The 62,196-nt window shown below is 46.3% G+C and overlaps 1 protein-coding gene across 1 annotated transcript; it reads left to right on the forward strand.

Annotated features, from left to right (window-relative positions):
* The first annotated feature begins 34,994 nt into the window (after window positions 1-34,994).
* On the forward strand, window positions 34,995-55,996 carry GARS1 (glycyl-tRNA synthetase 1). The gene is made up of 17 exons (XM_072328757.1): window positions 34,995-35,270; window positions 38,310-38,411; window positions 39,787-39,889; window positions 40,830-40,971; window positions 41,645-41,733; window positions 42,833-42,909; window positions 44,213-44,358; window positions 45,246-45,395; window positions 46,932-47,094; window positions 47,597-47,761; window positions 49,184-49,291; window positions 49,533-49,678; window positions 50,602-50,687; window positions 52,356-52,465; window positions 53,621-53,714; window positions 54,436-54,626; window positions 55,656-55,996. Exons 1-17 carry the CDS (start codon window positions 35,091-35,093, stop codon window positions 55,779-55,781), a joined length of 2,178 nt encoding a protein of 725 aa, XP_072184858.1. The 5' UTR covers window positions 34,995-35,090; the 3' UTR covers window positions 55,782-55,996.
* The last annotated feature ends 6,200 nt before the right edge of the window (window positions 55,997-62,196 follow it).

Below are 62,196 nucleotides of genomic sequence, written 5' to 3' on the forward strand. Positions count from 1 at the left end.
CAGGAGGGAAGGCAGCCCAGCATGCAGGGCTCTCCCAGCTTCTGGCTCCCAGACTTGCAGTCCTGGCATTCCTGGGCATGGCACTGCTGGGTGCAGACAACACATCATAGAACCATAAAAGTTGTAAAAGACCACTGAGATCACCAAATCCAACCCCAACCAACCCCCACCATGTCCAATGACCACGTCCTCAGTGCCACATCTCCATGGTTCTGGAACATCTTCAGTGTTGATGACTCCACCACCTCCGTGGGCAGCCCGTGCCGCTGCATCACCACTCCTTCTGAGAAGAAATTGCTTCGAATATTCAACCTGAACCTCCCCTGGCACAACTCAAAGCCATCACCTGTCACCCTATCATTGTTACCTGGGAGCAGAGACCAACCCTCACCTCACCACAGCCTTCTCTCAGGGGGTTGGAGAGAGCAATATGGTGTTCTCTGAGATGCTGTCATTACGTGGTGCCAATAAATGGTGCTGGGAGCTAGATCTCATTCGTGGTGTGGCTCTTGCCTGTGTCCCTGTGGGACAATTGTACATATCCACTGGGCTGGGTGTAAGAACAAGAGTTGTGTCGTAAGCATATATAGTACTCATAGAGGTGTGTCCTAAATGACCTGCTGGGATGCTTTTAAACAGATAAAATTAGGTGAAATTAATCCTGCCAGGATCGTGCTGAAGTCTTTGCCAGTGGAGGTGCATTCTGAGGTTCCTATTTATGAGGGCTGCTCCAAAAGTAATGCCTTCTATTTTATTATGCTGGCCTATGACATCAGAGGAGGATGCTGGTGAGATGTCAGTAGAGGCTGAACCTTCCCACCAATATCCCATTAAATTCTGTTGCTACAAGACAGATGACAGCAGAGGGTCAGTCTGACAAGATGGAGTCTCACATGGATGTTCATATGAAAGAAAGATTTGGAATCGAATTCTTCCATGCAGAAGAAAATGGCACCCACCAACATTTACTTACACTTGATGGAATCTATGGAGACCAAACAGCAGATGTGAGCACAGCGAGGTGGTGAATGCTGCATTGGTGCAGTGGCAACAGTGACGTGAATGACAAGGCATGTTCAGGATGGCCATGCACAGCTGTCACAGTGCTAAATGAAGAGCATATCAATCAGCTCATCCATGTGAATTGGCTAATGGCAGTGACTATGTGGAAAAATAGTGCTTTATAGCTGAGAATTTGCTCTACCCAACTGTGTTATTGTGCCCTTATTTTCTGCTATCATTTCCATGGAAATAAGTTGGAGGCACTACTTTTGGAGTAACCCATATATATGCCTCCAGCCCAGCGTGCAGGCCCGGCTCTCCAAGAGATCCATGATCAACAACCACCTTGCCATCTATTTGGTGTGTTCTTTTACTGCATCCTCCCAATCCAGAGGTGAATGCTTTGCCCACCAGATACACCTCTGTCCTGCAGATGGGTCATTTCAAAGCACTTCCAGCTCCAGCTGCTTTGCCAGGGCCTGGTCCTGCTCTGTGGGGAGCAGCATTACCCGGACATCCAGCAAGAAATTGCAGGTGGTTTTCTCCAGGACCACCCAGGAAATAAATGGTGATACAAGTACAGGGTTCGGGTTCCTTTCTCCCTCTCCCAGCCCCAGGCTTCAACCATGAAACCAAACACAGCTGCAAACCACGCAGTCTCATGTCAAAATAATCTAAAGAAATTAAGTGATGTTAAAATCGTAATCCTTCAGCCTTTCCTCAGGCCAGACTCCAGTTAAAATGAAATGCGCACAGACTACTACAGTAGTTCTCTTTCTTTTACCCACAGAACTACAGAAACAAGCAATTATCCTAAATCTACGGCATTCTCAGGAAGAGGGCAGTATATAATATGTTCCTTATGAATTTCTGGGCTGGCTCCGTGATTTTCCTTTTGGAAATTCTGAGACACCAAACGAAAGGGGAATTTTTTCACCATATCTGTGAGAAGACGGCGTGAGTTTCAGTATTCAGAGTAGAAGTCTAAGAATGAAAGCATCCATGATTGGGTTGGTACAGCTTTATCTTTGAGTGTCTGTCCTGATTCTTTCTATGAGTATGCCCATAAAAGCCTTACTGACTTTAAATAAAAATGCACAAAAATATTGTGTCCCGAAGGTGAAAACACAACCTCTTGAGTGGCTGAACTTTGTTTATTGCAACAGCTTTGAGACCTGAGAGCAATAAATGTACAAAATAACTGTGCTCATAGGATATGACAGGACATGGTTTGCCCAGAGAGGCTGTGGGTGCGCCATCCCTGGAGGTGTTCAGGGCCAGGTTGGATGGGCCCTGGGCAGCCTGGTCTAGTACTGGATATGGAGGTTGGTGGCCCTGCCTGCAGCAGGGGGTTGGATCTTGGTGATCCTTTGAGGTCCCTTCCAACCCAGGCCATTCTATGATTCTATGACATCCATCAACTACATCATGATTTGCCGTTGGGAAAAGTAACGGCCTTAAGGAGCAGCTCTGCTGACAACCAGGGTGCTTTGGCTTCCTCTGCTCTGTGCTGTGAGCAAAGGATCAGACCCAGCTGCAGAGTGTGGCGGAGCTTTGGGATTTGTGGTGATGTTTTAAAATACGTGCTTTATTGTACTGCAGCAGAACAGCCTATGAAAGGCACCGGGTGGAAAGAAACGTTTTAACAATGGAGAAAAAAAGACTGGAGTTGGAGTCAAGAAAAGGACTGGCTGCATTGGGGCTGCTGAGGGAAAAGGACTGTTCAGTCTTATTCTTCTCTCTCATAACTGCCATAAAGGGAGAGTTGCTCAGGTGAAGTGAATGAGGTTACAGTGCTACTAAATCATTATAAGAAAGTATCAGGCTTGATATTTCATTCCTCCCAGCCTCAAAAACCACTGCGTCCCATGGGCTAGATTGTGCCTATGTAAGCCTTTCCTTCCAGGCTTTTTGTAGTGATTTATGCTCCCTTACAGTGCGTTATTTAGCCATAAGTTATCCCTTTGTGCAATAGGAGCTCCAGGCAGGGCGCATCCCCTGGTCAACGAGACAAATCATAGTATCATCGAATCATTTGAGTTGTGAGGGATACTGAAAGGCCATCTGGTCCAAACCCCCTGAAATGAACAGGGAACCCACAGCTCCATCAGGTGCCCAGAGCCCCATCCAGCCTGACCTTGAGTGTCTCTGGGGACAGGGCACCCATCACCTCTCCGGGCAGCCTGTGCTGGTGCTTCATTACCCTTGTAGTAAACATCTTCTTACTGATGCACCATCCTTCAGCACCTGATGGAGCTGTAGGTGTCCCTGTTCATTGTAGGGAATTTGGAACAGATAGCCTTTAATGATGCAGGTGACTCTATGATTCTATCATCCTCATTGTTACGCTTGCTCACCAACCAGTCTCTGAACCAAATCTTGATCCTTCAGCATCCAAAAGCTGAGAGCAGCATAGCTGAGAGTCATGCAGTGATTTGGGTTGGAAGATGTCCCTGGAGGTCACCTTGTCCAATCCTCTGCTCAGGGCAGGGCTATAGCAGGGGACAGCTCTGAAGTCACGCTGCATTGCTCAGGGCTGTGAAACTGCTCAACCATCGAGGAAGGTGACTCTGATTCCCACACTTCATTATTCTTTTCTTTAAATCATCCGAGGATTAAAAATATATCTTATCTTTTTAATTAAGGATCAGTTTAGCCTCAGATTGCAGCATAATTTAATTTATTCAAAACGTTCCTAGAGTTAATTGACACCAACTCACATACAATGGTGCTTTTTGTCTTGGTGCACTTCCCAGTCTGCAGCACACTGCGGTTTCTGCGCTGCATGGTACATGAAAGAGATCAGCCATGCCCTGAGGTGGCTCCTTGCACCCTGAAGTCACACTGACTTCAAAGGAATTGGATGGGTTGGTGCAAGCTGAGGCGCTTCACAAAATGACACCTATTCAAGACAGTGGGAAGTGAAGAAGATACACAGACATGGCTAATCCTGGGTCCTTCTTACAGCAAAGGAACTAGAGCTGAGAGACTGACACCGAGGGATCGAAAGTCTGGAGAAGAGTGTAAGAGGGCAAAAAACAGCATTGCCTTGAGTGCCAGCCCCCTTCTCACAAACTGACAGAAGTGCTGTTTCTGCATCTAGTAACCCTTCAGGAAATTCTCCCCATAAGCATCATTTCCAAGTGTTAATTTTTTACATTCACTGCACGAATGTAGTCACGGTTGGACTAGATGATGTTGTAGGTCCTTTCCAGCCTTGTGATTCTGTGTGATTCTATGATAAAAAAGCATCATCATGTGTCAGAAGCAGTGCAAGCTGAAAATGCAAAGCTGGTGAGGGCTGCATGTACAGATGTGTGAGCCTGAGCCCTGTGCTGAGGTCAGCTGTCAACAGCTACCTTATCATACAGGCTGCAGAGTTAAATCCATCAGCACTGGGGGCAAGCAGGTCACTCCCTTTCATATCTCTGTAAAAAAAAATAATAAAAGCCCAGTGTTTTCAGCCACCATGGCATTTTGTACAACACTACACAGAAATCAATGCAAGAACAGCTCAGGGGGCAGCCCAAGCACTCAGGTATGTATGGCATGATCCCCCAGATCGGTGCTGGCAGCACTGAAATCTGGTGTTGAAGAGGTGCAAAGGTGAGTTGTGGAGTCAGCTCTCACTTTTCAGCAGGTGCTGGATGATGGCTATTGAGCCTAAATGAACCAAATTTGTAGAACTGTGGAATCATTAAGATCATCAAGTCCAACCACTGACCCATCACCACCATTAAGCCATGTCACCCAAAATCCTGTGCAGTGCTCAAAGAGAAGACAAAAACGGGTGATGATAATATGGCTGGACTCATTCCCATTCTCTTCTATTCTCTTTGGTATCTTCAAGATGTCAGCTTTCAGCTCCAGATTTGGGCATCATGCATGGGACACAGCTGCACACAAGCACATACAAGTTTTACTGTTCTGATGCCTTTGCGTGTCTCTCCTGACCTCCCAACACCAGCTCCAGGATGCTGGATATCTCCTACAGTTCCTGCATCACACGGACAGTGATAGTGCAGACCCCTGGTGGATAGGGGTACTGGTGGTTGGCAAGCTAGATGTGAGTCAGCAAGAGTGGTGAGGCACTGGCACAGACTGCCCAGAAAGGTGATGAATGTTCCATAACTGGAGACACTCAAGGTCAGGCTGGATGGGGTTCTGAGCACCTGATGGAGATGTGGGTGTCCCTGTTCATTGCAGATGGCCTTTCAGGCTTCCTTCCAACTCAAACAATTCTATGATCCCGTGATTCTATAAGTACTTGTGAATAAGTGGCCCACTTTAATTCATTAGTATCATTAAGTATTTAATTAAGAAAGTGAAGAATTAATCACACATGTTCATCCTATAGTAGTCACGATAATGTTGTTGCTAATGAAAAATAATTAACAGTGGGCTGTAGTTTGAGAGATAGTGGAAGTGGTGGCATCACTGTGATTACAGACATGCTTATGAAGAAATCTTAGGAGTAGGAGAAAGCATCCATGGTGTTTATCTTCATGGGCTGTAGATTCTTCTGTTCCAGTGCCTGGGGCAGGCTCCCTTTGCCTACTCTTGCTATGCCTACGCACACCGTAAAGGGTATATAAACTTGAAACAAAAATGGGAAACCACTGTTGTGCAGCTTCTCTTGGGCACTGCAAGAACTTAAAAAAAAGAGACTGGTTCCTTCCCCCCAGAAGAATGGAGAATCCTCTGCCAGAGACTTCTAATTTGTTGTTTATCACCTGCCATTAATCATTACTCCATATGTCTGTTACTGCTGGCAGCTCCTGTCTGAGTTGAGGTCGACGAGAACTGCAGTATCACGAATAAAAGTAAAGCAGTGGTGACTGCCCAGTGGAGACGATGATGGCAGCGTTATCACAACCCATTTCCACGCCAGACTCCTTGTGAGGTGTGGGATGAAATGAGAGCTTTCTACACACTCAGGAACAATCCAGAAAGTGTTTGGAAAATTCAAGGGGAAAAACTGGTCTGATTTTTGGCTTTTGCGAGGAAGGAAACTCACAGGAAATATTTTCCTGGCTGTGGGAGTAGCTGATGCTATGGGTAACACGTTCTCCGTACATACGTTCCTGTCTCACTTTGCATTCTCAGGAATGCAAGTTTAGCAGGAAAAGGCAGCTGGGAATCTGCAACAAAAAATCCTTCCGACTCTTCAAAGAGCATCTCTGATCATTTTTGACGTGCACATTAAGCTTTGAGAAGCTGCTGCTGACATGAAGGCCTGAACAGAGGGACAGTATGGGACTGGGGAAGAAGTACCAAGGCACCAGGAGGGTAGAAATCCAAGGTGCCAAGGGGAGTCTTTCCTGGTAGTTCCTGTTGTTTCACCTGAGTAGTTCTCTGTGACAGAAATCCCTGCCATCCATCCCTCCGTTCGTCTAACCTTCCCTCCCTCTCACTATCCATCCATCCATCCATCCATCCATCCATCCATCCATCCATCCATCCATCCATCCATCCATCCATCCATCCTTCCATTCGTCCCTCCATCCATCCATCATCCCTAGCACCACGCAAAGCCACACCAGGGAATGTCAAGATTCACAGTGACTCGTGCTCTTTAGCACACTGTCTTCGATTCCTCTGAAGTTCCCTTGCTCTTCCATTATTCAGTGGCCAAGTCCAGTGCTGGGTGCAGGGACTGGTAGAGGCTGGAGAGAAGACACAGCTAAATGTTAACATAAAGTGCTGGCAAGAATACTTCCTTGCCCTCACTCTGGTGCTCTGTGATAGAGTGACAGCAATACTGGACGAAGGGAAGGCAACTGCTTGACCTTGCATGTTTGCCCTTGAGATGAATGTGGGTATGGCAACTGCATCCCATCACAGCTCCCACTCTGGGACTAAGCAAGCAGGGGGAAGCCGTTCTGATGGGGGCAGAATGTTCAGGGATCAAAGGCTTTGATTCCACTTGTGTCAGGAGATTTGCCCTAAGAGCAGACTTGCTTTGACATTGTTAAACATAGCTCAGGAAAGGATAAAAAAAAAAATGATGGAATATCCTCAGTCCTGGTGATGCTGAGCACATACACATAAATACATGCTTTTAAAATTAATAGAAAAGGAGGATCCATTACGACATCAAGGCTCTTGGGAAAAAAAAAAAAGCGTGCCATCTTTTCTTTTGCATGAACATTCCCATTTGTGCACTAGTGCTAAAATAGCTGCTGGAGGATGAGGGCTTTCAAAACTTAATTGATTAGAGGAAAATCCCACCTCCTTAATAGTTATTCGGACTCATTTCATATTTTACAGCTATTACGTGGTTATAAAGTAGCTGATAGAAATGCCCCTGGATTGCAGATGGGAAAACTATTTCTCATGAAAAGATCAAAGTCCCGGTTTCCATATTTGAGCACCTCCACCAATAAATCACACGCCAGGATACTGAATTTCAGCGTCAGCTTTCTGCTTTCAGACCAATCAGACTCTACAGCTATTCAGAAGCAGAAAGTTTAATATTAGCAAGAACAGAAAATCCTTAAATACCTGGTACATGTAAAAATATTGTCGATTAATATGCTGTTCAGCTCTATTATTTAGCAAGCCCTTGTCCATAATGGGATCTGCTGCAGACGGTCACTTTTCAAAGCATTTCATTGGGAAGTAGTAGCTTTTTCCTCTGATAAGTTACACTCTCATGGTGATGATCCATCATTGCTTATAGGGATAGTGTGGTCAATAATGCCTTATTTACTGCTGCTCCGACCAACAAGAAGCTTTCCAAATGGGCAAAAATCCATGTACCTCTAGAGAAAGTGAGAGACCTTCATGGCTGGGGAGAACTCAGCTGGTACTGTGTCCATCTGGGTAGAACACTTGGGCCATGAAGGCATATGGAGAGCTCAAATACAGAAGCTAACATCTCCATCAGTTTCCAGAGGATCTGCTCAGCCTTTATGTTTGCCTGCCAGCTGTAAAGCGTTCTCTTTCCTTCTCCATCACATTCTCCTGCTCATAATTATTTCATCAAATCAACTTATTCTCTCCCTTTTCTCCTTCAGGTTTCAAGCTGCCCAACTCCATTCTGCAATAAATATGTATAAAACCACAGCTGCTTCTGCATCCCTCTTGCCTGGATGCCTGTTTTTATTGCCTGCTTTCTATTAGACATATATACGTATATATAAAATACATATATATTTTATGTGCCTTTCTTTTCCTCCCATTTCTATTTCCTTTCTACTGCATTGTTCTTGCTCCCTCTCTCCCTTTTCCTCTGGCCTCACTACAGCCATTTGTCACCCTCTGGACATTATTTTTCTTTTATCGAGATGTTTTGTCCAGGAATGTTTTCCACCAACGCAAACCCATTAACGTCCAGAGTTCAGCTGACAGCCTGGGCTCCAGGACCATTGCCTTGTGACATGGAGCGCATTCAAGATGCTGGAATTGGTTGGTAAAATAACCCAGTCACATGCATAAGAGAGAAAAGAAATGTCATGAAAAGGATAATAAATTTTAAAGCTGTGCTTGGGTCTCTCTGTCTCCGTTGTTTTTTTCCTTCTTCTTACACGGTAATCTGTTAAATGGTTGTGAGAATCTGTCTGTTCCATAACCGGAGGTCTTTCTGATCCAGACAGATTTCTCCAACCCTTTGCAGTTCATGAGAATTGACCAGGCTTTGTACATGCTACCAACACAGAAGAAGGCCTTTGAAATCATGGAATTGCAGAATCAAATAAGCATTGAGGTTGGAAAAGACCACTAAAATCATCTAGTCCAACCATCAGTCTTGGTTTAAGTGTTCAACTGGTACCTGAGTTATCTGCATTTAAATTAGCAGGCTTACGTTTGAGTATTCTTTAGTCTTCACTGTTAATTGGATCTTGCTAATGATGAGAGCATCATTAAACTGACGTAATCCCTGTCATCCTGTTAGGGAATGATTTACAGAATTGGGAAGGGCAGCCAGCAGTGAGGCTGTGTGGCTCCAGATGCTGCTGATGGCTCTGGAGATGCTCAGCTCTCAGCCATGGTTTGGTGCCAGCTCAGCCTGTGGCTGTGTCACAAAAATAATTGCAGTGGTTAAAGCAGAGCTGGAAGAGGACACACAGAGAATGAAAGAATAACAGCATCATTAAGGTTGGAAAAGATCTCTAAGATCATCCAATCCAGTCATCCACCTATCACCAATATTGGCCACTGACCATGTCACTCAGTGCCACATCTCCATGGTTCCTGAGCACCTCCAGGGCTGGTGACTCCACCACTACCCCAAGCAGCCTGTGCCACTCCATTACCACTCTTTCTGAGAATAGATTTTTCCTAATATCCACCCCAAACCTCCCCTGATGCAACTTCAAGTCATTCCCTCTCATCCTATTGCTAATTACCCTCCTTTCTGTGCAGATGATGACAGGTCAGCATCAGCAAACTGATGGACAAACCCACCTCGGGGTGTAGGATGCATCATGGGGTTTTCAGAAGTGTCTGAACTGTATAAAGGACCCACTGTGGTGGAACAGGACATGGGAAGAATTCATTAACTCACTGATGGAGGAGAAACCTGAGTCACGGGTTTCACTTATTTTTGGGTGAGTCCAAAAAAAACAGGGGCAGGAATATACACAAAGGGGTGACCAAAACCCATCAGAAATGGGAAGAACATGCTCCAGATTCATTACAAAACAGAGCGTGTTTCAGTCTGAAGAAGGATATCTCATGACCTAGTAAAACCTATAGAACAGAATGGGCTAGATATGTAATTATTAATTTCCACAGAAATTTATGTGGCTGATTTGGGTTCCATGGACCATTTAGACCCAAACCATCACATTACAGATATTTCTTCTTCCATAAGGTGAGGCACATCCCACTCCTTAGAATCAAAGAATCACCAAGGTTGGAAAAGACCTCCAAGGTCATCCAGTCCAACCATTCAGTCCAGTCCTTCTGCCACAGAAGACTGAATGAAAAGCAGTGATGATATTCCTGAGCCTATATTCCTAATATATTTATATTCCTAATATAAATATATTAGGCAGTCAAATACCCCAAAAACTGGAGATAAACCATGACCACCTTGGAGAACTCGTAACCAATATCATGTGGTAAAGCTCAGAGATTTTAGGGGTCACAACCTTAGTACAGCCCAAAGGAGAAGCCATGCAAGCCTGCAGGTATGTATTACCCTCTCAGACCTCCTGGGAACCTGGAGATATCCCACTGAACAGGGACAATGGGGGAAGCTGGGGACAGGAAAGCAGAAGCTGGAGGAAGGGGTACTTGGGACACCTCCAAGTACTGCCAATTTGGGATGGTTGGATAAGGTCTTTAGTTGTGCAGGCTCTGGAGTCTGAGTGTAATTCCCCATATCCCAACACAGATGTTGAAAATAGGGCGGATGAATCATGCTCTAAAAGTGCCTGTTTCTGCTGACTACAAAGGGAGCCTAGGGTGACCAGCTCAGCTGGAAATGTCTGCATTGTGGATATATGAAGTCAGGTGAGAGAAATCCCACATCTCCCACTGCTTTGTCTCAGTTTCTTACCTGGAAGAGTCACTTTTCAAGATAAAAGGCTGTCCCAGGCTCCAAGGCTTCTTAATTATGTACTGAGCAGCCCCAATAAATGACAGTAGTTGAATAGGTAGAAATTCCTGCAGACTTCTTTGCAAAGTTGGAGTCAGTTTTGAGGTAAGACTTCTGATTCAGTGCAGTGCACAAGAATTCATCAGAATTAAAGGTTTTTAGTGCAGCCAATGGGAAAACAAGTGTTGCAATCAGCCCTCTCTCCCTCCTCATCTTGTTTACTCCGAGATTAAATTCAGTTATATCCCACCAACAGCATGCTCGTCCCACAGGTTCTTGTGCTGACTCCACAGATTTCCTTCATGAGAATTACTGCGGGAGTAATGTGAAGAATTTGGGTTCTTATCTCTTCTCCACCCCAAATAATCAAGACTGGGGCCTTCCTAGAAGCAAGTAACTCATCTGAGCATTTTCCATCAAACTGAACCCTGGGCAAATTGTTGATAAAAATGATATGCTTAAACGCTATCGAGCTGAACCCCAGGCAAAGTGTTGATGGAAATAATATGTTTAAATGCCATCATTAGGTTTCGTTGTTATCAACTTAAGCTGAGCAGCGCTGCTCACACTGAAACTTGCAAACTGAAGGAGACATCAGCAAAAGGCTTAGAGTAAATTTATAGTAAAATCAGTTAAATTTTTGGTGATAGTGTTGGGTTTTTTTTTTGTTTTTTTGTTTTTTTTTTTGTTTTTTTGTTTTTTTTTTTGTTTTTTTTTTAATTTTCTGAAGATTGAAAAATGAAGGAGGAGAAACTGCAAAAATAAACAGCAGCCAAGGCTAGTTTGGCCATGCAGGCTTGACGGTAGCACTGGCTGTGATGCATACACTTGTGCAGTAGGACATGGACTGGAGCCATTACAGAGCATCTGTCAGATGATAACTTGCAGTCATTTGCAGTCTCTGCTGGAGGCAAAACCAAAGGCCTGAGCCAATGCTTCACATTACCCGGGCCTTTTCTCTGGGTCTTAATTCCATTTTCTTTACATCCCATAGAATAAGTCTCTTCTGCTGCTCTACAGTTGCACAGCAGTGACATCCAGGGGCCATTTTATTTGCTGTTGAGATCAGCCTACTGATATCGAAGAGCATATGTACCTGAGCCAAAACCCCACTGAATTCACTTGGAAAGATCCCCATCAATGTCAACAAGCTTTCTATCCATCTGTTTTACTCCATGTTTTTTAACAGTTAGCAAAAAAAAGAGCTTTCGTGCCCAATTACCTTGGTTGCTACCTTTTTGGCTGAGTAATTTAAGAAAGGTCCCCCTCTGCCAGCCTTCTGTTCAACACACAAAGTGACTTTGTGTGTTGTGCTTCACCCAGTACCACCACACCTCCCAAGAGCAATGACCTACAGCACGAGCAGCAGGTCCGTCCACATCCGTGGGTGGTACCAGTAGCACAACCTTAAGCTTTTCATAGAATTACAGAATTTTTTGAGTTGGAAGGGACCCTGGAAGGCCATCTGGTCCAACTCCCCTGCAATGAACAGGGACACCTACAGCTTGAGCAGGTGCTCAGAGCCCCATCCAGCCTGACCTTGAGTGTCTGAAGCGATGGGGTAATCACCACCTCCCTGGGCAATCTGTTCCAGTTATCATAGCAAATTTCCTCCTTATAGCCAGTTTAAATCTCCCCTCTTTTAGTGTGAAACCATTTCACCTTGTCCTGTCACAACAGATCTGTCTGAAGAGCCTATCTCCTTTCTTACAGTCCCCCACCCCCCTGCCCTTTAGATACTGAAAGGCTGCAATCAGGTCTTCCCACAGCCTTGTGCCAAAAACCAGTTCCATTTACTCTTCAAACACGTGGTCAGCAAAACTACTGAGCCAAATGCAATCAGATGTAGCATTTACCACTATAACGAGAAGCTGGTACCAAAAACCTGATAAACTTGGGCCATGGACGTAAGGTGGTCATCTGGGCTTGAGGGGGGGAAACCTGACCTCAGTACCTGCATTTCTCAGGCTGCATCTCCATGACACCCTTTCTTGATCTAGTCTCCATCACTGATACCTGGGCAAACGTTGGTAACCCGGAGTAAAGTTACTTCATCTCTTCTTGGATATGCTTTCTTACTCTAAAGCAGTTTTCCAGCGCTGGCAAGATTTCTTCAAATCTTTCCTGTTTTCCTAAGATCTTTTTTTGGAAATGTGAACAACAGAACAAGGCATAACTTTTCAGAAATGGTCTCGCTAATGTTGTTTACAGGGATCCCATCACTTCAGCACTCCCTCCTCACATTTGCCAGCAGCGCGGCCAAAGGATTACTCCAACCTTCTTGGCAAGGGTACTGCTGGGACTTCATATGGATGATTGCTTACCAGCAGTGTTCAATCTGCTCTGAGTCACTGCTTTCCAAGACGTGTGCCCCTATCTCCTAGGTGTGAGTGTGACCCACACCCCTTCTTCCAAAGCATCTGACTTTCACCATGGCTGCACTGAATTCAGTTCTTCAGACGTCCCCTCCTTGGCCAAAAGCACCTGCCTGCCCCACCAGCCTGTGTCCACTGCGATGTAGCATCAATCTTGTTTTCATACCATCTGCACATTTTAGCAGCTCTCCATTCTCTTGCCGTTCGCGTTGCTTTGATGTTTCTGGATCGTTCTCCAGCTATTTGCTCTTCACATTTTTCTTCCTCCCACTTTCTCTCAGCTTACATTTCACCACCCATGCTAGTACTTTCTCTAACACCAGACGGGTCTTCTGTTTTCCAAAGGTGACTTACTGAGCATGAATTACTGAACCTGAAGGCAGAGGTTTGGCTCTGAGGGCAGGTGAAACGAAGGAGGATGACACTGAAAACATGCCCCGTACAGACCAGAAATGCACTGTATGGCCCAGTGCAGCAGTCATCCTGAGCTGAAAATGGGAATATGAAAATATAACTCAACATGGAAGAAGTGCATAAAGCCAATGGAGGAGGCTCTGCAAAAATCCCTCCTTCTCAGCAAAAAAATTTTCCCATGGTCCAGCGACTGTTTTTATAACCTTTTCCTTGGTGCACAAGAACACCAATAAATAGGTAGCAAAGGAAATATTTTGCTACAGGCTTAACTACAGCATCGCAAGCACTTCCTCCATTTGCTTTTTTCCTGTTTTCCCCCTTCCCCAGTTTGCAGACCTGTTGCTGGTTTTCGCCCAGCTGGACTCAAAGACAGGATGGAGAGCTGGGGGGAAATTAAAGGACACCAGGAGCTTTTGCATTTCTATCTTTAATTCCTGGTTGGGATGTACTGGGCTGTGAAAAGGAGAAATGAGGAAAAGGGGATAAGAAATCATCTGTATTAATAGTAGGCATGGTGTACACAACTTAACACAGGCAAAGAGAAGCTGCTCACAGCCTTGTTAAATGCACCAGTAGAGATTAAGGCTTAAGGTTTTCTTCATGAGAAAGTTGTTTGTATTCCTGAGTTTCAGCCATGCACAGATTCTTCTTATTGGTACTGGAGAAACTCCTCACCTTGTAATGGATGTAAAATCACAGTGCCTGCACCAATGGTGCTTATTCCCCATATTGCAGTTGGAGAACTTAAGGCACATCAGGCAGCTCACCTGGCATCCCATGGACAGTCAAAAGCATTTGGGGACATGTGGTCACAAGCTGGTGCTGGAGCTGCTGCACCATCTTCCTTTATCCCTGTTGCCCCCATGGCAGGGAACCTGGCTGTCACCAGGGTGAGACGCCATCAAGCATCTCATGGTTGGAGGCCAAACCAAGCAGTGGTCCTCGGTTTAATACCAGTTTTTCTTTGAGCCTCCTATGCTAAGGATAAGAAGCTTTTCAAAGCAGGCAGAGTGATTATTCATGACTACTCATTTGCAGCAGTGCTTATTCTGCATGGCAGTGCTGATGAGCTCACCTGCAAGATTTATGGGAGGGAACTGAGGGCTGAGAATTCTGCCTGAGTGATGGTGGGGGCCAACCTGGTCCATGGGCACCTTCCTAGACCCCCATCCTGCTGCCAAGCCCTGCTCCTGCCATAGACTGAGCTCAACCTGGCTTGTTTTATTTCTTGCCAGCTACAAAGGGTCTGGGAGGCTCTGTGCTTCCTAAAGCATCTCAGCCTGGATACTGAGGGGTGGGCACACTTGTTGAATGATGATGAGTGATGATAGATTGCCCAGAGAAATTGTTGATGCCCCATTCCTGGAGGTGCTCGAGGTCAGGCTGGATGGGGCCCTGGGCAGCCTGGTGGGTGGCAACCAGCTCACAGCAGGGGGTTGGAACTCAATGATTTCTCAGGTCCCTTCCAACTCAAAGCATTCTATGATTCCATCATTTTATGATGACCTAAAGGTATGAAGGTAATATGTGGCAGCACCCAGAGGGGGAACAGAAGCCCATAAGGTCCTCCATAAGGCAGCACATCCTGTCCCCTGCCACAGGCTGTAAGGACTGGAATTTCCTGACTTCCAAGCCCTGGGCTGCGCTGACTTCACACCCACTGAAAGTCTCCTTCTTTGCTTCTTTCCACACCCTACCCCCTCCTGATTTTGTTTGTCTGTGGTTTTGCACAGGGGAAAAAACGAAGCAATCGGAGGTTTTCTGGGAGACCAGGCTCTGTGCCGCCCATCTGAGCGCAGACAATAATATTTAGCTGCTTTGGTCAGGTTTTGGGTTTTTTTTTGTGTTGCAGTATATTTAGATAGCGAGCTGCAAATTCCAGCACGGCAGCAGCAGCAGCAGCAGCTGTGAGCAATGTGGTGCAGAGCTCAGAATACAGGCAGGGTTCATCAGCACAACTCAGCTCCGGTTGGGCTGGCTGCTGTGTGATGTAACTCCTCCTTTAATTGGTTTTCCAGAAAAATCATTTGGAGAATCGCTCCGTGAATGGCTTGGAGGTGGCTGGGGGGGGGGGAGGAGGGCAGCTGTCAGCTCAGGATGGTGTTGGAGCTCAAGGGTTGCACTCCCTGCCCAAGATGAGCCCCTGGGGCTGGATCTGTGCTGAGCTGTTGGATCTGCTGGCACAGGGACCAGGGTTATTTGTATGCTTGCACAGCGTCCAGTGCAGAGCAGTATGCACCTGTGGATGTGACAGTAAAACAAGTGATAAATAATAAGGCAAGAAGGAGCCAGTGCAATTTAATCTGTGTGAGTGGGGAAGGATGCTCGAGCTGACAGAATGCAGCTTTCCTTTGCTCGGTGGGTCAGGGTTCAGGCTGAAGCCTTGCAGCATGCAGAGGACGCAGAACAACATTGCCAGCTCCCTTTTGCTCTGTTTGGCCTTTTCAATTCATTTGTGGGATATGGAGGCAACTTGATTGAGAGGGAAGCACAAGGTGTGCCAGCTATGGGGGGAGATGGACCAAGTGGAAAGTGGTCTGCCCTCCCTTCCTCCCTCTCCCTCCTTCCTTCCTTCCCTCCCTCCCTCCCTCCCTCCCAAGACACAAAAAGATCCCACTGTCTGGCTCTGAAGTTCCAAGCCCTGTTACATCCTCTCCTCCTTTTCGATGGCAAAGAGAATGGGTCTCTCCCTCCTCTAGAGCTGTGAGGGACCTCTAAGCCCATCCTACCTATCTCTAGCCTCAAGCAGAACTTGACCAACACCAACACCAACATGTTGCTATAGAAGAAACACACAGTGCTTGCTCCAGGACCTCCAGAGCTTTCTGGCAGTGTGTCCTGGTGGCTGCTCGCCCTTCTCCTGTAGGAAGATACAGGATGTAGTAGTCCAGGTTTCTGATGTGTAGTCCAGGTTTCTCTTTGTGTGATGCAGTCCCTTACTTGTTGTGCTCTTGTGGGCATGGAGAAAAGACCTTCTGAATCATTGGATCATGAAGGCTGGAGAAAGCCTCTAATATCATCAGGTCCAATCCCAACCCTTCCCCACCATGCCCATTAACCATGTCTCTCAGTGCCACATCTCCATATTCCTTGAAAGCCTTCCAGAACAATGACTCTACCACTTCCCTGGAGCCTGTTCCAATGCATCACCATCACTCTTCCTGAGAAGATGAGATATGGTGAGAGTACCTGGTGACTTTCCTGGGCTTTGGGGCATGGCAAATGACAGAACTGCAAGGGTTGGAAGGGATCTCCGGAGATGATCTATGCCAACCTCCTGCTAAAGCTGGTTCCCTGCAGCAGGTTGCTCTGTTAGAGCTTAGTGCTGGAGCTGAGCACAAGGGCAGCGCCAGCTCCATCGTTACTGTGCTGCAGGTCAACTGATCCATAACTCACACAAAGCATTTCTTACAGCAGAGAAGTACAAGCCGAAGAATTTGGTTGGCCAGAATAGAATCGTCTTTTTGTCCTTTTGGAGAAATAACAGCATAGCAATTCTTTCACTTTGCCTTCTCCTGTGCTGTACCGGTAGCTGCACTGAAGCTGATTGATTAGTTTAATAACAAGCAGTTGATATGCAGCCATAAAATTATGCACTTTTACTCATCAGCCTGATTGAATTCCTCTGCTGACTGTACTGGAACAGCATGGCAGAGCTATAATAATGAGGGAAGGAGCCAAGGGAAAAGGCAGCGCGCTGCTGTTATTGTTGTTGTTGTAGAGCTGGGGAAGAAAGTGACTCCAGGGAGGAGCTTTTCCAAAATAAATAGCAAAATACAGAGGGAAAATGTTAAGATGTAATTAGCCCTGGTATAAATGACACTGAGTGCCTACTGGGATTAGGGCTGCTCTGACACCCACCTGGTCTATGTTGGGGCTGCAGGAGGTTGGAGCCCAGTGATGCTGGCCCCACTGAACCCCCAGGTCTGTAAATAGGGTGAGAGGAGCTGGGCCCTTTGCAAGGCAACCCAGTCTGATGGGAAGAAATGGGAATTCATGGCCAATTCTGGTCACAAATGGAAGGATGACATGATGGAGCTGGGCAAGACATGCATGGGAAACGTTTGCCCCTGCCAAGCCCATGCAAATGGCGTACATGGAGAGAAGACAGCATGAACTGAAGGATCAGCAGGGGCAGGTTTAGGCCGATGGAAAGCCATGCAGCCCCATCCATGCGTGGAGACTGTCATTTAAAACATCCCAATCAAATACTTCCCAGTGCTGCTCAGCACTCCAGCGTGGCTCGCTCTGTTGATGGGCTCACTGTCCTGCACGCATTTATTTATATGACTAATTGGTCTGTGAATAGGTCATCTGCTTCTTGTGCCTCTGCTGGTCTCGTTGCTGCAAAACCTTTTAATTGAACCACTCACAGGCTGCATCCCCAACATGAGCGCTGTGCACAGGGAGGCTGGCTGCCTTGGGGACATACCCAGCTCCCATCAGAAGACCCAATCTACAGTACTCAGGTTCTTCCCTTTGGAAGAGATGTCCCTAAAGGACAGAGTGGGGAAAAGGGAGGGAACAAGTGCTGTTTGGCAATTATTATCTCCCAGAAGAATGTTAGGCAGATGCTTACACAGCTTTTTTTGTTTCGCCTTTCTCCTTGATTGCACCACATCCACGTTGTTCCTGGAAGCAACGATACTCCTTATTTACTCCAGTGGGCTTTGGGTCAGGCCAAGCATTTCTTGTATGACTCTGCTGGAGGTTACGCACAGCTGATACACCCAGTGGTGCTGCTTCCCCAGCTAGTTATTATGGGTGCACTTGTCTGTGGTCCTTGGACGGGCATTCACTTTGGGTCCCCCTATGCCTACAGAGCACATCCAGGGTATCCATCAGTATTCCATATAATAACACCACACTATAAGAAAACCAGGAACTACAACCCCAGCAGCCCCGATACTGAGAACGTATGGCATGATGTTATGATATGGAATTCTGATAAAAACAATGACACTACATGCAGTACAAGGATGAATCAGACATTGGGAAGAGCATCCTCATACAAGCCACATCAGCAGGAGTCAGATCCTGGGTTGCATAGGTTGCAGTTGCAAGTCTTGGGTGCTGTTTTCAGTCTTTACTGCTGTGTGCCTCCCTAGCAGCCTGCAGCCCTCATTAGACTTAGTGGAGGAAAACATGGAACGTGGAGCTGAATTCAGAGTGCTGCTGGTGCTAAGGCAATGCCTTGCTCCGCTGTTAAGCACAGCCTGTAGCAGAAGTGATGTGCACTCTTTTGCTTCATCTAAAGCCAAAGTAGACCCCTGCAAACTGCCAACAACTTTCCTTCCTGCAAGTGACAATGGTGGTAAAAGCTGTCAGGGCTTCTTTATGCAGCTGGGAGGAAGGAGTCCAGGTGGGTATCTTTCTCCAGGCTTGCAATGCAGCAGGTCTCAGCACTGGGTTACAGATGGAGCAGCACATCTGGCTTCCTTTTGGGGATGTCTCACATTGTCTCCATGGGTTCTCCTTCCATCTCTTCCTAGGGAAGGGAAGGGAAGGGAAGGGAAGGGAAGGGAAGGGAAGGGAAGGGAAGGGAAGGGAAGGGAAGGGAAGGGAAGGGAAGGGAAGGGAAGGGAAGGGAAGGGAAGGGAAGGGAAGGGAAGGGAAGGGAAGGGAAGGGAAGGGAAGGGAAGGGAAGGGGGGGAGGAAATAGGGAAGGAAAGAGAACAGGATTTAGGAAAAAGATTTACTTGTACTTTTTAGAAGACTTTTTGTGGGAGGAAAGTGCAGTGAAGCAAAGCACAGGTTTCAGATGTGCTGCCTGTGTTTTCTCTCTGCAGAGGCAGCTCTCTGGCTGCGCGCTGCAGGACAGTCACCGCCTGTGTTTTCTTCCAGCTCTATGACCTCCTGCTCTCTCCAAATGTCACTGCAGTGCCGAGCACAGCTCCCCCAGCAGCCCCTTCCGGGCAGGGACACGCTGAGCACCCACAGCCTGGAAAGCCTCCAGCTTCCCCAGCTGCACTGGATCAGAGCTGGGTCTTTCCTGGGCTTTGTTTTGCCGCTGCCCTTTAGCTATCACTGCTAAACCCATGATAAGACAAATATTTGCCCAGCACCAAGAGCTGTCGTTAGGTAAATTGCCCTGCACGTCTCACACAGCATGGGCAGAGGTGCGTGGGCTGGAGCCAGGAAAATCCCCAACTCTTCTGACCAATTGCAGTTTATGAAAGATACCAATTACCCCCCCAAGGGAGCTCATCTTCTGATTTAGAGCTCGACTTGGCACGCGGGCAGCCTTGCTTTGTAAGTATAAGGATTTATCTACCTAAACTGCAATCCTGGAGCAGCTGATGGAAGCCAGGACCTGCTTGTCCCCTCCTCCAGCAAAATGGACCAGATGGGTCACCTCAAGGTGCCCCCACAGGGGTGGGACCCAAGGGGACCCAAGGTGGCACCCATGGTTTGGTGTGGGGGAAGACACGCTGCTGCCCTTCAGGAGCATCCAAATCATTTGTCACCATCTCTGTTAAAGGATGGTTCTTTTTTTTTTTTTTCATTCAAATTTGCCCAAATCTCAGCTTTCCCACCCACTGCTATCATATATTTCTCCCCTAGATCATGCAGCCCCTCATCACCTTTCCTCAGAGGCAATTCTATGCTGTAATCAAGTCCACTCCCAATATAAGCTGGTGTTTCTCAGCTCTCCCCCCTGTGCATCAGCTCAGGCTTCCAGTTATCCCTGTGACTCCCCATCCCCAACCATTCAGCCTCACTTTACCTTATATTTCTCCATTCACACCTCATGTAGAAGTGGCCCTACTTCTCTCACAGACTGAACCCTCCACCTCCAAGACAAGAACTCTTCTTTGACATGAGTTCATGGGCTGCTCTTTGTCCATGCTGATCACTGTATTTTTTCACACCATCACAGCTCTCCTCAGGACCAGATGGGACACTGTCCTTCCTTGGAACACCCCCAGCTGGTCAACACCTGTCTGAAGGCAACCACTAATTTTTCATCCAGCATTGAATTCATCCATACCCACCACAATGATATCCCAAATGGAGCGATTTCATTTTCAATGCATGATATTTCGTGCTCGTAAATTACCAGCTGTGTATTCGGGAGCACTAATGCTATTCTGCATTACACACAGTACAGGTTTCTCAGATTGAAAGCTCTGTCAAAGTGTTTTAATTTCTGCATATTAAAAACCGGAGCTCTTTTCCACTTGGATTCAATGGCTCATAGTGGATCCCCACCACTACCCACTCTTGGGTAATGTTAGCTCAGAGATGCGGAGGCATGAAAGATTCTCTGGCTCTGAGCTATCAATAAATCTTAAATGGAATGTGGGTATTTCCTTTTATTAATAGGTGTCCTTTGCTCCCTTTTCTTCTTCCTTTCTTCCTCAACACACAGCCCGACGCTGTAGCTCCCTACTTGTGCAGATGCCTCATTTGTCACTCCCAGCTCCCCGCAGCACTATGTAAGCTACTGAAAAAGCTCTCCTTCTTCTTTGTCACATCAATTCAATCTGCTCCTGTCACACAAAATCTGGTTTCGTTTTGCATTCGCTTTGCTTTACTCCTGCCCATTTTGTTACCGGTTTGTTACCTTTCTGCTTGAATTTTACTATCTGCAGCCAAAGAGAAACTCAAAAAACCTTCCTACCCAGGAGCTTTTGTGATCTGCCCACCTTTGTCTTCTTCCACAAAACCTGAACACGTCGCAGAGGAGACGGATCAACCCCCTTTTTTTTTTCTCTCCGTCTCTCAGAATAATTTCCCATCCGCATCCCCTGCCAGTTTATTGCCTCCTCAAACTCACGGGGTCTCCGAAGCCTTTGCTGACCTGCGTAGCTCCATGTGATGCTCCATCTGTTGTTGACTTCTATGTGTTTACTTGCTAAGGAGAAATCTGAACCAAAAAAAAAAGTGACTTTGAGGTCTGGCCAACATCACTGTCATTCCTCAAAAACAAGGTCTGCTGTGGATAGAGCTCTGACACTGATCTGCTCCAGCCTGCTCTGATTCAGCCCTGGGGATGCTGGTCTTAGGTATGGGGAGCGTGGGTTGCTATGGTAGAAGCTGCTCTTCATGACAGTTCACAACCCCCTGGTCTCAGCTTGGACCAGTCCCAGTGAACCTGTTTTCATGGGGATCAGACCTCAGTATTTTACCTTAACCAATATTCTGCATTCCGATGTAGGCTGGACTGAAGGTGCGTCCTGGTTTGTACATACATAATTCCCTCTCTCTCTCCATATAGGTATACAAGATCTGGACCTTGAGGTCAAGTGTATTTATACATACGTGTATATGTGCGTGGCTGGTGAGGTGTATTAAAAACAGTTCATTTTAGAAATAGCATCATTTTTCCTGGCAGAGGAGAACAGCTTTTCTTATTTTCTGTGCCACTCATATTTTTGGTCTTAGCGAGGCAAAATGCCAGGGAATGACAGTGTGTTTACCTAAGAGCAGCTAAAAGAGCTGTGTAGCAATCAAGGTACCGGGTGGGTTGGGCTGAAAATAGATCAGCATGGAAGGATTTTGGTCAGAAATGTTCAGCAAGGGACTAGATGGTTGTGAGTACTGGTGACAAACTACAGAGACTCTCATTTTGGAGAAGTATATCTCCACCTTGCCCAAACTAATTGCTGCAGTGCTTATAGACAGCATCTGTGGTCTGTCTTGCTGACTCATTGCACCATTTCCCCATCTGCGAGGAGTGAATTGTGCTCTTCCACTCTTTGAGGTTGAGCTTTCTAGGTGAGGAGACACGTGGAGCATCATGCTGAGCAAGATTCGTGCTCCTTCCTCCAGCCCTGAAGCTTCCTCTGGAATGAGAATCACTGTTGGGAGCAAGATATCTGGGGAATGGGAAACACCTCTTTCTGCAAAAATCTGTTTTGAAATGTGTTTATGGGCCCCCTGAGGCAGCACTGTGTCCTTTACCTCAGTCCTCCTGGAGTAATTGTTTTTCTTTATACCCTTGTTGCTCTCATTAAGAAGTTCCCCAACTCTTCTCAAGACCAGGTTGCATGAGTGGCAACTGTGTCCATGGCACTGGGGTTGGAGTTGGGTGGGCTTTAAGGTCCCTTCCAACCCAAGCCATTCAGTGATTCAATAATTCAATTATTCTGAGATTCTAAGGTGAAGTTTCATCTCTGCCTTCCTTGATGAGCAGACAGACTCTGCCCTGTGCCAAGCCTCACCGACCCACGTGATTACCAAACTATTTGCCTGTGGCTTCACATATCCCACTTTACACACAACCTTGCTCCAGCTTTCTTATCTGGGCATGTCTATACCACTATTGTGGCCCAGGGTCTGGCATGTCCCTGACAGTCACGACACATTACAGGAGAAGAAAGTGTTTAGCAGGTCCAGGAAAGCTTTCAGCCTGCAAAAAGAAAACACGAACACGGTGCTGTCTTTCTGTGCTGTGGGTATGAGACAGGTCTGGTCCCAGGCCCTGGGCTCAGGTCCAGGCAATACGAACAACATCACCATGTCATTGCAGTGCTGATCTCTGCGTCATAAAATCCAGGTCCTCTGATGGTCAGGGTAATCTAGCACTGTACAAGTCGAATGCAATGACAATGGCCATGCATTTCATCGTAAAGATCTTGCAAACACTATAAGAGGATTAGCATCTCATCAGCTGACTTCTGCCCAGCAGAGTGATATCAACAGCTACAAGTTCATGACAAGCTCTAAGTGAGCCCTGAGGGACTGGTTCCTCAGCCATGGGCAGCCACAGGCTGCAGTTCTATGCAAAACAAATAGCAAATATATGAATGTAACTTTCCATCATCAATCTGATGGTCCTTCCTGGGTGGGAAGAGTGATGGGATTTTCCTGCCCAGAATCAACAATAGACAAGGGTGTGTTCTCTGTCTCGAATCCTTTAGTTGGAAGGGAATGTGAAAGGAAACGTCAAGTTTGGCATAGTGACTGCGCTTAGGTTTTTAGCTTATAACTGAATATTACAGATCTATGTGTTGTGATGATTGGACTAGATGATCTCTGTGGGTTTTTCCAATCTTAATGACTCTGTGGTAACTTCCTTTCTCCTTCTGTGCTTGGCTATCAGAAATAGAGGAGGAGATGTCACCAGGCATTCGGGTTGCAGAAACTGAGAAGACATGGTGTAACTCCTGCAGCAACTTGGTTAGTTGCATGGATCAGCTGATGCACCTCTGCTTATTAAATCAGTATTTTGACCTTTAGTCTAAGCCCATAGGTGCGACCACAGAACACTTCTAAATGGAGGTTATTTGTCACATATACATTCTCAGTTTCAGCTTTGAAATGGATAAAAGTCGTGACACTGGAGATATAGTAGTGGTGTTTCAGTGATCTGCCAAGATTACAGTCTCTGTGTGCTCATAGCACCCAAATTTTAGCTCCAGATGGACTGCTTGGACAGGCTGCTCAACAATTTGGGCAATGGTATTGCATGCAGCACATTGACTATGATAAACACACAGCTGCCATCCAACCCACTGGCTGCAGAGATGCTGTAAGGATGCTTCATTTTAACTTGCAATGGGGACACAAAAGTACTCGCTTGTGGCCCAAGGGGCTTGATCCTGCTTGCCAACGAGGTCTGCAGGTGCCCAATAATCTCTGCATAAGGACATATGTCTGCCCATCATCCAGTTCCATACCTGTTTGGATTTCAATGTGCATGTAAAAAAAAAATACCATGACTGGATAACAGTCTCCCAGAGACCACTTTATTTCATATCAACTCAGACTAATGCCACGTTCAGAACTTCTCTGCAAACCTGGGAGAGTTATTTGCGGGGCTACTGAAATTACAAGAAAAGCTCCAACCGAGGACTCCATGGCAGAGCTTGTGTAGTTACCATAGGAATCATGTTATTTCAGCTTTACACATTGAGAGGTACCCTTACCCAAGGCAGGGAAATGGAACTGGATGGCCTTTATGGTTTCTTCTGACCCAAGCCATTCTATGTCAATGGACAGGAGAATCCAACCAGGGGCTGTTAGTTGTACATCTAGAGAAGGTCAGGACACTTAGGAGAATCAATTGTTCTTCTTATCATCAGTCCTGTGGCCTCCCTAGAAGTGAGGAGATCAGCTAGCGACCCCAGTGGCTCATTCCCTATATAATCTCAGACTGGTAACACTTTTTAAGGGGGGTTTCAATGGGTGTCTACAACCCTACTCAGCTCAACACACTTCACAACAGGGACCTCGCTGTCTCCAGCCAAGGAAGGTGCTGATGCACCACGAATGTGCCATTTCTCTGGCATCTGTGTTATCCGGGTCTCTGCCAGCATCTCTGCAGGTTGGATGCACATAGCAGCCATGCTCCAGTGTGGATATAACAACCACGATGTTGGGAGGCCTTGGCAGTGATTGTAAGTGTGGTGATTTCAGCTGTTTGGACAAGGCATGTATGCACATGTGTAGGTGTTGGAGGGCTCATGAGTTGCTTCATTAACAGACCCTGTCCCTGATATATCAGGCTTCATGCCGTGTGTTTTGCTTCCACACAGAGAAGTTTATCCATCTGGAAAAGAGCAGGGTTGGCTACAAAGCCAAGCAGCAGGAGGAAGCAAGCAGTAATCTTCAACCCAAATCATCGCTGCTGTCAGATGAATCCATAAACTGTGCTCCTAACTGACCAACAGGAGCTTGCAAGGCTAAGTTTATGTCTCTGGCTTCAGGTTACAGCCTGGCACCTTAAAATAAATCAGCACCGAGTTTGTGTTCACTTAAAAAACAAAACAAAACTGGGCGGTAGGTTAAGGATGGAGAAGAAAATGAATCATGGAAGACTTAAATGAGCAGAGAAGGAGGCAGCCCCTGTGCTGCTGTCAACCCAAGCACGACTCTGGCACAAGGATAGGAGCCCTTGGGCAAAGGGGCAGCTGAGAAGAGGATGGGAGCCATGAGCAAAGCACCGTGCTCCTGCTCTGGGTACAAACTGTGCTCTTGTTACCACTGTTTCTTGTTACCATTGTTCCTCTTCTTTCTTGCTTTCCCTCTGCCAAAGGAGCAGTGGTCCTGAAAACTAAGAATTATTGTGAGAATTATTTAGGAAATAATCTCTTTTTTTATTCAAAATGGGAAATTAAAAGAAAAAAAAAAAAAAGATAATCAGATATTTTCTCTGCTCGGGAACAGTGAGGGCAGAAAGAGGGGAGAAATGCTTGCAAGAAAGAAATGCTTTCTCCTCGCTTTGTTGAGTGCTGGAACAGAAGCAAATGGATGAATCAGAAGTAAGGAAAAGCGAGCTGTGAGCAGTGAGTCCGCAGGCTGACTGCTGCTCATCTGCTCCCCCAGAGCAGGCAGTCTCACAACACAGCTTCAGGTAGCATCTGACCATGTCTCCCAGCTCATCTGCATGTGGGTTTGGGGTGTGCTGGAGCTCAGCTAAACCTGCCAGCCATTTGGAGCTGGCTTCCCTGTGCACACGCCGAGGAGAGGTCGGCTGGTTGGACCGAGCGTTGCAAAGCCGCTTTCTAGGAAAGAAGCTTTGCACAACAGAAGGGAAAATAGGTCATTGTCAAGGTTTAGGGCATTTGCAGAAGAAAGTAAACAAGTGGGTGAGATGGGAGGACAGCTCGGTTGTGATCCTTGGTAAACCTTTCCATGTGCACAAGGGAGGAATTTTTTGCCCCGTGACACCCACAGGTGCCCTCTGGGGCACAGCTTGCACATACGCGTGGTGCACTTAGAGCAGATGTACCCCCTGGCATCGCTGCTGATGGGAGGAGGAGGTTATGGGATGGTGCTGAGCAGTTTGCTGGGGTGAGCAGAAGGCTCCAGGTCCACAGGTTTCACTGTGTGGAGGTTTCGGTGTCACAGTCTCTGGTTGTGCCCCAAGGGATCCGCTAGAGCCTCCAACCAGGGCACCCCAGCAGCCTCTTCCCACTGGCTCCTCCTCACCACAGTCCTACAAAAATCCCCAAACCAAGACAACAAATAACAAGCACCAACCCACTGCAGAAACACCACAACTCCCTAAAAACACCCTCAGCCTTCCACCAGCAAAACCCCTGGGGGAGCTCAGTTGCCTCCCTGCGTGCTTCCCAACCCCATTACCACCCTACCGACCCCAGCATGGGGTTGGGACCTCAGGGGGGAGAGGGGTAGGTGGGGTGAACAAGGTCGTGGGTTCATGCATTGCCAAGGAACGCTCTGTGCTCACGGTCTGCAGGGCAGCGGGGGCTCCTCTCCCACCCCACACATCTGCCAGCCGCCTGGCCCCGCCGCCAGCCGCCCCAGTACATCTTGTTTGTGTTTTTCCGCCAGCACACTCCCAGCGGGTTATGTCAGAGGTGAGGAATGCAGGGCCACCCTGTGTCATGAGATCAGACTTACATTTTTAGGCTGAAGGCTTTTTACCGTATTTTCTGGGAAGCAGCGCACCCGCGGGGCCCCGGAGGGGTGGGAGAGTTTCCCTTCGCCTCCATCCCTTCTTCTCAACCCTTGGACGGGAGGAGCGGATGGGGCCCGTCTGCTGGAACAAGCTCTCCCTCTGTTCCTTGCAAGGAAAGGCAGGGAATTAAGGGGAATGAAAAGGCAGCAGTGAAAGGCTGCCGGGCATTGCGCCAAGCGCTCTGCAAAAGCTGGCGGGGAGAAGAGGCAGTGAGCTGCGAGCTGGAGGGACCTGCACTGCAAATTGCTCCATGGGGGGAACTCATCCGAGCTCCAGTGGCCTCAAAACAGCATCCTTCTGGGGGCTGAAAGCACGAGGAAGAGGCATGAACTCACCCAGGGGCACCAGGGTGCTCCTTGCATGGAGGGTCTGACCCAAAGCACTGCACACATCCATGATTCCCCATTGCTGGTAGTGCAGCCTCGCACCCAACCTTTCTAACTTCTTGCCCGTGCTGTGCAGAAGTCCTTCTGCTAAAGGAGTCCTGGTGCAAAACCCTGGTCACTGCTGCTTATGGCCTGCACTGCTTCCAAGAGGAGGGGAGACGGTTGGATCTCAATGCCATCACACAGAGGACCCACAGAGGTGGGCAGAAGGGCTGTGGCAGCGCTGAGCCCAGCTTGGTGCTGGGGAATGCTCTCTTCTTAGCTCCGATGGGGATTTTGTTTGTTGCAGGGCAGTTTGATAGACGACCTTTAAGGGTCCCTTCCAATTCAAACAATTCTATCATTTTGTTTCCCTTTTTTTTCTTCCCATTTTCCTGACATAGTTGCAGTTGTAGGCATTCCGGGATGGAAAAGACAGAAAGCAAAGAGAAACACTTCCACTGATCACATCCAAAATGAACACCACTGTTATTTCTGTTGTTCTTTGTTGTTGCTCTGTTTTGACTTATGGAGGGTTTTGACATGGTGGTGTTTTGTTCTGTGTCAGAAGGAAAACAAACCCTGAAATACCGAATTCTTTCACACAATGGCCTTTCCTTTCTCTACACACGTCCCTGTGAGATGGGCCTCTTGCAGCTCTCCTCTCTTCCCAGAACAAGAGAACAAATACCAGGAAATCTGGAGAGATGAACTGCGCGGAGCTGGCTGCGGAGCAGCCCCATCTCTCTCATAGCTCCACTGTTGGCTGGTCCCCACCCGGAGGCCAGGTAAACCTCTGGCCAGGAAGGATGGTCCCTCTGCCATTGTCATTTTTCTGCTGAGGCTCTCAGACTCCTTCCTGAGTCTCTGCATGGTGGGCAATTGCTCGTCGCCATCCCTCATCCTGGTCCTTCTGTTAACTACCAACCTGTTTGCTATGGGAAGGTTCGGATTGGATATTACAAACAATTTCTTCTCAGAAGGAGTGGTGATGAAGTGGCACAGGCTGCCCAGGGAGGTGGTGGGGTCACTGTCCCTAGAGGTGTTGTAGAGCCATGGAGATATGGCACTGAGGGATGTGGTCAGTGGGCATGGTGGGGGTGGGCCAACATTTGGACTTGGGAATCTTAGAGGTCTTTTCCAACCTCAGTGATGCTGCGATTCTATAATTCCACATGCAGTCCTGGGATGATCTGAGATTGGGTTTCAGTTTTCCTGGCCCTACACAATGAACTAGAGCCTAATGACTGCCATACAAGGGCTGAAGGAGGGGTTGAGGGTCTACCTTGGTTGTCCCAGAAGACTCCCATTCTATAAATGACATGAAGAAAACAGCTTGGCTTTTACATATCTTTTAGATGCGTGGTATGCTTTGAGGAGGAGAAATCATCACTAACAATGATAATATATCACACACAAAATGGCAACTCAGGGAAGCCAAAGTCTTTATCTGTTACTCTGCCCCAGATGGGGACTTGATCTCCCAAATGGCAGTGGTGACCCTACTGACTGGGAATTGAGGCTTATGCTCCACCTCTACCCACGGCCACCAGGGCTGACCTAGAAACTTGGAGAAGCATGTGGTCATAGATAATCTATTTGATAAGAAAGCCAAGGACACTGGAGGATATGTTGGCATCATTGAAGTGCCCTGCTGCTATCACCGAGAGGTTTCCTGAGCACAGTGTTAGGAGAGATGCATCACTCCAGAGCATGGCCAGAGTTTTCCTATAACACTGCTGCATCCAGGACCACCAGGTATCCCAAAGTCAAATGAGCAAGTCAAATTCATGATTCATCTTCCCTGGTTACCATGGGACAGCAAGAGTACTACAGGAGCTCATGGTGACTTTGGTTCTCCTCCACTGTGGTTCACTCCTTTAGTCCTCCTTGTCCTTAATACTCAGCATGGCAAAACAGAAAAGATCTCAGTGCAGATGGTCAGCACAGTGCTCCATCTTCCCTTGCACTAGGCAAGCGCACATTCCCCTGCGGTCTGACAGCTAGCCAACAGGAATCAGAAGGTGCTTGGGAGATGCTGAGAAGGGTGTTAGTGAATTGTTGCACAAGCCACTGCAGAAAAAAAAAAGGTGTGGGAAGGGTTTTAGGCAGCAAAAGCATGATGATTTAATCAACTTCTGCAGGATTTTTGCCAGGCATATCCTGTCCAGCTTGCATTGCACTGGCTGGCAATGAGGCGAGTCGGTGGCAGCCAACTTCCAATGACCACGACTAGCTTCCTTTCAGCCTCAGTAGCTGATTCATGTTTTGGTCTTCTGCCCCACCCAGTCTAGAGTGAGTTCAGCACGTCTTCCTGAGCATCGCTTTCCTGCCTCAAGGCTCTCCCTCCTCCGCTGACCTTCCCACATTCACAGCTCAACCCTCTGCCACCAGTCCTCTCCGTTCTCCTGGACTGGACACCACGTAAGGTAGGAGCCAACAGCTTGTTGGCTTTGACTCACCATCATCTAGGAAAAACGCTGGCCTATCCTGATGGCTATGCTTCCTCTTGCACCATCTGCTGTTCACCACAGCCATCCCCAGCCCAAAGAATCTGTGTGTGTCTCCATCACCCTGCCTCCTGGCAAATGGCAGCTCCTGTGGCTACCGCTCCTATATGGCACTGCTGAAGATGGCATCTGGGAAGTGGAGCTGTGGAAATTCAGTATGGGCAACGTGCTGGCACCCTGGCAATGGCTTTTTGCATTTCCTGAGGCTTTTGCTGGAGCAGTGGCTCAGAAACATCCATCTACATAAAGCTCAAGTTTGGCCTCAGTGATGTACCTGTCTACAGTCCGAGACAGGAATCAAAACCTGATGGTTTCCTGTGGGACCTGGACTCTTCACCGATGGGAGCGTGTGTGGTCTGTTTCCTTAAATAACCACCACATGGGTTTTCTCTCTGACAGATGAGCAGCTCGCAGGTGCAGTCCGAGGCTGAGAGATGGAAAATCAAAAGAGATGCCTTGATGCGGTTCTCTTACCGTCTTGCAGAGAAAAGAATAGGTGAGGTCTGGCTCCCCTTTTCTTCCAGGCTGTTCAGATGTTCCATCAGTACAGTTTTTCCCCTCTGTTCCTGTGAGTCAGGAAAGTATCATTACTGCAATTTAAAGAGAGGAGATGGGTAATGTCTGAAGGACTGGGATACATCCTCTGGGACAATGAGGATCTGCTTGCATAGCAAAAGACCCAGAAGAAGTGGGGCTGCGTCCATGTACAATAACAGAAAACAAAAGCTTTTCTTTCTCCCTAAATAAGTCAGTTCTGTGTTTCCTTTGTGGTTCGCTTTTAAAAGCTTGCTGAATTTAAGGAGGATGTGGTCACACACATTGGAAGCTCCAGATGCTAAGACACAAAAACACAAATCTGTGCTAAACTCATCTTTCTGATGAGTTAAATCTCATGTGCTTTCACTCTATTTTTCTTGCAGGCTGCCATAGCTATCATGTCCCTGGGAGCGCATTTGCCCACCACATCAGATAACCCCTCCTTCATTCCTCTGACAGGACCCAGCCTTCTATTATTTACTGATGTCACTGTAGCCTAGGAGAGAAATCAACACAGTCATGAATTATGAACTATGCTGGTAGGACATTTCACTCTGATTGTTTGATTTGAGTGTGAACAAACACCAGATAATTAAAGATGAGTTCAAGCTACAGCACTCACTTCTGTCTCCTGAATTGCCCTGCGTGGTGAGTGAGGAGTGTCTGGATTGAGAGCTTCATGTGCATAATTACAAAGGTAAGATCCTTCAGCAAAACTAGCCAGTAGGTCTGAGTTGAGAAAGTACGGGCAGCCATTGTTGAGCTCTTCTTCATGTACCCAAGCTACAGCACTCCACCTGACATAGTCAAGATGCAAGCGAACTTTTGCCTGCCCTCCAAGTTTATCGCTCGTATTGTTGGTTCCAAAGCTGAGAGAATTAAATATGTTGAGTTTAGGTCTGGAAGACTCCTTAGCTTGGGTGTTTGAGCTTCAGCTCATCATTTTGAACTCCTAGACGTCACACTGGTGAATGTTGGCTTTGCTGTTGGATGAAGGCCACGGCTGGCAGCCAAACACTTGACCTGGGGAGTGAAGCCCATTACTATATGACTCACAAGGCAGAATCAACAACAACAAAAGCCTTATAAACACAGCTCGACTCAACTGCTCTGTAAAATGCCACTATGGCAGCAGCAGCATAGAGCAGTACTTTTACCACTCGTGAAGAAAGAAGGCTTTTCTTCCCAGGAAACCTTTTTTGGTGTGACATTAAACAAGCACTTGTTCCTAGAAGATACAGATTTGACTTAAAGAAAGCTGGAACTGAGCTGGGGTGATTGTTATTCAACACCTGAATTGCACTGGTGTCTATGACTCCTCTACTGTGTAGGTACCAAGTACTGCTTCATGGCACACATCATGGCCTGGGTGGACAACTCACAAGGAAGTGCTGAGCAACTCCCCTGGCATTGATGAAACCCGTAGGAAAGCCACTTGAGGTTGGGGGAAGCGTTTTGCACGCTGGTTGGTTCACATTTTATGTGCAGTTGTAAAATTTACAAGGTCATTTAGTATGCGATCAGCAGATGGAGGAAGGCATTTTTCACATCAGAACCGTAGCAGGTTGTATCCAGCAACTGATCGTTAGCTCTGTTGGGCACATGGGGACTCTCCAGTCTCATACAGGGACACTGCAGCCCTTTGGGGAACTTGGAAATCCTGGTGGCTGCTAGGCCCCATCCAGCTTTGGTCCCACACACAGGGTGAAGGCACTGAATGGGAGTCGATGGCCTGTCCCACCAGAGTCTGGATAGAAAATATGGATTTCCTTTAAATGCTCGAGAGAAGGAGTGGACTCTCAGATGTAGCTGTCCTTGTAAAACAGGGAGCGTGAGGACTGCTAGGACGCGAGCTTTCCATGTATAAACTGACCCTGGTGGTCTGAGCACCAAATTAGACACTGAAGCATCCACCTGGGGCCCTGTGGTAGGCTTGTCTTTCCTTGGATACAAAGGGAATTACAGAATCATACAACCATAGAACAGAATATGGAAAGGACCCACAAGGATCACTGAGTCCAACTCCTCGCTCCACACAGCATCACCCAAACCTGAAAGCACTGTTCAAATGCTCCTTGAATGCTTGGTCTCCTCTTCTCTGGGCTGAACAAACCAAAAGATCTCAATCACCCATCACACACCTTGATTTCCAGACCATTCTCCATTTTTTGCAGCCCTCCTTTGGAGCCTTTCTAGTAGTTTTACATCCTTAATATTATATTGTGGTGCCCCAAACTGCTTGCCGTACTCAAGGTGACGCCACAACAGCACAGAGTACAGCAGAAGTGCAAAGTAAAAAAGACCCTCTGCACACCATCTCAAAAGCTCCCATCATGATCAAGAGGATAATACTGAAATAAGGCTCCATAACCCACAACATCTTCTATTTCTACATGATGCAGACCCCTGTCTCCTATTTGGGCCAGCCCCAATGTGCCATCTCTTGCTGCTCCTCCAAAATGAAGAAGGATGCTCTCATTGGAGGATGCTTTCAAGCTCAGGGGCTCTTCTAGACCCAACATGGCACATAGACTGTGTGTCCCCTGGCTTCACTGCTCCTGTCCCTGTGTTTGCTATTGCCCTGGGGCACTGCTCATGCAGGCACACACCTGGAAGGACACTTTGTCTTCTTTGGCTGAAGGCATTTGTCTTAATTAAAGCATTTCAATTAAAAGTCAAGTCTGAATCAGCGCAAAGTGCCAGAGACAAGAGTCATTAATACTGGAATGCAAGTTTTAAATTATTTTTAATGTGCTCTGCAAGGCATCCATGAAAGGTCCTTAATCAATATGCATTTGAATTCCCTGAACTAGTATTGAAATTCATGGCAGCAGAAGGGTTGGGAACCAACCAGCACTGCTGTCTGAGCTCTTGCACAGGCAATCCTGGCAGACCAAGGTGCCAGCTGTCAGGCAGATGTGGCCATATGGATGACAGTTCTTTGGTGATCTGTGCCAATGTGAACTGCTGGTCTCACTCCCTGGAGAATGGGCACATCATTGATGTGGGGGGTCTCTGATGGAGATGGCAAACAGTCTTTTGCTTGAGCACCTGAGTCAGAATCAAGTATTCAGTGGCAGAATTGGTAATTTAAACATAATACGAGCATACCTTGGCAAGGAGAGCCCAGAGGATGAGGGGGGCTTAAGGGCAAGGAGTGAGGATGAAAGGAATGAGGGGAGTGCAGGGGTCTGGATGGTCTGAAACTAAGGACACGGTTAAGCACTTGGCTGGATCAGGGTGAATAAATTTCTGGCAAGGAGCAGCCTCTAGGAAGAACCAAACCCTAGAGGAAGCTCAGGGTGAGGTTTGAGCTTCCTATTTGAGCCTGAAAAAAAAAACAACACATCCCAGGAGGGGGTGAGTTTCAGCAATACCGGCTGTTGCAGACCCAATCTATTACTACCAGGATGGGGGTGAGGAAAGCAAAGCAGGAGGTTGCCCCTGCGTTGCATCCCTCCCTGCTGGCAGCACTTGGGGACCTCAATGGGACAGGCACAGACCTGGGGCAGAACAGCGTCACCCTCCAGCAGTTCACAGGAGGGATCATGAAGAGGAGCAGAGTAGTTTTATGCTCAGAAATGAAAGCAAGGCCTGGGCACGGACTTACTTGATTATTACTTACTATCCCATGATTATTTGCACGCTCTGAACTGTGGATTTGGATGGAACCAGGTATTTCTCTCCCCCATACATGGCTTGGAAGGAAGCAGTAGCAGGGACCCTGGAAGCAGGCTGGATGAAGCCACCTTGTTTCGGAAGCAAAATAAAATAGACTTTAAAAGCCAGGTCAAGCACATGCACGCCTCAGGCCCTGCAGAAGTTTGCTGGAAGCCTAAAAAATCCCCCAGTGCTGGGAAATCATAGTTGAACCTCATATGTATGTCGCTGTGTGGCTTGGCTTGTGTTGGGAGGGATGTTATCTGGATGATTTTTTTGTTGCCTTGAGGATCGAAATGAGCGAAGGGAAGGCAAGCATCGCTGGGAGGAGTGGGAGAAGAAGAGAAAGGGAGAGGGGGAAGGAAGGGGGGGGGGGAGGGAAATACGAAAGAAGGGGGAAAAAAAAGAAAAGAAAAAGAAAACAGAAGGCAGGAAAGGAGGAGGGAGGGGAAGGCGGGGATCCATCCCGGAGCTCAGCGCCGTCCCCGCGTGTTGCGAAACCTTGGGGCCCCGCTCTGCCCCCGGCTGCGCCTCGCCCCGGCCCCGCAGGAATGCCGGAGAGCGGGGCCCGGACCGGGGGCGGTGGGGATGAGGCAGGCAATGAGCGGCCGCTGCCATCTAGTGCCTAATAACAGCTCCTGCGCTGGGGGTTTTGTGTTTGTTTCCATGTAGATGTTTGTGTTCTTAGCCCCAAAAACGCTCCTCCCAGCTCCGTTTGGTGGCCTCGCAGCACGACGCTGAGCTCCGTAGGGATGGTAAAGGACAACGGGGAGGGGACGTCGCCACCTTTTGGGGCTGGCTTCGCCTTTGCATCACCCCCCGGCTCGTTCTGGGGCGCTGAGAGCTCCGTGTTTCTGCAGGCTGGGGGCCAGAGCAGAGGGGACAGTCCCCTCCCTCGCACGTATACGGTTTTGGTCATTGCAACAAAAAATGCAGAGCGAATGGTGGTGCCTGCGTTGAAAAAAAAATAGCGTTTTGCATATGAAAACTCGCCCTATCAACTACAATTACTGCGCTCCTCGCAACTATTGCCATTTACGCGGAAATAAATAAGAGGCATTACTTCCGGAGCGAGTTATGCACTCCCTCAGTGCGCGCGCATGCGCACTTCGCGAGCGTCCATGCTCGTACCCGTGTCAAGGCGCCCCCTGGCGGCTAACGCGGCTCCGTGCCGAATCTGCCGCTGTGTTGGTTGTTGCAGCGTCCGCCTTCCGTGCGGAAAGTGCGTTTGTGGAGGAGGGGGCCGGCTTTACGCCGCGCGGGATTTCATCATGCGGGGGGGGGCAGGGCGGCTCGCCGCGCCTCTCCATGCCGCTGCTGCCGCCCCGTAGCGCTCTGCCCGCCCTGCTGCGCCTCCTCAGCCACCTCTCCGGCCCGCTCCGCTGTCCGTCCGCTCCTCCATCCGCTCCTCTCCCGGTTTCGACCCTCATGGACGGCCCGCAAGCCGAGGCGCTGCTCGCGCCGCTGCGGCAGGCGGTGCGGCATCAGGTAAAAGCGGCTTGAAGGGGGGAGAGAGGCGCTGTGAGGGACGGGCCGAGCCGTGTGTGACAGCCCCGCGCCGCCACCTGTCTACGGAGCTGCTGTGTGGGCCGGTTCGCTGCTCTCTGAAGGGGTCTCCTTTGGGTTCCTTTGGCCTCTCTGTGTCTCCGGGCGGCCCCTCGCTGTGTGTGCGGCCTCCGTGCGGGGCTTTGCCGGGCTGCTGTGCTGTGCCCCAACCGGCCTCCATTAAGCGTCATGGGAGGGCTTGCCATTGGGGCTGAGCTGGTGTTGGAGGTCAGGCTTATTCTTTCTAATTGCGTGCCCTCCCGATGCGTTCATGTGCATCCTGATAGCTATTTCGTACGGGTGTTATTCCCAGTCATATCTATTAGGCTGTGGATGCCCCATCCCTGCAGGCATTCAAGGCCAGGCTTTATGTGGGCAGCCTGGGCTGCTGGTTGGTGACCCTGCACACAGCAGGGGGGTTAAAACTGGATGATCATTGTGGTCCTTTTCAACCCAGGCCATTCTGTGATTCTATGTTGATTCGATGATCTTTGTTACCTTTAGCTCCATCCTTACCCAAGAAGGATTTGCTTGCCTGTTTATCTCATAACTGAACCTCGTTGCCCTTGCAATGTGTGAGTGGCAGTGGAGCCTGCACACAAGGAATGTCCCCCTCCCCGTGCCCCCCCTCCCCGTGCCCCCCCTCCCCGTGCCCCCCCTCCCCGTGCCCCCCTTCCCCGTGCCCCCCTTCCCCGTGCCCCCCTTCCCCGTGCCCCCCTTCCCCGTGCCCCCCTTCCCCGTGCCCCCCTTCCCCGTGCCCCCCTTCCCCGTGCCCCCCTTCCCCGTGCCCCCCTTCCTCCCTGCTCTAGCAATGCTACTGATGCATGCGGGTTCTCCACCAGCATCTGAGAAGTGGCTGAATCCATCATCTTTATGCTTAGCTACACACGTATCTACGCTTGTGTCCCATGTGCTGGGAGGTTTCTGCACGTGTTTTCCCCATTAAATGGATTTATGGCTTTGTAATTATACCGGCGCCTCAGTGAGTTGTTTTGAATCACTACCCGGCATAATGCCTTGGTGGGGAACTCCTTGTTAATAAAACACTGACCCCTGCAGCCCTCCGATGTGTGGATGCTGCATTGATGCCTGTTTAGCATCATTGCTCCCCTATTGTCTGCCTGTGGGATTGGAGCAGAGTGCCTTGGGGTGCCAGGGTGGGATTTGGGGGTAAACGTATAGGAATACTGCAGCTTATGGCTTACAGTAGTAATTCACTGACATGTTTACGCATAGGGAAGGAAGGATTAGGGTAGCTGGAACGTTATGGTGCAGCAGACCCTGTCTGTCAGCCCTTGGAGGTGTGGAGGAGAGGCTTAATGAAGCCTCAGGGACTCATAGCCTATGGAGAGGGAAGTGAGCAGCGTATCTGCCTGCAGCAGCGCCTGATGCAATAAGCTGCCGTGATCCAGGGGTGGATCCCTCTCTGCTCTATTGGTCTATGGGACAAAGCTGCAGAAAAATGTGCCACATCGAGTGCTGCTGTGCACTCCTCCTGGGCTGGGCTCAAGCTCGTAGCTTTAATTAGATCGAGTCCTGTCAGCAAACATAATTGCTTGCTTCGGTTGTGCTGTGTCCCTTGCATACGTCTGAAACACTCTTTTCCTCAGACCTCAGGACAAAGAGTTGCTCTATGCTGCTTCTAGATGCTCTGCATTGAACGGGGTGATAGCTCTGTTGAGTCAGCAGTAGCTGCCTTGCTGCTGCCTTGATGTTTTTACCACTGCCGATCCCTCAGCTCAACAAAAGCAATTTGAACTTCTTACTTTCAAAGGGGAAAAGAAAGAAAGATCAGATCCCTCCCTCTGCCACGTTTCCCAGGAATGGCAGTTAAGAGCCCTCAGCCTCTGAGTGAATATCACCTTTTGGTAGTAGTTAACAGGAAGGAAACTGCAGCTTTGGTTTGTTCTTTTAGCTGACAGGGCTAAGGGAGCTTAGCAGTGTTCTTATTCATCTGTCATATATTTGTTAACTTTAATGCATTCTTTAGTGTCTTCCTCCTCTGCTCCTTCTGTTCTGGATGTGATGTAGCAGGGGGTTGTTAGTTAGGGTAGTAAGGTTAGGTTGCGTTTGGACTTGATGGTCTTTAAGGTCTTTTCCAACCTGAGCAGTTCTGTGTTTCTCTTAATAGCGCCAGTCTTTAAGCTTGCTGGTCTTTGAAGCACTTGAACTTCCTTAAATCTGATTCTGAATGACAGCTGTGCATTCTGTTCTCTTTGGGTTGTCGATACCTGTGGTATTAATTAATGGAAAAAAGCAGGTATTGTGGAAATGGGATTTTTTTGACACTTTTTTTTCTGTAATGGAGATGTATGAGGCATGAGCAAAGTGCTCAACTTGGAGCATCTTAGAGCACTCCCCTTTCAGCTACTGATACTTCAGGTACTGATATCTCTGTGCTTTATTCCTCCTGGTACTTTTTCTTCTGAATCCTCAATAATTCAACACAGACTTTGGTTTTGACTGAAGAAATGTGGCCAGAAAAGAAGACTGGTAATTAATTCTGTATCCTATGAGATGCTCTTCTAAAAAGTGCTGCTCTTATTGGCCAGTTTTGATCAGGTTTAGCAGAGGAAAAGTCTAAAGTGCTCCTAAACTTTGAAGAAAAGCAAAAGGAGTGGAAAATAGAGAAGCCTTATTAATAAGAGAGAGAGCACAGAGCCTGTACTGATCATCTGAGGATCTGCTTAGTGCAAAGACTGAAATCTGGATGTGTGATGTATTTGTACAGTGGTGCATGGAGGAGTATATTTGCATGCTTAGATTTAACGGTAAGTCTGGGGTTTAACAAGGTTGGGGAAGCAGCATTAATATCGCTAATGATGTCTGGTTTTGTGAGCTCTCCAGTGTGTGTGAAATAACTGAAGCAAACCTCTTGGGATTGAAGTGAGAAGTGAGGAAGCAGCACAAACTTTCCCTTTGGGTTGCCTGGAGAGCTGAAATACCTGGAGAATCACAGTCTTCTCTTTTGTCACCTTCTAGGGAGAACTGGTAAGGAAGCTGAAGGAAGAGAAAGCTCCCCAGGTGGATATAGACAGAGCTGTAGCAGAGCTCAAAGCTCGGAAGAGGGTCCTAGAAGCAAAGGTGAGTCAGCAAAGCCCTGAAATCTCTGCTTAATACGCTTTTACAGCACTGATTCTGATAGAAAAATCATAGCATTTTAGAGAGTTCACTTCTGAAATAGCTGACATGGATGATCTTTCTGACCAGAAGCAATTTCGTTCATTGCCTGTGAGCATTAAATCTCGATATGCGAGTGAATAAATATGAGTTTGTTGTTATTAGTCAAAGTTGAAGTTAGGTGTGTGTGTGTCACCAGCCCTCATTTGCTATTTAGATCTTTTCTGTGCACAGTGAGAGGAAATGCTGTTCATTGAGTTTCATTTTCACATTCCCTGTGTGACATTTGAATTCCCAAACTGATACTAAATATGCTTGCTTAGAAATCAGATCCTTTGCTATAGTTTAAATAAAGTTTTTGGTGATGTCCCATAACCTACGGTTTTATTCAGCTTCCAAGAGCAGGATGCCATGAAATTGTGTCCCCTTCTTAAATGTCTCTCTGCAAACGAAACAGCAGAACTTCGAGTTCATTTTGTCTCTAGATCAGTAAACCTACAAAAGCACAATTCTGCTTCTCAGCCACCAGGAAATTGACATAGAGAATGGTGAGTGAGGATAGGAAACTCAGTGGCCCTTTGAGCCCCACCTTTTGGTGGAGGAGTGCCTGTAGGATGCAGTGTAGAGGTGTGCTTGGCAGTTACACAATTTGTGTGGGCTGTATGCCTGTCAGTGCAAGAGTGACTTTGCAAACACTGTGTCTTGCCCTTGGGAGTGCAGCATTCAGTATAGGTGTTTTCTCTTGACAGTGTTTCCAGTGCATCGCAGTTGCTTCCAACTTTTGCAGAAGGCAGTAGTGTGAATGCTTGTTTGCTTTAGCAGCTGCTGCTGGTACAGCTTACAAGCTCTGTGGTTCCTACTTAAAGATAGCACAGTCTGAATGTGTAGGATTAGAAAGAGAAGAGTAGTTGAGTGTTACGTATTGTTCGGCTTTGTGTGTTTATCTCCATACAGTCTGTAGATGATTCCGCTCCTGTGCGGGGTTCTTTTCACCCCCCTTTTATCCAGATCAGGTGAGCAGTTGCTGAGCTATTGATTCAAGATCATAACAGTTGTTTCTCCACTGGCTGTAAAGAAAGGTGCAGACTTAGCTACCTGAAAGTTAGGCTGGATGAGTCTACCTCAGGTATCTAAAATGCTGTTTCAGTCAGTCATGTTTGTCACTGCTTGCTTGAATCTCAGCATGACCATCCTGCTTGGGAAAATGAGCGTGTTGGCAGGATGCCTTTACTTCAAAATGTTCCTTACAGACTTTTCTCCATTTACTGTTATGAATCAAGATTTGTCCTTCTGCCAGAAGTAGGAGATGTTAACTGTTCTCTGTTTGTTTGAATTACAGGAGTTGGCCTTACAGCCCAAAGATGACATCGTGGACAGAGTTAAAATGGAAGACACTCTGAAAAGGAGGTTTTTCTATGATCAAGCCTTTTCTATATATGGAGGTACAGTTTAAAGATACTTACATTGTAGTTCCTTCAGGCTAATGTTCTGGTCTGTGTAGCTGTGTGAAATGCTGGACTCTTGGGGTGCTATCTTAATGCGATCTTGCATTTCCTTTTGTTTCGAGTTGGTTGTAAACCTTCTCCCCCTTGAGTCTGTTAGTTTTTCTGGAAGTTTCCCTCTCCCTAAATACAGATGAGTAGAAGTTTTAAGCATTACACAGTAGAAGGCAGAGGGGTAGAGTGTTTTGGCATTTAAGATCAGCTTATTTCCTCATAACCATTCATCTGATTGTTGTTGTTGTTTTTTGGCAAGATAATGTTCAAAACTAACTTGAACTTTAGAACATGTTGCCATGATGAACTTTATTAGGCAGGTGAACAGATGTGGCTGTTAAACCTCTTCGTGTAGCTGATTTGAGGCAGCTCATGATCAGCACAGTATATGGTTAATGCTCTTTTACCTAAGAAAGTAAAATAAGTATTCTATTTTTCTCTAGTTGGTTTTGTTTTTATGCTTAAACTGGTAACAGAGTTGTCTTATTACTGAAGTAGCGTATTGCCTATGAAACATGCTTGATTCCTCTCTTGCATTCAGATTCCTTCTGCAGTTGGATAATACCTTGTGGGAACCATCTATTGATGAAGGGAGTGTGGCTCTTAAAGTGGTTGATTGCACATACCAACAACTGTTTCATCTTCTGTCATAATCTGATGTTGCAGTGCACTCTGCAGCTGAACTGTACTGAATAGTGTAGAGTGTTAGTGCTCTGTAATGAGCCATGTTCTTTATTCTGCTAGCACAGAAGTGTTCATGCTCAGAAAATGACTTCAGGCTTAAACTTGCTGATGGGAATGCTGAAAATGGAGATCCTTTCCTCCAGATATTGCAAGTTCATACCATCTTGCACCTAACACACTTGGCCCCTTTTCTTCTTTGCAGGTGTCAGTGGTCTGTATGACTTTGGGCCTGTTGGATGTGCTTTGAAGAACAACATCATCCAGGCATGGAGACAGCACTTTATACAGGAAGAACAAATCCTGGAGATTGACTGCACCATGCTCACACCAGAGCCAGTTTTGAAGTCAGTATGAATCTTTTCACAGCATTTCATTTCTGGTCATGGTTGCTTATTATAGTCTGCTTTAAAATTATCCACAGGGATCTTGAGATTGGGTCACCCAATTCCACATCTTTTTGCAATGCAAAATAATTACATATCAGTGCACAGCAGGGTGAGAAGCTGTTGTTGTATAAATGTAGGAGAGCAGTGTGTGACTGAACTGTGTAAGAATCATGTCTTAACGTTTCCTGGCTGTCCCGTTAGGTATGAAATTGCCAGTATCCCTTCTTCTAACAGGTCAAAAAGACAAGAAAAGGATTTAAATGATCTGCCTAAAACTGGGACACCCAAGTCATGGTTTAGAGCAGCGGCCCAGTTGTTTTGCCATCCTTCCCTTGGTGGAGGGGTGGCAACATGCAGTGTGTTAACTGAGCTCCAGATGTAGCCCAGGAATTGGAAACCCTCTTTATCCATGCCTGGGTGTAGGGGCAATCCTCAGAAGTGAGGATCTAGACCATTTCATCTCTGTGTCTTTCTGCTAAGCTTGCCAGCAGATTTGCTAAATATGTCAGGTGCTTTTGGAATGATTCTGGTCTGAACATTGCTTTCTGTGGGTCACAGCACAAATGTCACACCATACACAGGGTTGTTCACTAACAGCTTACATGTTGCTTTTCTGTATCATTTCTTCTAGGACTTCTGGCCATGTAGACAAGTTTGCTGACTTCATGGTGAAAGATATGAAAAATGGGGAATGCTTTCGTGCTGATCATCTCTTGAAAGGTTTGTTTTCTTCACAAGGTCAGCAGGTTTGGGCATTTCTTGAAGTGGTGCAGACATGGGGAAGGAATATCTTTCTCCAGGAAGGCCGGTTGTTGTATCTGGTCTTTCTCACTTGTGTTCATAGGTCATTAATCGTTACTTGCTTATCCTTACTGAAGTTCTCAGTCTCACCTAAATATTGTGTTAGTGTTTTAAAGGAGATATAGGATCTTCAGCAAAGTGTAGTTGAGCCCCTTTTTTACAAAACCCTGTGTCTTTAGCGCATACAGAATTACTGTGTTGTCTAAGCCAAGGATTCCCTGCTATTCCCTTCCATATTCTGTACTTCTCATATGTTTCAGTTGCTTTTTGTTCAGAACTGAGAAATAATTTAGGGGAGATACAAGAGGACAGAGCATGCATTCATTATGGAAAGTTCTCTTACAAGGCAGCTGCTGACCTCTGTGTGCCCTAATTCTAAGTTGGCTTTTGGGAATTTGAAATAGACTTCAGGCATTTCTTAAGTTTGTAGTCCTCTCATTCTTTTTTTTTCTGGTTATTGATTAAAACTTGCTTTAATAAAAGCACAGAACAGCTGCCTGCTAAGTTGGCTACCACTAAAAAGCCAAAATACTTTTCTCAAATGAGTGGAAATTCTTGAGCTCACTGTCTGCTTTTGTGTCTCAGGGAGGATGTTGTGCTTATAAAGAGGAATGTAGTCTAATCCTACTGTACCAAGAAAAGTATATGCATCTTTGTGCATTGGATAAAATTAGCCTTTCTGCTTTGGGATCAGGCATTACTTTCAATTTCAGATCTTCATAGAATGAGAATAAGGAGAAAGGGGCTACCGAGCTGTTGCTTGGGTTTATAGAAATAAGTATCAGAAAAAAATAAAGAGAAGGCCCTGTTTTCTCTAGTGCAGCTCCTCAGCTGTAGATCAGCATTGCCCTGATTGTGGAATTAACAGTGGAGTGGAAGTAACCTGATAGACGCCAACAAGTCAACTGGTGGTAGACGTATACTTATGCTGGAGGATCCTCCTGATTTGTCTACCTTTAGTTTGGGATCACTTACAGGGTTGCAATATAAACTCAGTGTGGGATTTTCTTGCTCGCAGCTCACCTGCAAAAGCTTATGTCTGACAAGAAGTGCACAGCAGAGAAAAAGGCAGAAATGGAAAATGTTCTAACACAGGTAGGTGCCTGCATGAGGAGGTGAATGCTTCAGGGATGTGTGTGCTGTAAGGGAAATGCAGTGCACAGTAGTAATATCTGTAGTGTCTCTCTAAGGATGCATAAAAGTGCACTTCAGAGATGCATGTAGGTCTGTATGTGTTCTGAAATACTGGAAACTTACTGACTAATGACATCTCCTTTCTGCTTGTTTGGACAGTTACTGCTGTTGTGGCTGTCTTTTGAATGCTGTATTGGTAGGGCTGACGCTCTTTCCTTGGAGATGGTCTGCTCTGCTGCATTCTACATGCTGTAAAAAGCCTGTTTCTTCTGAGTCCCCCTTTGCCTTTGTCAAAACCTCACTGCAGGATTATGATGCAAAGGAATGGAGTCAGATGAGTTTTGGCAGGGTGTTGAACCACTTAGCACTGAATTGGTATGTTCTGAAGTTACTTTGGCTTTGAAGCACTTTAGATTTGTTTCTCTTCCCCTACTGCCCTGCAAAGATCTTCCTGTCTTTTTTTTTTTTTTGCCTCGTGAGAAGAGTTGTTGCTCCAGTCTGACATTCCTGAGCAGCTGTGCAGGCATTTGCCTTTAATTTTTGTTTGTTTGGGTTTTTTTGGGGTGTTTGTTCTCATGACTTCTAGGGTAAATGCTTTGAGAGCGGATGTTTCCTTCAAGAAGGAGCAACTCTTGTGCATTGCATTACTGATCAGCAGTCATTAGCTCTTTCACATTGCAACTTTGAACCTTTGCCATCCATTGGGGGAATCCCTCTATTAATAAACTACTTTTTCTCCTGTTTTGAGGCTTCTCTGATACACAAAGGATCCTGACAAAGCTAGACATGGGTCATTTGGTTATAAATTCAAGCATAAGGAAGTGAATGCAGGGAAAGCACTGCAGAAATTTCAGCTTTCTTCTCCCTCACTGCTCTATATTTTTTCCTTCCCCACATAGAATCACCAAGGTTGGAAAAGACATGTTCCCAATGTTCTAGCTTCATCTGAATGGTTTCAGCTGCTGGTGGGTGGTGGTGAAGTCCCAGTGACTTTTCTTCTGGTTTACACCCACTCATATGCACAATACCTCCATTTCTATGTATCTGAGTTGTGGACTGACATTGCTAAAATGGGTTTGCAGATGTCCAGGGTATACTTCTTTCATTGGTTCAAACTTTAGCTTGCCTGGCTATTCTGGGCATGTGTTTCAGAGCTGTGGATCATGCTCAGTAGCAGGTAAAGGGGATGTAATTATCTGTTTTATATACATGTATAATTATCTTATTTACTAATTAAAATAATTTTCATATGTTTTGATATTAGTTGGACAACTATGGCCAGCAAGAGCTTGCAGATCTCTTTGTGAACTACAATGTGAAGTCACCTATCACTGGGAATGACCTTTCCCCTCCTGTTTCTTTCAATCTGATGTTCAGGACCTCCATTGGACCCGGAGGAAACATGCCTGGGTTGGTACTAATCTAATTCTGCTCACCCTTCTTCATAACTCATCCGGAATTAACATTGAGGTCACGGCAGGACTGCAGTATGCAATTTTCTCTTGAGTAACCTTCCCCTGCCTTTGAGTTCCAGCCTTCTGTGGCAGTTTAGCATTCTTCTTGGCAAAAAGGAGCTGTTGCAAAGTCACAAAAATACTTGAAGCAGTGAGGCTGTATGTATCACAGCTGTGCCCTTGCTGGTTGGCATTGCCATTTCCAAGCAGCCAGTTAATGCTGGGTGCTGATTTGTCAGTAATCTGTTGGCTGTAGTGAAGCCATTTCAGTGTGTGCTTTTGTCAGGATAAAGTTACTTAATGGAGTGATCCATTGGTAACATCATTTAGTAGGTATTTGTAGTTAGTGTGATAATGCAGAGGATTTTTGTCTTCACTTGGGGACCAAATGCAAAACTGAAGTTCCTGTTGAAGGTATGCCCTGAGGTAGGATTCATGATAGATGTCATGCTTTCCATGACTACATGAAGTAGTTTAAGTGATGTTCCCTGTGGGAGAGTCTCACGTTGCTGTTGAGATTCAAAGGGCCTTACCCTAAAACCTCTTCAGTTTGGGAAATAGCAGAGGTGCATTCATGGTTTGCCTGCCAAATGCATGTCTGAAAGCAGTCTGGCACAGCCTAAGCTCACATAGGGATGGTACAGTCCCTCTGACCTCTGTGGTAGTACTGGGCAGTCGATTCCCTCACAGCCTGTTGCTTCCGTGTTTTCTGTCTGTAGTTAAGACTACAAAAAAGAAACCCAAACCTCCATGTTTTGTATTAACTGTTGTCATTTTTCTGCCTTTTCCCCACACGTTCGTCACCCTGATTTCTACTCACTCCCATCCTCCATCTCCTTTCAGCTATCTGAGGCCAGAAACAGCACAGGGAATATTCCTCAATTTCAAACGTCTTCTCGAGTTCAACCAAGGCAAGCTCCCTTTTGCTGCTGCTCAGATTGGAAACTCCTTCAGAAATGAGATCTCGCCCCGATCCGGCCTTATCAGAGTGAGGTACTGCAGATTTCCTCCTTCAGCAGCAGGGTGCCTTGGAGTGGGTGGCACCTCCCTTGTGTTCCATTGTTTGTACTGTGACTGTTTCACTTCAGAAGGTTCCTGATAACGTGCCTAGTGAGTCTCAGGGTTCATGGGCAAAGAACCAATTTACCTGAGGTTTTAACAATAGAGTTCTGTCTAGGATCTGTGAAATAGTTGTTCCATTAGAAACACCTCGATAAAACTCAGTTTTATCATGAAAATTTAGTGTTCACCATAAAGAAATCGTATTAAAAGTAGTTGTGTTCTTTACAGGATGCACAGCTTTGTTTAATCATCACAGTGTTTATTTTTAGACTAAAATCTGGGATCGAAATGTGATTGACCTTGCAGCAGTATTTGCTTGTCTCAATTCTGCAGATCCTGCAATTCTGAAGCTTATTACAGAGAGGAAGTGAGGAGATAACCTGACTCAAGACCTGTCTTTGTGTCCCAGCATCAGTCCAGCAGGGAAAGCTCAGGATTATTACTGAGAGTTATTTTTGAAGCTTTCTGTCTCAGGGTGAAAGTGGTTACTGCACTTCTTTAAGGGTAATCACTGCATCTTAACTGAATTATTCTGAGCAGATGTTTCCTCTATCTAATTTGGAATAAGAAATCTGATGTACTGTTAGTGTGATTCAGCTGTACACACAGACAGAATGTGTTGTAAACTTGGTAACTGATTAATATTGTCCATCAATGTCACTGCCAGGCAGTGGCATCATTAGCACTAAGGGAATGCTTTAGAATTTTCTCAGACCTCCTGTTCTCTCCTGCACATCTGGAAATGAGCAACTTCTGTCATGGAAATACATTTTCAATCAAATATAAATGATGTGCTTGTGGCACATTTATAGGAGGCTGTTATTTTGCTGTCGTAGCATATTACACTCTGATGCCTGTGATTTAAAATTAATGATTACACAGAGGTTGGTGTGTTGGTTTTTTTTACGGTTTTTGCTAACAAGCTAATTCAGTGTGAAGTGATTTCAGTCAAGAAGGCTAAAAATCAATGAGTGACTGTAGATGGTATTAAAGACAAGTTCCTCAAATGGAATAGGTTGAACACCATTACTGACTGTGGCACTATAATTATTTTCAAGACATGATCACCTAACCTGACTCCTATAGGTACCTCTCATATGAGTTAAGGTTGCTGAACTAGACAGTGGGTTACTCTTCTTTGGCCCTGTGCAATAGTCTGGAGAAAATGCAAACAGTTTTGGGAAGGATTTCCAAAGGTGGCGTTCTTTGGTTTGAATCACAGTGGGGATAAACATGGCCTGTATTTCTAAGTGATATTGTGGGAAGTTTTATTGGGAATTTGGAGATGAAAGTAAAACCATTGTCAAGACTGGTACATGTTCCACTCTATCCATCGCCTTGGCTATGGTTTTATTTATATTTTTAAACCTCTGACTTTCTTGTGAGAGGCAAAAACGCAGTCATTTGTTAGAAGGGTTGTGACAGATATACCAAATGCTTGATACAAATGGTTGATGTCTCCATTAGGGAATTCACCATGGCAGAAATTGAGCACTTTGTGGATCCCAGTGAGAAAAATCATCCCAAGTTTCAGAGTGTGGCAGATCTCAACATCCTCCTGTATTCTTCCAAGGCCCAGCTCAGTGGGCAGTCTGCCCATTTAATGCGGCTGGGAGATGCTGTTGAACAGGTAACATTCGTCCTGTGAGCCTGTAGAACCTGCTCTTATGACTAGGCTGAATTACACACTGCGGTGTTGATGCCAGTTGGGGTTTGCTTGCAGACTTAAGACAGTTCTCTCTGATGCATCAGTGTGACTGAGATCTGATCATAGCCCTTTGTTATCGTAGAGTCGTTGAATGGCTTGGGTTGCAAGGGACCCTTAATGACCATCCAGTTCCAACCTCTTGCTGTGGGCAGGGATACCTTCTACCTGGATCACGTTGCTCAAAGCCCTCATCCAGGCTGGCCTAGAACACCTTCGGGGGTGGGCTGACAGTGATAAAAGGTTGCAGAAGAGAAGATGTAATAATGAGTTTCAGAGAGTATGTAGTACTTTGTCACAGGCAGCTGCAAGAACTTCTGCCTGTAGCATTCTTAAGATAAATCATGGCTTTATTTCCCTGGGAGTTAATATTTGTGATATATATATATATGTTATATTTTTTTCTTCCTGCTTTTGATTCTTTCAGGGTGTGATCAATAATTCCGTTCTTGGTTACTTCATCGGTAGAATCTACCTCTTCCTTACAAAGGTTGGTGTATCTCCTGACAAGCTGCGCTTCCGACAGCACATGGAGAATGAGATGGCTCATTATGCCTGTGACTGCTGGGATGCAGAGTCCAAAACATCGTATGTAAGTGAAAAATTGAAACAGCAAATAGTAACACCTGTTAGTTTTGTTCCTGCTGTATGAAGGTGGAGAGTCTGATGTTTCTGTCCAGCCCCATGTTATTCACACGGTTACCACAATGTAACCTGAATCATAAAGGACCTCAGGGGATAAGTCGGCTCCTTTCATTGGGTTTGCACAATGCCTATTTGTAGGTCTGTTCTTCAGGCTCCTTTGCTAGAGTCTGAAGTCACCTGTGGATTTTGTACTGATTGAATTTCATCTGCAATGAAGTGAAACCAAGTCCTGGTGCTTTCCATAGAAAAATGTAACCCCCTGTTAGAGCGGTGGTCAAGGATTTGTCTCCATGGAGGTGTTATTCCAGGATTGATTTCTTCCTGCTAGAAATGTTTCTCATCCTTTCCCACTTCCAAGGTGTGAGGAATTAGTGTATTCCTGCCAGCTCAGCCAGCTGGAGCTGAGTGAAGGATTTCCAAGGAGCACTTACCTTCCAGTTGAGTTACCAAGAGCTCTTCAGTTCAGGCCTCTTTGATTGCTTTTTAAGTGCTTTGTTTTTCTTTTATCTTGTTGACTGCATTTGGAAGAATGGCCTGTTTTTATTGTTGTAGGTGAACCAGCAGTGAGCAGCTGGGAAGCAGACTTAAAACTCATTTTAAATTCTTTTGGAGAGCTTTCAGCTCTTTCAGTGTATGTAAACCAAAGTGTATCACTTGAAATGGTAGCTGTAGAAGAAATGCCTCAGAAGACATGGTAACTAGACAGTAATTGTAACAGACAGTGAAATCATTCCTTCCTTCAGGAGTACATAATCTGTTTTTCTGACTGAGGAAGAAAAGAATCTATTTCCATATTTTATTCTTCATATATGGTGAAATGTGTGTTTTCCAATTAGCCTTTCCACAGAGTTTGGAATATGTGCAGATTTTTGGAAGGCACCTGGAGAACTCCAAGTGCTTTAATTCTAATAAAGAGCTGAAAGATGGAAAGGATCCTGCTGAGGTCTGTGGGGTTGGCCTGTGACATTGCAGTGACTGTTATGTGAGTGGACCCCATGCACAGCCTCTGTCAGAATAGCCAAACTAGGGTCATGTCTTTATGTGCCTGTAGTATCTGAGTAAGAGAATTGTATACTCTGGCCCCAGCCCCGAGCTATTAGCACAGCACTGTGCTCTGCCAAGTCATGTGGAAAACCTGGCCTTGAACACAGACACTGGTTAGATAACTGATCGTTTCCTCTGGAAACAAATGGAATCATTCAAATGAAGGAGCAGCCAGTGAGCGATGGCTTCTTGTTGTAATAGAGCTAACTACGTAGAAAAAGAACAGTCATGGGAGAAGGGAGGGCTTAAGGGAAAATAAACATAAATTTGACAGTTAAGTGGGCAAAAAAGTGTGTTAGTGAAAGCTTCCACTTTGTTTTTTCAGGGTTGGATTGAGATTGTTGGCTGCGCTGATCGTTCCTGCTATGACCTCACCTGCCATGCTCGTGCCACCAAAGTTCCTCTTATAGCTGAGAAGCTTCTCAAAGAACCTATATCCTTTCAGGATAAACCAGGTTCTCTTGTAAAGCAATTTGACAGTGGGTTGTTCTCGAGAACTATGCAACTGTTTTTAAAGTTAAATGTGTTAATTAATCAGGAAACAGATTTAACTGTTACAGCTCAGCATAGCTTTGTGAAATCACCTGCAAAGAACTCAGCGTGTGGGTGATGTCACTCGTGGGCAAAAGGGGGTTTAGTGTCCTGCTTGGCTTTTTTCCTTAACTGCATCATACAGAACAGTCAACGTTGTTCAGTTTGAGGCAAACAAGGGAGCCATTGGCAAAGCCTACAAGAAGGATGCGAAGGTGGTGATGGAATACCTTTCCATGTGCGATGAGTGTTACATCACTGAGATGGAGCAGCTGCTGAACGACAAAGGGTGAGCTGTCTGTGTGTGTGTGTCCTACCCCCTTCTCAGACACTTCTGATGTGGGTTTCCAAAGTGTTGGATGAATTGGAGCCTGCTGAAGCCAGCTTTCTCATGAGAATAGGCTGATTGGGTCACTTGAAATGTTTTAGTGCTGTTCCTTCCACTAAGTCACTGCCAGTCATCCATCAATGTATACCTGATGTATGCACACAACCGGTATTCAAATATCTGTTTATTTGTATGGGAATGAGCTGCTGGCTGCAGTGGAATTAACCCATATAAGGAGTCACAGCAACAATTGTGAGAGTAATGGAACTAAAGATTTAATTAAAGGAGAAACAGAGCTGGTGTAAGTGTTCCCCAGTGCTTAGTGATGCGCTTTAGCACTTGTTACGGTCTTTTATGCATTGAGGCAACCTGCCTACCTGCATTCCTTATGCATACAGGAACTTAAAATGTAAGAGATCTCAACAGTTGTCAGATGGACTGAAGCAGGCCAGCAGCTGTGTATGTTAAGGGTGAAATGAGAAGAAAGGCATAACTCTTCCTATAAGTATCCATTCAACAGGGTGTACAGTCTGCAGCGAGTGCCTGTTCTTTTGTGCTTTTGTTTTTTTTCCCTTTGGTTTTTATTCTTCAATCTGAGATTCTTCCATTTCCTAATTGAGTTTGTTTCAGTCTCTTAACCACAACTAAGTTTGCTGTGATTATAGGAATGGTTGCTTTTAATTTATATGTTGTAATTTTTATTATTAACTTGAATTTATTTGAATGGTGATGCCACGCGTTTCTTTGATCTCTGGGATTTGCTCTGGCTTCTGTTGTCTTCCTCTCAAAGTAAATCTAGTGATGCAATTAAGGAAATATAACCTGTTTATTTCTTGCTGTAGCTTTTAAATGACTTTTTTTCTTTTTCCCCCCCCCCTTTGCAGAGAATTCACTGTTGAAACTGAAGGGAAAACTTTTACGTTAACAAAGGACATGGTTACTGTGAAGAGATTTCAGAAGACGTTACATGGTAAATGTCTGTCTTGTCTCTTACATCTGACGATCAAACTACAGGTCAGAGTGTGCTTTGAATATGGAGCTGACCAGTTGCAGGGTCCTGGTGGTGGTGTTATATGCCATAGGAAAAGCCTTAGATGTTATTTCCTTGAAATTTGTTAGTTTAAGGCAAACCTTAAACTCAACAGTGGGATTTTAGTACTCAAAGGCCTGTTGCCTTATCCTGCTCAGTAACCTGTTTCATAGACTTCAGGCTGTGTATTATATTCCTGCTGCTTCATTTGCATGTTTAAGGGTTTGCAAAGGGGGTGTTAGAACCAGCTTTTCTAGTGATGGAGGAGCTGGGGTGGGTGCACCAACTTTGGGAGCCTCAATCTCCAAGTCCATTTCAGTGTAACAGATGGGTTGTGGCAGTCAGGTGATGGGGCTCTGGGCACAGTTCTCTGCTTACAGCTCCAGTTTTCACTCCTTGCCTGCAGCCAAAAGTCTTCTGGCACGTGCCAGCTCACCAAGCTGACCAGGCTCACCAGGCTCTGTCAGTTGATAGGTCCAGCCATATCCTCTGGCAGTTGAAAATCACATGTTTTGATCAGACTACATCTCCACAGAGCTTTGATATGGGAAATGGGGCTAGAAGGTGAATTAACAAAACATATGTGGATTTAGTTCCTTAAGGAAGTCTTGTCTTTATAACCAGCTCTGTAAGCACCTCACCTGAGGGCATTTGGGAAGTCTTTGTCAGAACTGGAGGCTGAGGGAGGCGTTTCCCCAGTTTGTACTGTAACTAGTGGATCATTTTGCCTTTGGTTGGGTGCGTGATATTTGCTCCTAGGAAAGAGCAGAGCAACTCATAGCACCTACAGGCTGTGTTTGTTCTTGCAGCTGGGCTATTGAGATGTCTTGATGCCTTTCAATCTGCAAATGCTGATGCTGTGCCAAGCCTTGCCTCATCATAACTTCAGAGAAGTTGCCTGCTGAGCTCCTTTTTGCTCTGTGGAGAAGGAGGAAACCCCTCTTAAGTGATGCGTGGCAAGGGCTGGAGAGAATGACAGATGTATCATAAAACAGTATATCATGTCTTCTGAGAATCTTTGCAAGCTCTGAGTAGTTGATCTTCATTCTTTCTCCCCTGTCCGAACACACTGGAGAATAGGGAGTAGAACAGCAGTACAGCAGGTGGTGAAAAGCTCAGGAATTATTGGAATTTGAGTTGGATCTGATACTCTTTGCTTCACTGCTCAAGTCTGCTGGATGCTGAAGTGGTGCTGGTAGGTGAAGTGGACCAGGGCTGGAGTACTACCCTGCCATCACTCAGCCTGCTTAATTGGTAGCATGTTCCCTGGCACAGTGTTGGTCTCCGCCAAACAGTGCTCTCCCAGACAGTGCCTTGGGCATAGTTTGTGGCCTGGCAGTGTGAGGACGGCTCCCAGTAAACAGTTTGGAGAAGGTGTTGCCCTTGTGAATCAAGTCCACATTTTTTTCTCCAGGTTTGTGCATTTAAAGCAAAAATGTTTAACCTTTCTTTTTCCCTGTGCTCCGCTATGTGGAATCAGAACTTCTGAGCAGAAAGGCAGCTTTAGTGATTGCTTTTTTTGTTTTGCTATAAATTCATTAATGATGATGTGCTTTTTTTTGTTTTTCTATATTAATGATGATGTGCCTTTTTGTGTGTGTGTTCCAGTGGAAGAAATCGTCCCAAATGTAATTGAACCCTCATTTGGTATTGGGAGAATCATGTACACAGTATTTGAGCACACATTTCGCATTCGGGAAGGAGACGAGCAGAGAACGGTGAGCTTTCCTGGGTCTGGGCCTCAGCCTATAAGCACCTGCAGGCATTCACCTCTCCCTACCATCCAGAGGAAGGGTTGAGATAAGGCTGTATTAATACACAGTAAAGATGAGGAAAACCCAAGCAGGCTGTTGAATTGCTGTTTTTGCCAGTGTGCGTGTCATTTATACACGTGCAATGGGAGTATTTAGAGTGTGTGTATGAGAGCTCTTAGTATATTGCTGGCAGGAGAGAGGGAAATTCTTCTTTCTTGATTCACTGTTGGCTGGCAGGGTCCCATCACTTAGAGAAATCACCTCTTCACTACTTTATTTCCTCTCTTCTGCTTTTCCTGGAATCTTACTTGTTTGAAGCAACATGAACAACAGACTGGCCATTTCCTCAGTCCTCCCTGAGATGCAACCTTCTGTAGTTTTAACTAAATAACCCTGATGTGTTCTGATGTGTGTGCAGAAACAAGATTCAGGAGCTCAGATTTAGGACACAGCTGACTTTCAGTCAAAACTGCTCATGACATCTGGGATATTGGACTGTAACTTCTCTCCCTTTTAAGTATCAATTTGCTTTCTGAAAAGCCTGGACTGCTCTATGTAATCATGTTGTGTTTGCATTCCTCCTGTACCCTTTAAGGTCCTGCTGACTGTAATAGTCAGGAAGGACTTCTTGATCCTTTTGGCTCTTCCTTGTTTCTGAGGGTGTCTATGGAGGATTAAGAAAACCTTTGAGCTGCATATATTCCCTGTGCATTACAGGTTTCTATGGGAATTAAACAGTGAGATGGGTATTGTAAGAACTCTTCCCATTACAGAAGATTAAATCTCCTGGAGAGACTCCTCTTACCCTTCATTTTTCTGTAATTCAGATGAGAATCACTTCTTCCAGAGAGGATTCTATTAGATTTCTCTTTGGATGAGAGATAACATTGGCTGTTAGGAGGGAAGGGGAAGTGGAGGACAGCTGGAGTAAATCAGTCTTTCTCTAGCACTGTGAGGTGTTTGTGCTGAAACCCTGAATGCTAATAGCTTACAAAAAGACAGCTACTCCCAGTCACCCTGCCTGTAACCTCACTCAGAGCTTATTCTCACCTCTTAAGAGTCTACTCCAACTGTTCAACTTGTATTTATTTGTGCTTTTTCTTTTTTTTTCCCCCTTAGTTCTTCAGCTTCCCGGCTGTTGTAGCACCATTCAAGTGCTCCGTTCTTCCTCTCAGCCAGAATCAGGAATTCATGCCTTTTGTCAAGGAATTATGTAAGTGAAAAACAAGCACTCTGGGCTCAGTGATGGTTTGCACTGGAGAGAGAAATTTATTCCTCAGTGCTGGAGGGGAAAAAATAACACTGGGTTTATGTTGCTCTCACACGTGCAAAAGGAAAGCCATTAAACTAAAACTTGTTGTTAGCTTTGAACATCTGTGAGGCTTTTCAGACCAGCCTCAAAACTAATCAACTCCTTGGCTTTCCCTGTGTTGGTTACAGGGTATAAACCAGTTACTTCTTTTTTTTTTCCTATCAAAATTTCCTCTTGTGCCATCTAAAAGTAAATACATGAAGGATAGAAACACAGGCTACCTATCAGACGGTGTGTTTTTTGCTGTCTGCATCAGACTTTGCTCTGGACCTTGCCTCCCCATGCGAAGCCTGCCCCTGCACACGTGTTAGGCTGGCTCATTCTTGTGTTAAAGCAAAGCTGTGGGAGTGCAGTGACAGGCTGAGGGCAGTGACCTTCCTGTTGGTGTTGCCCTTTGGGTGAGGGTCGAGTGATGCACTTGTGGAGTGGATCTGAACTTGGAGTATAGGCAGGGATTTCTCCTGTCCAAATCAATTCAGGACCTGTGATACTGCTTAAGACCAAGGACACACAGTGCCTCACTTCAGGTAGTGCTGTGAGGGTGTGGGAAGACTCTGCTACAAACACGTTGCCTGCTGAGCATGTAATGAGTCCTGGTGATTTCCACCTCTGCTTATTGCAGCTGAAGCACTCACCAGGAATGGCATTTCTCACAAGGTGGATGATTCCTCCGGGTCCATCGGCCGACGCTATGCCAGGACTGATGAGGTTGGCGTAGCCTTTGGGATCACAATTGACTTTGATACCGTAAACCGAACGCCTCACACCGCCACGCTGAGAGACCGGGACTCAATGCGCCAGATCCGAGCTGAGGTAAAGGGCAGCCAGATGGTTTTTGCTGCAGCCAAGTTGGTTTCTTACAGAGTAAGGGAGATGCTGCTGATCCATCAGTATCTCAGGTCTGCATGGGAGCTGTCTCCAACTCCTTTAGTCAGTGCAGCTGTTCTGAGAAATCCTCCAGGGAAGAGATTGGTTTTCAGGGTACTTTTGAATCCACAAGCACCAAAGGCAGAAGAATTAACTGTGCTTGCTGTATCCTGGCTGACAGAGCACAGTGCAAGCACACTTTCTTTCTGCTGGCCTTTTCTCTTCAGCAGCAGTCAGACTGGTGGAAATGTTGTCCTAAAGGCTTGCTTGCCCTAAGCACACTTTGCTGAGCTGGTTGAAATGCAAAGACTGTAATAGGAAATCTCCTTACAGCAGTCTCATTGCCTGTGAGCAAAACTCTGTGCCCTTCCGTATTCTTGGTGGGAGCCAGGGAGTTTGGCTCCTATTACAGCAGGAGGCAGTGCTGAGCTCTTCCAGCTCAGATCAGTGTAACCTAGTGTGCTTCTCAGAGCACCCCTCTGCCTCTGTATCCCCTGCATAACCCTCACTGCCACATAGCTTTGTCATCACCAATTTTCTGCCAGTTTTCTGGTTTCTTATGCCAACTCTTCCCAATATTGCCAGTGCACAGTGAGGAGCAATGAAAAGGCAACCAACAACTCCTTTTGTTCTGGTCTTAGAGTAAGTAAGGCCTGGCAAACCCATGGCTTACAGCATCTCCTGGATGTGTGTATTGTTTTCTATCCCTTACAAAACTGTAACATAGCATTAAGAGGGATTAATCCTGCTGTGGCTCACAACAGTGACTGTTTATTTTTCCTCATGTTTTACCTTGAGTAACTGAGCAGTCTGCTGAGACGACACAGACTGTGATATAAGTCATCCTGTTAGCTAATGGTGTTGATGTGTTGGCTTTTTTTTGCTTTTTGACTTACCCACATTCCCCAAATATCCAGCAGAACAAACAGATTCTGATAGGTTCACGTTCCATTTGTGTTTGTGATTTGTCTGCAGGTCTCTGAACTTCCTGCCATAATTCGTGACCTGGCGAACGGTTATCTAACTTGGGCTGACGTGGAGGCTAAGTACCCACAATTTGAGGGACAAGAGACTGGCAAAAAGGATACAATAGAGGAATAAAGAAAAGGGACTGAAATAATACCCCTGTCACATGTCCACTTTTTACTGTTCATGTTAATATGAAATAAACTTACCGTGTATTATTCCAAGCTGCATTGTTTGTGCACACAGGGACTATTTGATTTTCTTTTTCCTCAACCGCTGCCTGAATTTAACTGTAAAAATAACTGCAGTCAAAGTAAAAGGTGTTATGAATAAAAAAGGCCGTGATATTATGCCCGCTTCTGTGTGTTTGTGAAGCCTTGTGCTTTCTTCAGAAGCATCTTGTGATTGGTTTATTTGTTCCTCATGTTGATTGTGGCTGTTACAGGATTATTACAGTCCCTCAAGACCACACCACCCCGCCATCAGTTCACATCACTTTGGATGCCCGTGCAAGGTGCTGCATGCTGTCTGGCCTCGTCCATGAAGGGATGATGAAGGTATCAATCCTCTCACCACGTTTTGGTGCTTTTTGCAGCTACCATAAGAGATGGGGCTCAGTGCTTTTTTTCTGTTGCAGGTGTTCAGTGATATTCTGCAGGATTAGGAGCACTTGCCTGCAGGTGAGCAAGAGGAGTGGGAAATCCAGTTCTTGTTCTTGCTTGGCGTGGCTTTGCTTGGCTGAGGGTATGAGCTGTAGGCTGTGATAGCTGGGGCTGTCCAGCCTGGAGAAGAAGAGGCTCCAAGGTGACCTGATAATAGCCTTTCAGTATGTAAAGTGGGGAAACGAGAAAGAAGGGGACAGACTTTAGCAGGGTTTGTGGTGATAGGACACAGGAAAATGGTTTCATGCTAAAAGAAAGGAAAAGTAGGATGGATGTAGGGAAAGATTTATACGATCTGAAGAGAAACCAGAGGGAAAAAAGTCTTATACAGTGGAACAGGGTGATCAGAGATGTGGTGGAAGCCCTATCCCTGCGGGCATTCAAGGCCAGGCTGGACCAGGCTCTGAGCAACTTGATTAAGATGTGGGAGTCTCAGTGCATTGCAGAAGAGTTAGGTTAGATGACCTTGAAAGATGCCCTTTCATCTCAAAGGTTTCTGTAGCTCTGTGAACGTGGAGAGCTAGCAGGATCACTGTTTTTCCATTCAGTACCTTCTGACAATAAGGGGTGAAACCAAGGAGTGCCCCAGGTAGGTGAGAAGAGAGACCTGTACCCCACTTTCCATGGGCAGCAGAGGATTTCCAACCCGTGAGCTTTCTTGTAGCCGGAGGTGGAGATGGCACCTCTGTGACCCACACCAGTTAAAGAGATATCAGCACCTACTTGTGTTTTGGTCTCTGGTCATGCTAAGAGAGGCAAGGTCTTGTTTCCCTCTACATCATTTCTAAGCCTACTTTATGTATGCTCCAGCCTGTGGAGAGGGCACTCATACTGCTGTAGCAGGGATTTCCATCCTTGGGCTCAAGACCTTTTCAGAGAGTAAGGAAGTCTTGATATAAAAACGGCAGCTGCTGCAGAAGCAGATGGACCAAGGTGCTGTAGAGGGAGTGTTCGTGCTGCTTCCCAGCTGCTGGGGGCTGCACCCACCTGCCAGCAGGTACCATATAACTGCTTTGAAGGAGAACAAGCGCAGGAGCCTTCAGTGCAGCTGAGCAGGGTGCAACCTTCAGCCAGCAGCACCCACCTCCCAGAAGAGGGTGCTGTCAGGCAGAGAATGGCTGTTGAGCAGCTGGAACTGCAGGGTTAGAAACTCTTGAGTTTCCATTGTGCTGTAGCCCTGCTCCTCCAGCACAGCACTGCTCTGGTGCTCTTTGCTAATTCAGTAGTGCTGCCTTTGCCCAGGTATGGATGCGAGAAGAAAGCCTTAGGAATGTGGTGTGTTGTGGTTTATCTTTAGGGGAGCACCCAGGAGGGGTTTGAGTGAAGTATCCCCATCAGCTCATGGAATGGAGAGGGATCAGCCTGATTAAAGGTAATTCATTTACAACATGGGTTGCTCGAGCTTCCTGGGCAGCCCCTGTGATCAGTGAGGTCTCAGGCACGATGTGGCTTAAGTTTTAAGCAGGAATTATGAACAGGAACCATGGAAATGCCTGTTTTGTTCCTCTGGTGGATGGGACACTGGGAAGGGGAGTGCAGCCCACACCTTGCAAAAATCCCCTGGTCAAACAAGCTGGAGGGGAAGGGCTCATCCTGACAGAGACAGATCCTACAGCTGTACTTAGTAAATTCAGCTTAAACCTTCCTGATTCCTATCTTGGTTGTGACCTGTGGTTCACCCCCTGCACCAGATAGGCAGTTAAGTATGTATGAGTGGGCACTGCTAAATCTCAATCTAACTCCGTATTGCTCTGCTGCCCTCATTTCCATGTTCCTATCTGAGCTGATCAGGTAACGCTCTGCTTTCTGCTGTAAGCTGCAGCTATCTCCCTTGCGAGGGGGTGGGAGAACACTGCTCATTCATTTCATGAAGCTGCGGGAGATGAAGAGCTCTGACAGAGCTGGTTGGTCCCCTTTAAGCTGTAATTTCATATGATCACAGAATCATTGCAGTTGGAAAAAAACCTCTAAGACTGTGTCCCCAGGTGGCCACATCTCCACACCTTTGGGGATGGTGACCCCACCATCTCAGTAGACGTACAGGTGAGCAGGAGTGGTGTCCCCCCTCAGTAACATTCCAAATCCCACAACCCCATCTGTAAAAATACAGTGGTGAAAAGAAAAGCCCATGATTGATTCTTCTGCCTCTTGTTGGAAATCAGATATGAAATAATAAATATATATGATATCCTCCAGGCAAAACCCTGCTAGCCACTAATGCTTACAGATTAATTGTACTAATCCAGCACGATCAAGGGGAGATGGTTGGCTACTTGGCACTATTTTGGTCTCTGGCTTATGAAATTCCATCTCCGTGTTTGAAAAGTCTTTACATAACTGTAATCGCTCAGATAAGAAAAGGACTAAACTGTCCCGAAACATTTTATCTTCTGCACAGATGCTGCCTATGAATTTTGACATGATTAAATAACACGGCAACGTAATATTTTGTTCTGAATAACAAACGTAGGAGGGAAGGAGTGAGACTGGACTGGGTTATGGAGCAAAGAGAAATGGGCATTGGTGGCAGTGAAGGCTGAATGGCAGTTCATAGTTATCATTTCATGGACAGAAACATCAGTCTCGCACCTGCTGTGGGATGAGGTTTTTTGGGGTCCTGCTCCCCAGGGGGAACTCCTGCCCCAGGCTCCCACTTAATTCATCCCTTTGGGTCATCCCATTGGCTTACCCTAGTGGGTCATCCCATTTGTCCAATCCTATTCAGTCATCCCACCAAGTCATCCCATTTCTCCGTGCTATTTGTTCATCTCATTTGTCCATCCCATTTGGTAATCTCACTGGATTATCCCATTTGTTCATCCCCTTGGGTCATCCCATTTTGTCACCCGCAGAGTTGCCCCATTTGGGATTGAGTTGAACAGTGCCGAGCCATGGCTTTGTTTAACCCGAGTTTCTATTAGAAAAGTAGAACCAAATTGTCTGCAGATAGAGAGGAAATACAGGAAAGAATCAAAGGGAATGAGGTGACTCATAGCTGGAGGATCCTACACAGCAAAGTTGTGCTGGTGTGTGGTTTTAAAAGGAAGGACAGTTGCAAAAATGAAGTTATTTTGCTTTCTAAAAGGAACCCAGTGAAGAACAGTAAGTAACATTAGATCATACATAATATTTCTGTGAGCATCCCTAACTCCTTCTAGTTCTTTCACCTCCTACACGGTCAGTTTCTGCCTAGCAATACTTAAGAACAAAGTCTCATCCTAGAGTGGACATCTAAATAGGGCAGACGAATCCCTTTCTGTTTCTCTTCTTTGATTTTATTTACATAACCACCTGATTCACTCAATCTGGGTCAACCAGCTCAACTGTTTACATCTGCATTATAGACACCTGAATTCAGGGGATATACAGGCAGCCCCTGCAGCCTGCAGAGCACCTGCAAGCACCGGGGGTGATAGATAACATACATGGTTCAAAATAGATATCGTATATTTTATGTTCTTACTTGATACTGGGAACATCTGCAGGTGAGATTAAGAATTCATCTACACTCACAGCAATCTGACTTGAATGTTAGGTTGGATATTAGGCACAATTTCTTCTCAGAAAGAGACATGATGCATTGGCACAGCTGCCCAGGGAGGTGTCGGGGTCACCGTCCCTGGAGGTGTTCAGAACCATGGCAGCCATGCAGGATTAAAGGAACGAAACCTTCCAAAGCAAACTGATCTATCAGGGAAGAGAGAAAAAAAAAGACACCAAAAACAAGAACAGAATGAAAGCAGCCCTTCATTTTGTGCAGCTATCCATTATGCTCATCCAATGACCACGTGGGTTCTGCAGACGGGCTGGCCCAATTTCTGCGAGCTAATAGCACACAGAGCCTTCTTTCAGCTTGTGCCATCGTGGCATCAGAGCACTTTACCACGTTAACGGCTGGATGTTAATTTGATGGGCAGGAGAGAAAGACACAGGGGCTGGGCTGGGGATGGTGTGCAGGGCACGAGCTGAATCTAGCAGCCAAAAGCACAAAGGAAAGGAGGGATGGAGGGTGCTGCTCTCATCCACTTTGTGTTTCTGCAACAAGCTCTATAGTGGCTTCCAGGATGCAGAAGTAGCTGGGTACCCCTGGTGTGCCTGAAACAACATTGCAACTGGTTGCTGAGCAAACCCTTCCTTCTTCTCCCATAAAACCAATCTCAGCTGTGAGTGGGCTGATCCCCCTCCCCATGCTGTGCTTAGCAAACAGTCCAGGGAAGGGCTGCAAAGATGCCGAGTTCGTAGCAAGGGTTGGGACTGAGTGGGCATTAAGGTCCCTTCCAACCCAACCGTTCTATGACTGTGATTTGCTGAGGAAGCAACAGAGTGCTACTTCCAGCACCAACCCTGTGTCCTTAGCCAGACACGATGGAGGGGTCCCCATCTCCACCCAATGAGTCCAAGGAATTTGTTTTCTTGATGCGGCTTTAAGTCTTACTGCAAGTCCCCAGCTCATGTAGTTGTCGTGCCAGTGGATTAGGCTACGGGCAGGACCAGCAGTGATGATGGTGCAACACTCACAGTAGAAGCTGTTTTCTGCCACTCTGGGTCACACTGCAGGTCTTAGAGCTTTTGGAGGCTGCTGGATGTGCTCTAATTCAGGGTGATGGAAAACCCAAGCAACATGTGTTGATGGCTGCACTCCTTACGTTCCGTATTATGTGCTTGTTGATGCCACTTGGACGGCAACAAAGCAAGGTCTGCTGACATCGTTATTCAGATGAGGTGATCCCAGGGCTATTTCAAAGCGTGAGGCAGGGAATCAGAAGAGGATGTGGGTCCATTTACAAGGTGCCAAAGATGGAGAAATTAAATCTCCAGAGTTGCTCTTTTGGAGGAAGTGACTGGATTGTCGCAGCTCACGGGTTCAATTCTGAACCCATCAGATAAGGCTTCATATCATCCTCTTTGCCTTGGCTTCTGCATCATAGCATCTGCACATTTTGTCCGTTTAAATGGTTATATATGCACATATATATATATATATACCTTTTGAAGGAGAGAGTGTTTTACTCCCTTATTCTTCCCTGATGGCTACTGTGATTGCAACCAAACATAGGAATACAACAGGCTTGGTCTTAACACACCACCAAGTCTTCCTGTTGCACTCTTAGGAACATGAATGTTGCTATGTCCATCAGAAGCACTTTTTCCCCGTATTCATCCATCCATTTTAATTCAAGTACTTAGGAAGTCTCAGGAACCCTTTATTTAAGGCAGACATGGATGAGTACATGGCTCCAGATTGGCATTGGATACAGTTCAGTTTGATAACATGGCCCCGTATGGCAGTAGCTGGCTGCACCACTCTGTGCTTGGATGGAATGAGAGTTGGCCAAGGTGCTGATGGGACATAAATATTATAGAATCATTAAGGTTGGAAAAGACCACTAAGATCCTCTAGCCCAACCATCAGCCATCACCACCGAGCCCACTGACCATGTCCTCATGGAGGCTGTTTGCTCTGTGAACAGAGGAGGGGGTTGTGGAAATGTGTGATGCTGAACGTCCTGTTGCTCACCCAGTTTTCACTCTGGTCCTTTTCCTCTCCTCAGTCCCTGTCGGTGGGGACACCAGGCTCCCTGCAGCCTGAGATTCTTTAGGAAGTTCTCACGGGAACCGTTAATGTCCTCAAGAGACAAGTAAACATCCCAGGATACTTATGTCCAAGCAGATGTTTGCTCTGGTGCCAAAGACCCTCTCATTCCCACCACATCATAGCATGCTGAGCACCCATTGGCTCTATGTGTCCCATCAAAGCACGAAATACACACTCTAATGGAAGTGCTCTCCATCTCAGCCTGTCTCCATCTCTCCTCCAGGCAGGCTGGAGTCCAGGAGATGCTGAGATGATACGCAACGATAGCCAATGAGTCACTGTAAAGTTCAGA

Source organism: Excalfactoria chinensis, chromosome 2, assembly GCF_039878825.1.
Source record: "Excalfactoria chinensis isolate bCotChi1 chromosome 2, bCotChi1.hap2, whole genome shotgun sequence".
NCBI lineage: Eukaryota > Metazoa > Chordata > Aves > Galliformes > Phasianidae > Excalfactoria > Excalfactoria chinensis.

What these genes read in the sequence shown, in the direction of transcription:
- GARS1 (XM_072328757.1), top strand. Translation starts at nt 35,091, where the DNA reads ATGCCGCTGCTGCCGCCCCGTAGCGCTCTGCCCGCCCTGCTGCGCCTC. An exon ending in AGAGGGTCCTAGAAGCAAAG is followed by an intron (nt 38,412 to 39,786) that starts GTGAGTCAGCAA and finishes TTTGAATTACAG; the next exon opens with GAGTTGGCCTTACAGCCCAA. An exon ending in ATTTCAGAAGACGTTACATG is followed by an intron (nt 50,688 to 52,355) that starts GTAAATGTCTGT and finishes TGTGTGTTCCAG; the next exon opens with TGGAAGAAATCGTCCCAAAT.